The sequence below is a fragment of the Catharus ustulatus genome, chromosome 31 (assembly GCF_009819885.2).
Source record: "Catharus ustulatus isolate bCatUst1 chromosome 31, bCatUst1.pri.v2, whole genome shotgun sequence".
In the NCBI taxonomy this organism is placed as follows: Eukaryota; Metazoa; Chordata; class Aves; order Passeriformes; family Turdidae; genus Catharus; species Catharus ustulatus.
The window spans coordinates 2,372,141-2,441,187 of NC_046251.1; the positions used below are offsets into that span (position 1 = coordinate 2,372,141).

Sequence of the window (69,047 nt, forward strand, 5' to 3'; positions counted from 1 at the left end):
CCGCATCCCCCAAACCATCCCGGTGCCACCTTTGACAGCCCTCCCCGCAGTGCTTCCACCCAGACCTCGCTATTTTTGGTGATACTCCCCAAACCCCTCCAGCTCCCGGGGAAACCAAAGGGAAAAACCATCAGGGAGCAGCAATGGGAACGGGGAGCGCTGGGGTGAGTGGCACAGAGGGAATGGGGCAGCAGTGGGGGGGGCCCAGGTGGGCACAGCCATGGCACGGGGGGGGCACACACGGGGCACTTACCCGGTGCTCGAGGGTCTCACCCTGCGCTGGAGAAGCCCCCGAAGTGCGGCCGGTACCGGGGCCCCGTTGGTGGCAGAGCCCCCAGCCCTCCGTGCCGTGTCGGGGAGGGCGGCAGCGGCCCCGCTCCGGTGGCCAGAGGAGTGACAGGGCAGAGGGGGACGACAGCTGAGCGGTGGCGGGGGCTGACGCCGGGAAATTGGAGCCCCAGCGTGCGCCGGGCGGGAGCAGGCGGAGGAGCCACCGGCTATTTGCGTTGGTGGTTGCTGGGCGTGCCAGGGCCCCCCCAGCCTGGCCCGGGACAAAGAAGGAACCGGGCACAGCGAGGGCTCCAGGAATTGGGCACATTGAGGGTTCCAGGAGTTGGGCACAGCAAAAGCTCCAGGTTCAGTGTCTCCTCGTGGGTTGTGGCACAGGGGGGTCTCTCAGGGGGTGGAGTGGCTGCCTCAGACCCTTTGGCACCAAATCCAGGCTGGGCTGGGATGGCAGGAGCAGGGATGGGGACAGGGCCCTGCAGTTAATGGGCACCCAGGGGCCCTCAGGTCCCTGCCTGGCTGTGGGTGGCAGCAAGGTGAGCACAAGACTGGGGTTGGAGCCCTCCCTTCCTGGCAGCTCTTACCTGTCCAGCTGTACCTGCTCAGGAAAGGTGGGAGCATCCCACTACTGCCTCTGGCTGTGCCATCCCCAATCCTGTCCCCACCTGTACTGCCAGCTCCAGGTGCTGCTCCTGTCAGCAGGAATACAGAGAATTTCCTGGCAGGGCACACAGCTGGGGCCACTCCACACCCTCAGTCCTACCCTGGAATTGCACAGCTGGATGAAGAAGGAGGGAGTGAGGGAAGATTATGAACATCTGTCAGGGCAGCCCAGCCTCAATCCAAATGCTCTGATCCCAGCCTGGGATCTCCACTTTGGGCTTGCAGCCCTTGGACATGCCAAGTTCATGGGCAGGACTGGGCAGATCATCCCCCTGCCAGTGTCCCTCCTGCTGTCCCCTCACCCCACTGAGGCAGCACAGAGCTCCCAGCCCTGGCAGAACCAAAGTCACGTTCAAGTGATGGACAATTTTCCTTTTTTTTTTTTTTATTTAAAAACAACCCCCCAAATAAAATAAAACCAAAAAATCCCCTCCCTCCCCCAGCAAAATAATAATCCGATTAAATAAAATGTGCAGTGAACATACCAATCAACACCTGTATGTGCGGTCCAACACAGTGCTTAAACAAAACCATAGACACAGGGGAGAGGGGCGGGCACGGGTGGCACTCCAAAAATAATAATTAAAAAAAAAAAATCAACTTCTCGTCTCTTAATTATGTTCATATAAATATATCAAGGAAGGAGGGCGAGAGGAAGGGAGGGCAGGAGGAGAAGAGGCCCAGGGGAGTGCCCGGGGAGCCCTACTGGGAGCTGGCCCGCTCCAGCACCCGCAGGTCGTAGTTCTTTTTGGCCACGCGCAGTTTGAAGCGGCTGAGGGAGTTGTTGAGGCGGAGGGAGGCGTTTTGGGCAGCCAGAGGGCTGGGGAACACGGCCACGATGGTGTATAAGGCAGCGAGGTCACTGTGCCTGCCGTTCTCGGGAGTCCCGCTGTTGTCCCCGCCGCCTCCGTCCCCGCGGCGCCCCTGAGTCTCTTTGAGCCACTGGATTTTGGCACCGGCCATGGCGAGTTGGGTGAAGAGCTTGTCGGCCTCTGTCCGTGTGATGCCCTCGGGCAGGTCTGTCACCTCCAGCACCCGGCCCAGCACTGCAGGGAAGGAGTTGAGTGTCACCGGTGTCCCCAGAGCTGTCCTGGCTCCGGGCTGGAGCACTCACCTCTCCCCAGCCCAGGAATGCCAAGCTGCCCTCACAGCAGGAATCTATTCTTTCAAACCCCTCCAAAGCAGCCCTACCTGCTCCCTGGAATGCCCCATCCCAATCCTTTCCTGTGCCCATACACTCAAGAGGAGATGTGGGTATTTATTTCCCAGGGTCCCACAGCTCCAGGGACACCAAGTCCTGCTGGTGTCCTTTGCACAGCTGGGCAGTTCAGGCTTTCCCAGGAGCTCTGCTCTGTTTTCCTACCCCAAACCTCAGGTACCAGGACTGGGAGCCAATCCCACACTCCCATCCTGACCCTGGCAGGGAGAATGGCTGCACCCACGGGGGATGGTGGCACTGGGTGTGTCCTGTGTGGTGGTACCCAAACCCCTCTGCAGCTCCTGGCCCCTGCCATGGTTTCCAAATCTTTCTGCAGCTTCTGGTTCCAACCTTTGTGTCTGCCCAGAGGTCCTCAAACTCCTCTGCAGCTCCTGGCTCTGACCTCTGCCCCTGCCCTGTGGTAGCCAAACCCCTCTGCAGCTCCTGGTTCTCCCCTATTCCTGCCCCAAATGCCTCTGTAGCTCCCAGCTCCAACCTGGTGGTACCCAAAGCTCTCTGCAGTTCCTGGTTCTGACCTCTGTCCCTGTCCAGTGGTTCTCCCCCATTCCTGCCCCATGGTCCCCAAACTCCTCTGCAGCTCCTGGCTTTGATCTCTGCCCTATGGCCCTCAAATCCCTCTGCAGCTCCAGCCCTTGCCCTGTGGTCCCAAACCCCTCTGCAGCTCCTGGCTCCAACCCTGTGGTCCCAAATCCCTCCTGCAGCTCCTGGTTCTCCCCTATTCCTGCCCCATGACCCCCAAACCCCTCTGGAACTCCAGCCCCTGCCCTGTGGTCCCAAATCCCTCTGCAGCTCCTGGCTCTGATCTCTGCCCTATGGCCCCCAAACTCCTCTGCAGCTCCTGGCTCCAGCTCCGTGGTCCCAAACCCCTCTGCAGCTCCTGGCTCCAGGCCTATGGTCCCAAACCCCTCTGCAGCTCCTGGTCCCTGCCTTGTGGTTCCCAAACCCCTCTGCAGCTCCTGGCTCCTGCCCTGTGGTCCCAAACCCCTCAGCAGCTCCTGGTTCCAGTCCTGTGGTCCCAAACCCCTCTGTAGCTCCTGGCTCTGACCTTTGTCACTGTCCAGGGGTTCTCAACCCTCCTGCAGCTCTTGGTTCTCCCCTATTCCTGACCCATGGCCCCCAAACCCCTCTGCAGCTCCTGGTCCTTCCTCTGTGGTCCCAAACCCCTCTGCAGCTCCTGGTCCCTCCTCTGTGATCCCCAAACCCCTCTGCAGCTCCAGCCCCTGTCCTGTGGTCCCCAAACCCTCTGCAGCTCCTGACTCCAGCCCTGTGGTTCCAAACTCCTCTGCAGCTCCTGGCTCTGATCTCTGCCCCTGCCCTGTGGTCCCCAAACCCCTCTGCAGCTCCTTGTCCCTCCCCTGTAGTCCCAAACCCCTCTGCAGCTCCAGCCCCTGTCCTGTGGTCCCAAACACCTCTGCAGCTCCTGGCTCCAGCTCTGTGGTTCCAAACTCCTCTGCAGCTCCTGGCTCCAGCCCTGTGGTTCCCAAACCCCTCTGCAGCTCCTGGCTCTGATCTCTGCCCCTGCCCTGTGGTCCCAAACCCCTCTGCAGCTCCTGGCTCCAGCCCTGGCTCCAGGCTTAGCAGAGCTGCAGGAGGGATTCTTTGCTAATATTAACGTGGCACGTAGGGACCATGCCAGGGGCAGGAGCGGGGCAGGCAGCTCTTAAAGGGCCCCTGCAGGCAGCTGCTGGTGGTGACACTGAGGGGACAGGGGGGACAAGGCTGAGGTCTCCAGAGGTCAGTGAGGGCTGCTCCATCCAAGCTGTGTGTCTCTCCCTTGGGAAGATGGGCAGAGAGAAATGATTCACTGGAACCCTCAGCCCTCAGAGCCATCCTGGGAGAGCCCAAATCTCAAATTTGAGGCTCTGGAGCTGTGGGCACCATGGGAAAGGGAAGCACAGGTGGGAAGAGTGACTTGGGGAAACGGGGGTGGAAATGAGATCTCAGAATCTGGACACTCACATTCTGCTGATAAAGAATAAAATCCCTGTTTTGCCAGTTCCACCTGCTGAATCATTTCCACTCTCTGAGAGGCAGGAATAGCACCCAGGTGTTCTCCTCAGAGGTTTTTCTCCCTGTTCACCCCCTCCCTCAGGGCACAGGAGGCTGGGGTTGGATCTGCTGCACCCCCAGCCTGGACCCACCTGGGCTGGGGGATGTTTGTGGGTGTGGGGAGGAGGAACTGGCAGGAACCACTCTCCAAAACCAGCACAGGGTTCTGTGGGATGCTGGTGTGGGCAGGGATGTCACCTGGAGTCTCCAACATTCATATTTGGGGACATCAGAGGGCAAAAGGGGCTCGAGGGGGTCACTTGCCTACGTCACTTGTCCCCAGGTCAGTGGACGCCGACTTCAGGGCCTGTCTCTTGTTCCGGTTCCCGTGTTTCATTCCAGTCTGCCCCTTGAAGGAGAAAAACAGCACAGTGTCACCTCAGGGGATGTTGTGGCTTCACAGAGGGGCCAGGGAAGGGACACCTGGCCTGGCTGTACCTGGTGTCCTGTGTAGCTGGGCTGGTTGTGGAGCAGTGGCGGGGGACACAGGGACAGGTTGTACTGCAGAGGTTGGCCCAGCAGCGAGTACCTCCCATCACCTGCACGAGGAGAAAAGAGTTTGTGGGGATCCCAGGAGAGATCCCAGCCCTGAGCTGACCCCACAGCCCTTCCCCTTACCTTGTGCTGGGCCCATGGGCCGGGGGAACTGTGTGAGGACGGGGAGGGGGCTCAGCCCCGTGCACACACTGTTGAGGTTGGTGACGGGCGACGGCGTCGGGGACTGGGTGGGGGACGTGATGGGGCTGTTCATCTGGGTGCTGGCCTGGGGGAGGGACAGTGTCAGACACCCCCAGTGCTTGTGACCCACCCTGACCCCGTGGGGTGCCCCCTCCCAGTCCTCCCAGTACCTGAGCACTGGTGTCGGGGTTGTAGAGGTCTCCTGGCTTCTGCCCCCGCTGCTCCAGGCTGTAATACTTACAGTGGCTCCACTGCACCACGGGGGGGTTTTGGGGGGCCTGGGGGCCGTTGGGGACATTCAGCTGCATCACCACCACACCAGGGCCTGATGGGGACACCCCTGGGGACAGACACAGGCTGTGGGACACAGAGCACCTGCCTGTCCCTGCCACTGCTCACCCTTCCCCACAGCCCCACTCTGCATTCTCCTCTCAGTCACTCCTGACTTTCTCAGGCTGGAAAAACCCCACCAGGACCCTCTGAGGATTCCTCTCTGACAGCAAAGGTTACATCTGGGAGTGATGATGTTTAAATCCAGGAGAAATGGGAGCACAGGGGCCAAGCTGAGGGAGGGCAGCTCAGTGACTGCTCTGAACATCTCCACAAAACTCCAGGCAAAAGCTCCAAGCACAGATCCAGGTACAGAACTCCCCAGATCCTGCAGCTCACCAGCTCCAAACCTCCACCATCCCAGTTCAGTTCTGCACCAGCTCACTCCCAGCAGCTGTGACAGGGAGCAGGAATCCCCAGCCTCCCCATCTGCAGCTCCTCCCACTCTCACCAACCCACAGCCCACCCAGCTCCCTCCACCCCACTGCCCACCAGGGCAGGGAGATACCAGTGCCACATCCTGATCATCCCCTCATACCTGAATACTGCTGCTGCATCTGGGGGGGGCTGCAGGGTGCTGGGGACTGAGGCATCTGGTACTGCTCAGAGCCAGGAGGCTGCAGGAACCCCACGGATGGGCTGTGGAGCAGAGAGGGCTCAGGTGAGGATGGGGATGGGGAGGAAGAGCCAGGACATCTGCACAGGTTGTTCCCAGTTATTCCCTCTTTGCTGGGATGGCTGAACACACAGGAGCCTCTGGAGAGGGCTGGGAACACAGGAGCTTGGCATGTTGGTGGCCAGGAAGTCTTGACCAAGAAAGCCAGGAATGGACAAGCTCAGGGAGGAGCAGCACTTGTGGTACCCACCCACCTCCAGGCACAGGAGCAGGGTGCTCCACGCTCACAGGATCCTCATGGAACCACCATGAACCACCAAACATCATCATAGGATCCCCATGGAACCACCAAACATCATCACAGGATCCTCATGGAACCACCATAAACCATCACAGGATCCTCATGGAACCACCATGAACCACCAAACATCATCACAGGATCCCCATGGAACCACCACACATCATCACAGGATCCTCATGGAACCACCATAAACCATCACAGGATCCTCATGGAACCACCAAACATCATCACAAGATCCTCATGGAACCACCATAAACCATCACAGGATCCTCATGGAACCACCAAACATCATCACAGGATCCTCATGGAACCACCATGAACCATCACAGGATCCTCATGGAACCACCAAACAGAACCATGGAATCTCCCAAGTTGGAAGGAACCCACAAGGATCATCAAGGCTGACTCCTGGCCTTGACAGGACACCCCCAAACCCCCACTGTGGGCACAGCACCCCCTTTCTCCCCCAGGCAGGCCCCAGCTGCTGCAGCTTTACCTGGTGCCATTCTGCTGGGCAGTGGGGATGACACTGTAGTAGATGGGGACCCCTCCAGCCTGGAGCCCCCCCTGCACAGACTGGCTGGCTGGCACAAGCACTGGCTGCTGGAAGGGCTGCTGGACCACGTTCTGGGACTCGCTGGCCATGGGAACCTGGTCAGGGAGGAAAGCAGCAGGGAACAGGTAACAGCAGGGGGAACTGGCAGGGTGAAGAGATTCCAGGGATTCTTTTCTTACAGCCCAGGGCAACCTTATCCAGGCACAACCCCTCCCAGTCCTGCTCCAGATGTGTCCCACAGATCCCCACATGGATGTGCCCTCCCCAGGCATGCTCTGTGAGCAAATCCCCACCTTTCCTCAGGCACAGGAATGGGGACACATCCTGCCTGGCCTGGGTCCCCTCCAGCATCCCACCCTGGGGAGCAGCAGATTGTGCCACCTGCAAATCCCCACCTTTAGCTCCATCCCTCAGGCACAGGAATGGGGGCACACCCTGCTCAGTCTGGATCCCCTCCCAGCACCCCATCCTGTGGAGCAGCAGGTTGTGCCACCTGCAAATCCCCACCTTTAGCTCTATCCCTAGGCACAGGAATGGGGACACATCCTGCTCAGTCTGGATCTCCTCCCAGCACCCCATCCTGGAGAGCAGCAGATTGTGCCCACTTGCAAATCCCCACTTTTGGCTCCATCCCTCAGGAATGGGGACACATCCTGCCTGGCCTGGATCCCCTCCCAGCACCCCACCCTGGGGAGCAGCAGATTGTGCCACCTGTAAATCCCCACCTTTAGCTCCATCCCTCAAGCACAGGAATGGAGAGACATCCTGCCTGGTCTGGGTCCCCTCCCAGCACCCCAATCTAGCAGCAGCAGATTGTGCCACCTGCAAATCCCCACCTTTGGCTCCATCCCTCAAGCACAGGAATGGAAGGACATCCTGCTCAGTCTGGGGCCCCTCCCAGCACCCCACCCTGGCAGCAGCAGATTGTGCCCACCTGGTACGAAGGCAGTGGTGTGTACTGGACCATCAGACCTTGCATCTGGCTCCCCATCCCACTCCTCTGGTTGCTGAGGAGCCCAGGGGGCTGTGCCTGCTGCACCCCCATCACGTTCTGCATCTGGCCCCCCATGTTGTTCCTCTGGCTGTTGAGGAGCCCGGGGGGCTGTGCCTGCTGCACCCCCACCACACCTTGGTATGTTTGCTGCTGGTTGGACATCATTGGCTGTAAACCTGCCAGAAGAGGGTTTCAATGGAGCAGCTTCCCATATGGGCACAGGAAACAGCCCCAGATTTAGGATTTAGGGAATTAAATCTTGCCTCTGCCCTCCTGCTAAGGAGTGGGGAAAAGGCTTCCCTTAGAGTAGATGTAAACATACCCAAGGGAAGTTTTAAATTCCCCTGGCAGCCTCTCAGTGGGGCTTAAATCCACCTCATCCCCTCCCCCAGCAAGCTCAGAGGAAAGGGGAAAGGACACAACAGCATCTGCAGACAGAGGCCTCGCAGATTCCCAGCCAAGAGGCAGCTCCAGCATAGAGCAGCAGACTGGGAAGAGCAACCTGACCCCACACAGTGCATGGGAGAACTCTGGAGCCAACAAAAGCAGCAGGAAAGGGAAAAGCTGCCCCCTTCCCCCCTCTGCACCCCCTTACCTGGCTGCTGGGACTGCTGGGGGAGCTGCTGTGGGCGCTGGGAGCTGTAGGCCACTGGGTGACTGAGGGGTCGGTATTGCTGGCTGGAGTTCGGGTACTGCCCAGGGGGGTAGTAAGAAACCTGAATCTAGCAGAGGCAAGAAAACCCAGTGGTGAGAACACAGGAGGGAGCAGGACCAAGAAAGCTGGTCCCCCAGGACCAGTTTTCTCTCTCACCTGGCCTGGTTTCTGCTGAAGGGAACCACCCAGGGCTTTGGCTCTGGCCAGCTGATGGCTCCTCGGGGAACCCTTCCCGCGCCTCCCAGCCTCCTCCTCCAAGCCTTTCCCAGCACAGTAGTGCAAGAGCTCAGTAGGCACAACTCTCCTCCCAGCTCAGGGGACAATCCTAGAGGTCATAAAGCCCTGCAGGACCCCAAAGAGAGCTTAGAGGTGTCAGCCCTGTCCCTCCCCCAGTGCTGAGAGCCAGGAGTGGCCCAGGAAAGAGCCCTGTGGGCTCAGAGGGACACGGGATCATCCTGTGCCTAACAGGGGGGTGTGAGACCCAGAGCCTGAACTCCTGTGCATGGATCCATCACCAACTAGCAGCAGAAAAAAAAGGCACCCACTCCCCAGCAGCCCCTGGCCTGGCAGCTCTGGGGATGTCCCCTTGTGTCCTTACTTGCTGGGGAGGCTGAATGTAGCCCTGGGGCTGCAGCACCTGCTGAGTGGGGGCCGTGTGCCCCGAGGCGGAGTAGCTGGAGGTGGGAATGGGCTGCCCAGGGGTTGCCATGATGAATCCTGTCTGCTGAGGGTGCTGGGAGATGAGGGATGACTGGAACATCGCCGAGGAAGGATCTGGGGCTTCCGTCGAGCCCTGGCGGCTGAGGCTGATCTGCCCGAAGGGGCTGCTGAGCTCGTCGGCCTGGAGGGGGATGAGGGAAGGATAGATGGAGGTAGAGGGACAACAGCAGGTGGGACACAGTTCTGTTAGTAAATGCAGAGCCTTTCTCTCTGCTCTGAGAGAAGCTCCCCCAAAAAGGCCCCCACACATGAGCCACAGACCCAGAGCAGGACAGGGGCACATGCGAGCTGAGGGGACGTTGGGGACACGTGGGGTCCCAGGGGTGACTCCAGCCCAGCCACATCCCATAGGGGACACCATCCCCAAAAGATCCCCGTGGAGACAACACCACTTGGCTGAGCCCACAGGGCAGCCACAACCCCCAGCACTGAGCACAAGCATTGCTGGGGAGCTCTGGGCTTGCAATTTGTTCTTCCCAAGCTCTTTCCAAAGCCACCACTCCGCGTCCGGGACATACCTGATCAGCACAAGCTCACACAACACAAACACAGCACAGAGCACAACAGACAGTGCAGAAGAGGAACTGGGGTTTATACCAGGTTGTACTGCTGGGGTGGAGAGACTGGCAAGAGGACTTGGGGGCAGGAGCTTGGAGAGTACGGAACAGGCTGCAGCGCCGGGACCGGCTACGACCAGCAGAGAAGGGAGGGGAGAGAGATTGGGGGGAAGGGGAGGAAAAAAAGGGAGGAAAGGAGAGGGAAAAGGAGAGGGGGGGAAAGGAGAGAAAGAAGGAACAACAAGGTTAGTCAAGTGAGCCAACTGCAAACACAGAGGGGCACTGCAGGGATTGGGAAGCACAGAATCCATTCCAGGGCAGCATCCATCCCATCAGACACAGCCCAGGCAGAGGCTCTGAGGAGCTGGGCAGGAGGGACTGTCCCAAAGCAGCTCTTGCCTGGCAGGAAGAGTGACACAAGTTCACCAGGGCCAGCAGCAGCAGGAGAGCCACGTGTCCCAGCACATCCCTCGTGTCCCTCCTGTTTCCAGCATTCCCCACAGTGCTCCTTGGCCATTCCTGCACACTCACACTACTTTGTCACCTGGAGCACTTTGTGACAGCCCCTCACTAAAAGCCACACACTGTGCTTTGGACACTGACCCAGTGATGGTCAGTGCTGGATGGGGGGGTTTGATATTTTGATTGGGTGACATAGAAGGGACATGGGGACAGTGCATTTCCAGACCCTTCACCAACGGTCAAACACCTGAAATCAGTTTTTCCAGGACCTCAGCCCTTGGATGAGAGAGCAGAAGATACAAACTGAAAGTCCAGCACATCCCAGTGATCCTGCATGAGATCCCACCCAGGGACTCTGCTATCCAGCTCCAGACATCCCAGAGGGAGTTCATTCCTTGAGGCCCAGAATCCTCCACAAACAGATCCACAACATTTAAACCACTCCAAGAACTACCAGCTCCCCCCTCTCCTACAGCTGGGAACACCCAGCAAGGAGCTGCTCCTGTTACCTGCACTAATAAAAACTTTTCCAGGAGGTTCTTCCCTCCTCTCAGTCCAGTCTAGTGAAAACTGAGAATCATGGAACAGTCCAGGTTGAAAGGGACCTCAGAAGAAAATCTGGTCCAACTTTTCATGACAAAGGGAGCCTTGGGATGATTGTCCAGCAACCTCCCAGCCCTGTTGCATCTTGAATCCCTCCAGTGTAACTCTTTGCTGTAGAGTGAGCCCAAGGTGATGCCAGAGGAGCCCCTGGGCAGGCTGCGATCCAGCACCAAGGTGGGACAGGAAGGTGCCATGGATCCCCCCACACCACATGGATTTGCTCCCCAAACCCCACACTGGGATGGTTCCCACCCCATCCCCACTCCTGCAGCAGGACAGGGCTGGGCTGTGGTTGGTTCCCAGCCCCAGGAGCAGAACAAGTACCCAGGAATGTCACCCATGGGTGCTTCCTGGAGGGTTCCAGCCCTGGAAACAGCCAGCAGGCTGTGGGACATGGAAATCCCTTGGATTTAACTCAGGGAGGGGTGATCTGGAGAACACACCCAGCCTTGCTCCAGGCCTGCCTTCCCCCAGGACTTCAGAAGCTTCAGAGCTCCTGGGGAGCTCAAATCCAGCAACACCCATTCAGGATGGTCCTGAGGGGAACTGGTTCCAGTTGGACCAGGGCTCTGGACCCTTTTTCAGGGTGGGATATCCCACAGAACCACTCAGGCACAGCAAAACCAAACCTCCCCCTGCTCTGCCACAGCAGGACAGCAAATATGGGGACCCCCAAACCCAGGTGTGAGCCCAGAGCAGCACAGAATTCCTCTGGGCCTGCCTCCCCCTCACCTGTGGGACTCACCTGGGACATCATGGGGGTGCTCATGGCCGGCTGCTGCTGGGCTGGGGGGAGCCCGGGGGCCTGCGGGGGCGGCTGCGGGGCCGTGCAGGGCAGGAGGCCACGGCTGGGCTGCGAGGATGGGGACTGGCTGCAGGCCTCAGGGGCACCTAGCACCAAACCTGCAACAGAGACAGCCATGGAGGGCTGGGATCCAGGAGAAAACAGGAGGGTGTGAAGGAATTCTGTCCCCACTGAGCTTCCACGGGGACAAACAGGCAGAGTTCACAGCAAAGCAAGGTGACAACTCCAGTGGGTTGTAGCTGCCTCCTGTCCATGGCCAGGTGCACACACTGAGCCTCCAAAGCTGCTCCTGGCATCTCCTCCTCTGCCCCACATGCAGGGAAGAGGAATCTGGCTGCCAACAGCAGCATCTGCCTGCTGGAGGCTCTTCACCCAAAACCAGGGAGTACCAGGTACACCTGGGTCAGCTCAGCACCACGAGGGGCTGTGGGAAGGAGCTGCAGAGCTGTTCCCACTCCCAGCTCAGGACACCAACACTGTCATGACCTGTCCTGAGCAGAGGGGAGTGGGGGATCCCATTCCACAGCCTCACAGATCCCTTTTCTCCCAGGAAAAGGCTGGGAAGGAGCACAATCCACACTGCTGGCACCCAGCTGGGAAGTGTCTCCTCAGTATTCTGGCCTCACTATCAGAAATAAAAGGGTTTTGCAACTATTGCTCAATGCCCAGTAGCTGCTGTTTAACCAATTCTGCCTCTGATCTCCCACATTTCCACAGCTGTTCTCCAGGGATTCTGCTGAGGAGCTCTGTCAGCAGCCACATGCTGCCAAGGAGGGAATATTCCACTGCCAGCTGCTCAGGAACTGGATGGGAAAGGAGCCCCTGAGTCCCAAGCACTTCCACCCCCATGGAATAAACATGAGGATACAGAAGAAGGTGGGTTTGGTGTTTTTTTCCTCCCCTCAAGTCACAATTCCTTTGCAGTTTTTCTTCCCTTTCTCCCAAGATGTTTTTAATCACTTGCCATTATATAAAACCTGTTCTGATCCCAGGGGGGACCTGGAGGCAAAATTACAGGAAGAGCCAAAAGGCAGCTTCTCTCTCACTCTGCCTCAGCACATGCTGGGACAGATCTTCAAGTGCTCCCAACACTCCATGAATCAGTCCTGGAGGTGGCTGCAACTCCCAGAGTGAGCACAGGGCTGGGGATGGGAACAGGATCCCAGGAGGCACCGTGGGCACCTCAGAACTGGGAGATGAAGGTGTGGTTTCAAAGCCAGGCTGGGTGCTGGGATCCAGCCCTGAAAGGATTCTTTTAATTGCCTACAAGCACCAATCTGCCTCTCCTGCCCACAAAAATGGTGCTTCCCAAAGGTTTGGGAACAGAGAACAGTGGGGTAACACCAGGTTCTGCTCATGAAACCACACAGCCACCACGGCTCCTCAGCTGGGATTAAATGGGACCAAAACCTGGGCTGCCTCCTCCACAAACACCTTTTCAACTGGTTGAAAAATCAAGGATCCTGCTCCTCCCTGGCTGAGGGGAGGTGTCCTGGATGTGCCCACCCAGCACACACATCCCTTGGGAAGCTGCTGCCAGGGCAGGTCACCTGTGACACCCCAGGGGAACGTCCCCAGTGCTCTGTGGGACCTGGATGGACAGGGAAGGACTGAGCTGAAGCAGCAAACACACTTGGGTTCCTAATTCCCTTTGGCTTCAGCCAAATTCCTCTTGGCTCCCAGCAGCTCTGGAGCTCAAGGCTGCTGTTTATCCCAGGAGTTCAGTGAATCACTGAGAGAACATCGTGGGCAGATCCCAATTACAGAGTCCTTGACAAGGTAACTGCGTGTCTGATGACACTGATGGGTGACATTTTTCCTGGCCCTCCTCTTTGGAAAGCAAGACACAGAGCCAGGAGGTTCATCCTGAGGGATCCTCAGGGTTGGGAGAGATTTTGGGAGCAGAAGGGAATGGCAGCACAACTTGGGGCACAGCAGAGGAGAGAAAACAACACAAACTGGGAATGTGAGCTGCAGGGGCTGGGAGCAAACTCTGCCCTTCGCCCCAGATAACCCTGCTGAAGGGATGGGAGAGGTGATGGTGAGTTCTGAAGAAGTGGGTGATGAACCCAGATGTCACAACCAGGTGGCACATCCACAGCAGGGTACTGAGATCCTGGTGCCACCCATGCCCTGTTTTAACCAGAGCATCACAAGCCCCCATTCCCCAACCCAAAACCTGTCAGGTGTCCTCTGGCAGGGAATGAGCTCCAGTTCCTCAGCCCAAACCCTGTCAGGTGTCCTTTACCTCCAGTTCCTGACCCCAAAACCTGCCAGGTGTCCTTTAGCTCCAGTCCCTCACCCCAAACCCTCCCAGATATCTTTGAGCTCCAGTCCCTCACCCCCAAACCCTTCCAGGGGTCCCTTAGCTCCAGTTCCCCAACCCAAACCTTCCCAGTAGTCCTTTGGCAGGGAATGAGCTCCAGTTCCTCACCCCAAACCCTCCCAGGTGCCCTTTATCTCCACTCCCTCACCCCAAACCCTCCCAGATATTTTTGAGCTCCAGCCCTTCACCCCAAACCCTCCCAGATGTCTTTGAGCTCCAGTTCCTCAGCCCAAACCCTGTCAGGTGTCCTTTGGCTCCAGTTCTTGAGCCCAAAACCTTTCAGGTGCCCTTTAGCCCCAGTTCCTCACCCTAAACCCTCCCAGGTGTCCTTTGGCAGGGAATGAGCCCCAGTTCCTCACCCCAAACCCTCCTAGCTGTCCTTTGGCTCCAGTTCCTCAACCCAAACCCTCCCAGCTGTCCTTGAGCTCCAGCCCCTCACCCCAAACCCCCCCAGCTGTCCTTTGGTTCCAGTTCCTCACCCCAAACCCTCCCAGCTGTCCTTCAGCCCCAGTCCCTCACCCCAAACCCCCCTCTGCCCCCTGCCCGGCCGCAGCCCCGCACCTGCCCGTGAGGTCCTGCTGGCAGTGCTGCCCTTGCTGCTCCCGATGCTGTCCCCCCTGGTGAGGATGGAGATGCCACTGAAGCTGCTGGCTTTGGTGACAGGAGGCCTGAGGCTGCGCACGGAGCCGTCCGAGTCCGTGCTGCTCCAGGGCCGCGGCTCCAAGGATTTGATGTCGCTCTCGGTGCTGCTCTGGCGGCTGCCAGAGGCTCTGCTCAGCCCCTCCCTGGTGCCCCTGCAGAGACCACAGGAGTCAAGCTGGCTTCAAACAGGGCTAGTGAAACACTCATCTTAAAGAAATTCGGATATTAGTTTGAAGTTAGAAGAAATTTGGGTTTGAGGTAGTTAGCTGGAACTTCAATAATTGATTGCCTGTTAATTTATGTTTGCTTAGCTGTGCTTGCAATGGGAAAGGATGAAACTAGGAGGTAGGTCCAAAGAACATAAACAATTACAACCAGAAACTTTCTTTGCAAAACTGGAGTTGCCCCAAAAGCCATTTGTATTGTCATTAATAGAAAATGTTGAGAGTTCAGGGTGAGGAAGACTCCCTTACTTCCTCCTTCTAAGACCCCTCCCCACAAAAAATAACCCCAGACTTAATTCAAGAAGCCAACCACGCTGCTTAATAGCCATTCCAGCTAATTTCCATAGGAAGTGGGGATGGGAGGGGCTGGTATTATGAACATTTATTTATTTGAACCTTTTGTCAATAAATAGACTCTGTAACCACCTGTAATTTTGCAGTGTTATTACCCCATGCTGCTGCCCAGTGCTGAATAAACACATACTTCTATATTTAAATTGTTAGAGGTCTTTTGTCTGTCACAGCTGAGTATCACTATTAGATCAATACTCATATTTTGGTAAATCAGTAGAGCTGCTGGTGCTGCACCAGTACACCCAGTGCAGGCTGGTGGGGAGAGGTTGAAAGGATGGTACAGAAATCTCTCCTGATGTGTGAAAAATCCTTAAAATCAGAGGGTTTTGGGAAAGCTGCAAAAATCAGGCCTCAGAAAAAGCAAAATTGCAATTAAAACTAAGCAGTAGGCATCAGATTTGTCAGCAGAAAAGTTATATGAGATGTAAAAAGCAAGGACAAATAGAACAATGGTCTGTGTATTAAAGCTTGGCTGGAATAACCCCCTAAGCTGCAGAAAAGTTTATCTAGCAAGATATTAAAAAAGTTCTAAACTTAATAATGAAACTCTGTGCATTGTATTGTAAGGCTTACAAGCAGGTATTGTATTCAAAATAAGCAAGCATTGTTTTAACCAAAGGTACATGGACTTAGAGTGGTTGGATAAAACTGTTAGTATGCTTTTGCTTTTTTTTTTGAGTGGTCAAAAAAATTTCAAACTGAGTTGTAACATCACCTTCTGCAGCTGCTAGTGAGGATGTTACCTGCTGCCATTTTCCTGTTGTCCCAACCATATAAATGAAACTAATACTTAAAAAATAAAGCAGCTCAAAGTGTGTTCCTGTTCATAATTCTGTATGAAACCCAGAGCCAGCATTAAAGATGAATTACTGAGGAGTAGAAACATTTGTGCCTGCCCAATCAATTTGGGTGTTATAAAAGAATGGGGTAGCTGACCACTAGAATTTGCTGCAGTTTGGGATGGAGTGTGCTGTGAGGAGGTGAGGACAGACAGACAGAGTAAGGTGGCCAGGAAAGGGAGAGCTTGGGGTTAGCCAGTCATACAGGGTGGAGAGGAGTCAGAGCTGTGTGGAATTGACTGTAGAAAAACGAGTCAGAGCTGTGTGGAGCTGCCTGGGAGGGAAGGAGTCAGAGTTGTTGTAAAGGCATGAAAAGTTTCATAGTAAAGGACTGGTGGAGATGTCAGTCCAGTCCATCTTGACATAATAATTGCAACAGGGGACAGTCAGCAGCTGGGTTTGGGATCATTTTAGGGGGTATGGGGGAAGTCTGACAGCAAAAACCTCCCCAAGGCACAGGTTTTGTGCAGGCCCAGGTTTTTGTGCTGGCCCTGTGGTGACAGCCAGCTCCTGGCCCCTTTCTCAGGCTGGAACAGAGCCCAGCAGGGGCAGAAAAAGATCCTGTGCTGAACATCCCCATCTCAGAACAGAGAGCTTTTAAAGGTTGGAGATGAGGGTGATGGAGATCCTGGAGACCAATTCCCACTCCAGGCCTGCTGAGGATTTCTGTCTTTGGGCCTGTTTGCCCAAAATTGCAGCTGCCCCATCCCTGGAGGTGTCTAAGGCCAGGTTAGACAGGGCTTGGAGCAAACTGGGGGAGTGGAAAGTGTCTCTGTCCAAGACAGGGAGGTGGAAAGGGATGAGTTTTAAACTCAAACCATTCCAGGATTCTGGACAATCACCACCCCCAGAGCTGTGCCCTCACTGTCCCCCCTGCCTCAGCCCAGGCCAGCTCTGGACACAGCAGGATTTTATGGGATATGCAGGGAGCCTGGGCCCTCAGCCCAGCTGGGAATGGGCTTTCCCTGGGGAGGGATGGAGAAAAAAAGAGGAAGGAACTGCTGAGATGATATCCTGGCAGCATGTGAGAGCCAGAAATGCATCTCTTGGAAAAGCAGCACAGTGGTCATGTCCCTAGAGAGCTCAAATGAGATCTCTCATCCAGGGAAAGCCCAAAGCAGATGGACTGAGCTCCTCAGGGCCTGGGCACCACAGGCAGGGAAGCTCTTGGGGTTTTTGCTCCATTCTGGGGGAGTTTTACCCCAGCCTCATGGATCTGAGAAGTGTCCTTGCTGTCCCTGAAGCAGGGACACAGCCCCTGTGACTGTGCTGAGGACACTCCACTTTCCAGGACAAAGCTGCTCCTGCCTGGCTCAGCTGCTCCTGCCCTGTCCCACCCAGAGCTGCCCCATCTCCAGCTTTGGCAGGGAGGGCAGAGCACAGCAGGGATGAGGTTCTGTCCCTTTTCATCCTGTTCTTTGTCCCCACACCTCAGCAGCCAGGGCTGTGCAGGGTGACTCATCAACCTTTTCATCCATGGGAAATCTGCTTAACAAGAAAATGCTCCTCAAACATGTTCCCAGTGCCCTCAGCAGCTCCTGTGGCTGAAATGGAGCCTGAGACACTTCACTGTCACCATTAAATCATCCAGCCTTGATAATCAGGGATAATCAGGATCCTAATGCTATCCTGGCACTGTAGGGGCAGGGATTTCCAATCCTTGTGGGGAACAAGAGGTGGAATGGTTTGAAAACTGCTGGAATTCCTCCCTGCCATTCCCACCCTCCTTTTTAATTAATTAATCAGTAAAAAAAACGACTTGAAATTGATGTTGCAAAGAAAACACCTCCAGTAACTCCATGGTGGGATTGAGCAGGACATGGCACAAAATAAATCACACAGAGATCCCTACAAATCTGCCTGTGTCTGTGGAGAGTCTGGTGAGGGAAAAGCACCATTTTAGAATCATGCAGAGCTTTGGGGACACCCCAGGGGCTGCAGCACTCACCTGCTGTCTGTGAGGTATCCATTCTGGCCAGACTGGGAGCAGGAACAGAGATGGGGAGGAAAGAAAAGAGATTTAGTAACTCAGAACAAAGCCAGGTGATTTCAAAGATTGGGGCTGGGACACAGGGTGTGTTGAGGTGTGCTGTTGAGCCTCCTGCACACCAGATCCCTGTGGATCTCCATCCAAGCCCTTTCCTGATCCCTGTGACCTCTCAAATCTGAGTCCTCAGCTCCCTCCTCCTTTGAGGCAGCTCTGGTGGAGCCTCTGTCCATGTGACAATCAAAGCACACAAAGGGGTTTTATGTCCTAAATGCAGCATCTGGAGCTGACTCCAGCTGGGAGAGCCCCAGAGCCAGATGTGAGCATGGGACACTGCTCCAAGCACAGAGCAGGGACTTCAGGAAGCAATAACCAAGCTGGGCACTGCATGAGACACACAAAAAACATCCTGCCCAACTCCTGGGAATGCCCAAATTCCTCCTGGGATTGTCTAAATCCCTCCTGGGAATGCCCAAATTCATTCTGGGATTGTCTAAATCCCTCCTGGAAAGGCCCAAATTCCTCCTAGGAAGGCTCAAATTCATCCTGGGATTGCCTAAATCCCTCCTGGGAATGCCCAAATTCCTCCTGGGAAGGCCCAAATTTCCTCCTGAGAATGCCCAACTCCTCCAGGGAATGCCTAAATCCCTCCTGGGAACGCCCAAATCCCTCCTAGTAAGCCCCAAATTCCTTCTGAGAATGCCCAAATTCCTCCTGGGAAGGCCCAAATTCTTCCTGGGATTGCCTAAATCCCTCCTGGGATTTCCTAAATCCCTCCTAGGAAGGCCCAAATTTCTCCTAGGATTGCCTAAATTCATCCTGGGAAGGCCCAAATTACTCCTGAGAATGCCCAAATCCCTCCTGGGATTGCCTAAATCCCTCCTGAGAAGCCCCAAATCCCTCCTAGGAAGGCCAAATCCCTTATCATCTTTTGGACAGCAAGGAACAGCACTGCATCCACTCCTCCCTGAAATTTTAGGGAAGGAGCAGATTGGAGGTGCAGGTGTGGTTCCTCCACCCCAAAATCTCAAACATCTTTGTTGGGAGCTGGAATTCACTGGCACATCCCTAAAATTCTGAGAAATTGGTAAAAAGGCAATGATAAGGTCTGACCTCTTGGCATATTCAAGGCACTCAAAGCTGCAGGAGGATCCTGGCAGGTGAGGGATCCAAACTTACCTCTCGTGCAAATATCCGCTCCCTGACCCGCTGATATTCCTCCTCTCGCTCTTCTATGGATTTGCTCCTTCTCCCATCCTGCAAGGGGAGTCTGATCTGAAGGGACAAACACAGCTCAGGGGTCAGCAGTTGCCAGCAGGAGCAGTCAGCTGCTGGGAATTTTGGGGAGGATGTGGATGATGTGTTTGGATCCAGCTCTGCCTTTGGGACCTACCTTTGCCTGGCTCCAGGGATGGAGCTCCCAGAGGTGCCAGGATTTGAATTTCATTTCATTCCTGGGCATTGCCAAGCAAAACCACCCTGCCTGAGCTCTGCCTGAGGTCAGGAAAATCACCAACAAAAAAGGGGGAAAAGCTAAAGGTCACTTTTTGGAGCTCCTGCTCCCTTGTGCATCCTCTGTGCAGCCACAGGGAAACCAAAAACTGGGATTGGCTGCAAGGATCAGCTTCTCATCCTGACTGGAATTCAGGAACAGTCCCACAGACAGGACAGCTCTGGGTTTGGATAGGAAAAAAAATCCTCCCTGTGAAGGTGAGGCCCATCCCTGGCCTGTGCTTTGATGTGCTGAAAGCCTCAACCAGGAGCTGCTCATCAAATTAAGTGGTAATTCCAAACTGATCATTTGGAAATAAAACATCAGCCCTGGCCCTACAGGACAGGACACAGGGAATGGCTGCCCAGTGCCACAGGCCAGGGATATTGGGAAGGAATTCCTCCCTGGGAGGGTGATGAGGACCTGGAATGGATTTTCCAGAGAAGCTGGGACTGCCCCTGGACCCCTGGAAGTGTCCAAGGCCAGGCTGGACAGGGCTTGGAGCAAACTGGGATAGTGGGAGGTGCCTCTGCCATGGATGAGCTTTAAGGTCTTTTCCAACCCAAAGCATTCCAGGATTTTATGAAGATGGGAGCTACAAAGCCCTAAGATCCCTGGGGAAGGAAACAACACTAAGCTGAGGGGTGTTCCCAAAAAAAAAAAAAGGAAAAGGCTTCACCTTAAAACCTGGCCTAGCCCCAGCTGATTTTAGGGGATGGAGAAATACACCCAGAGCAATTCTTCATCCATTTCCATAGGATTTGGAAAAGTTTTTAATGAAATTCAGATGCTGCTGCTTGGGTGAGCTATTAAATGTTACTTCAGGAGAATTTTGGAGCTGTTTTTGTCTCGTGAGCAGGTGCCCCCTGCCACCCCTCACCTGGTTATCATCCCGATCCATGCTGGTGTCATCTCGTTTCAGGATAAACCTCTGGGGAAATTCAGAGTTCTTCTCATCCTTGATGTGCTCAGAGAATCTCTGCTCAGGGCTGCAAGAAAACCAGCCCTGGTTAGGAGGGAAAAAAACAGGTCCAGAACATGGCAAGATGTTTGTTGTGTGAAATTTCAGCAATAAGAGTTCCTGTCCTTTCTCCAGGAGCTGTGGAGAGGCAGGGAGGGCTGGAAGGAAAAGATTCTTCCTTATTCCTTCATTCCATGATTCTGATTCTTCTAGAGAAGGATCTCTGGGAGATTTTTTTGTTGTGAGGCAAAAAAAAAATAAAAATGTGGTGTGGTGTGGGACCCATCCTGCTACAGAGCAATTGTGGGTTGTGGGGAAGGGGAAAAGGGAAGGGAAGAAAAAGGGAGGAAAAAGGGAAGAAAAGGGGGAAGAAAAGGGGGAAGAAAAGGGGGAAGAAAAGGGGGAAGAAAAGGGGAAGAAAAGGGGAAGAAAAGGGGAAGAAAAGGGGAAGAAAAGGGGAAGAAAAGGGGAAGAAAAGGGGAAGAAAAGGGGAAGAAAAGGGGAAGAAAAGGGGAAGAAAAGGGGAAGAAAAGGGGAAGAAAAGGGGAAGAAAAGGGGAAGAAAAGGGGAAGAAAAGGGGAAGAAAAGGGGAGAAGGGGAGAAAAAAAAAGGTGGGGGGAAGGAATGGGGGGAAAAAGAGGAGGAAAAAAGGAGGGGGAAGGGGGGGAAAGGAAAAAGGAGGGGAAAAGAGGGGAGAAAAAAAAGGGGGAGAAAAAAAAGGGGGAGGAAAAAAAAGGGGGAGGAAAAAAAGGGGGAGGAAAAAAAGGGGGAGGAAAAAAAGGGGGAGGAAAAAAAGGGGGGAGAAAAGGAAAAAATGGGAAAAAAATGGAAAAAAAATGGAAAAAAAATGGAAAAAAAATGGAAAAAAAATGGAAAAAAAATGGAAAAAAAATGGAAAAAAAATGGAAAAAAAATGGAAAAAAAGGGGGAAAAAAGGGGGAAAAAAAGGGGGAAAAAAAGGGGGAAAAAAAGGGGGAAAAAAGGGGGAAAGGAAAAGAAAGGAGCCTCACATCCGTGTGTTACTGGTCTTGTTGATGATCACAGCCTTCCCAGTCTGATCCACGTTGTGATCCATCCCAAAATAAGCAGCGACGCGGTGCAGCAGCATCCGGTGGTACGAGGTCATCTGGGGGAACTTCTTGAACTGATTGCTGGGGAGAGGGGACAGGGCTGGAGCTCCAAGCACTCACACAGCTCAGGGTGTACAAAAAACAACCCTCACCATCTCCCTTCCCCCCTGGGAGCCCAAATTCCTGAATTCTCCATGATAAATTTCTTCTGCTCCACAGAAATTTGATGATCACTTACTTGTTATCACTAATGAACTCCAGAATCTCCTGTTCCAACTTGAGCAGCATCATTCTATCCCTGTAAGAAAAACAGAAATTTAAAAAGGTTTTAGGGATGAACAGCTTTCCCTGCAGCAGAAAAAGTCTCAGGTAATTTCACATTTTAACAGAATGGGCTAAAAAAACCTCCCTGCTTTTCAATTGAACAGCAGATTTTTTTTTTTTCCTGTTTAAGGTTGTTTTGCTAACAGTGCTTGGCTTTGGAGAGCCTGAATCCCTTCTCTGCTGGAAGCTCCAACTTTGTTATTTCCCTGCCAGCCTTTCCCTCAATCCCACTGATTATTCCTGCAGCAGCTCCTTTACAGGCTGACACTTGACAACCATTTATAGAAAAAAGGTTTCAAGCAATCAAATTTATTTCTTTGCATTCAAACAAATTATTTGTCCTTCTCTCTTTGCATCACACACAATTCCATGTTTGGAATTTAATAGGATATAAAATTACAGTTCTGCTTTTTTTTTTTTTTTTTTCAAACAGCTCTGGTAACTCTTGGAATTCCAGAGAGGAAAATAAAAAATGTTTTCAGGTATTGGAGGTGCTGAAATCCACCCCCAGACCCCTCAGGGAGTTGTTTTACTGACCAGGACCTACCTTGGGTTTTTTTTCAGTGTATTTACTAAAAATTCATGCAAATCTATTCCAGTGGAGTCTGTATATTCCTGGCTGGAATCTGAAAAAAAAAAAAAAATTACAAAAAAAGCAATGGCAGCAGAACAAATTAACAAAGCACTGAAACAGCACAGAGGGAAGGGAAGGGAAAGAGGGAAAAAAAAGGGGGAAAAAAGGCGAAAAAAGGGGAAAAAATGGGGAAAAAAGGAAAAAAAAGGAAAAAAAGGGGAAAAAAAGGGGAAAAAAAAGGGGAAAAAAAAGGGGAAAAAAAGGGGAAAAAAAAGGGGAAAAAAAGGGGAAAAAAAGGGGAAAAAAAGGGGAAAAAAAGGGGAAAAAAAAGGGGAAAAAAAAGGGGAAAAAAAACGGGCAAAAAATGGGGAAAAAAAGGGGAAAAAAGGGGAAAAAAAGGGGAAAAAAAGGGGGAAATGGGAAAAAAATGGGAAAAAAAAGGGAAAAAATGGGAAAAAATGGGAAAAAATGGGGGAAAAATGGGGGAAAAATGGGAAAAAATGGGAAAAAAATGGGAAAAAAATGGGAAAAAAATGGGAAAAAAATGGGAAAAAAATGGGAAAAAAATGGGAAAAAAATGGGAAAAAAATGGGAAAAAAAATGGGAAAAAAATGGGAAAAAAATGGGAAAAAATGGGAAAAAAAATGGGAAAAAAATGGGAAAAAAAATGGGAAAAAAATGGGGAAAAAATGGGGAAAAAATGGGAAAAAAATGGGAAAAAAATGGGAAAAAAATGGGAAAAAAATGGGAAAAAAATGGGAAAAAAATGGGAAAAAAATGGGAAAAAAATGGGAAAAAAATGGGAAAAAAATGGGAAAAGGTCTCTGTGTGCATGAGTATGATGTTCCCACATTTCCCAGTCTAACCCAGGATTAAAACCCCCTTGTCCCAGGACAGCAGGACCAGCACACCCAGCACCAGGCACTCCAAGGCCCTGGAGGAGGATGACAGGGAGCTGGGATGGGTCCCAAGACCACCCCTGAACCACACTCTGGACTCTCCCTGCTGGTCCTTGCAGGTGTTTATCCCATACTTTGGTCCAAGCCTCACAATCCTTAAATCCTGCAGGCTCTGGGAATCCCTGCTGGCCTTTGCTTCCCCTCTTCCCACACCCATTTTAATTTTAAAAATAATTGCAGAATAAATCAATGAAACCAAATCAGCACTGGTGCAGAGCTGCCCTGCAGGGAAATTTGGGTGGAATTTGTTCCCCAGATCCAGTGTGTCTCCTTTAGCCATTTCTCTGCCCCAGGAACCTGTCAGTCTGTTGGGAATGTGTGAGCCTGGAGAATCCCTCCCTTTCTCCATGCTCTGCTCTGGAAGGAAGTGAAGGAAGCACCCCTGGAAGTGTCCAAGGCCAGGCTGGATGGGGCTTGGAGCAAACTGGGATGTCCCTGAGGTGTCCCTGCCATGGCAGGGGTGGGATGGCAGCAGGGAGGAGAAGAGAGGAGAAGAGAGGAGAAGAGAGGAGAAGAGAAGGAGAAGAGAAGGAGAAGAGAAGGAGAAGAGAAGGAGAAGAGAAGGAGAAGAGAAGGAGAAGAGAAGGAGAAGAGAAGGAGAAGAGAAGGAGAAGAGAAGGAGAAGAGAGGAGAAGAACCCAGGGAGACCCTGGAGCCTCTTCCAGTGCCTAAAGGGGCTCCAGGAGAGCTGGAGAGGGACTGAGGACAAGGGATGGAGGGACAGGACACAGGGAATGGCTTCACAGTGCCACAGGGCAGGGATGGATGGGATATTGGGAAGGAATTCCTGGCTGGGAGGGTGTGAATGGATTCCCAGAGCAGCTGTGGCTGCCCCTGGACCCCTGGAAGTGTCCAAGGCCAGGCTGGATGGGGCTTGGAGCAAACTGGGACAGTGGGAGCTGTCCCTGCCCATGGCAGGGGTGGCACTGGATGAGCTTTAAGCTCATTTCCCACTCAAACCATTCCAGGATTCCCTGATGTTATCAACCCCACAGTCCTGCACAGCAGCAGCAGAGCCAAGCAAGCACCTGTGCAGCACCTGTGCAGCACCTGTGCAACACCTGCCCCAAATCCAGAGGATTCCCAGAGCAGGGGAGCAGCACCTGCCCTGTTCAAACCAGCACCTGACCTCGAGAGAGCATCTTCCTTGGTGTTTTTTCTTTATGCTTCTCTTTTTCTTCTTTCTCCACCCCATCTTTTGTGGATTTCTCCTCTTCCTTGTCAGAGGGGCAGCTCACATGCAGCTGGATGATGTCCTGGGGTGAAATAAAGGTTGGAGTCCCTCAGACATTCCCTCCAAGGCTGGAGGTGTCAGTGGTTGAGAAAAGCACCACAGGAAGGTCTCAACCAGCTCTTGTGGGAATTTTTTTGTTTTCCCAAGGCACAACAGAGCTAGACATAGATGATTTCTAGCAAATAAAGGATTTCCTGGGATTCCACACTCAAATTTATCTCATTCTGGGCTCACCTGAGACTCCAGCAGCCCATCCACGAAGGGGCCCGAGGATTCCTCACACACAGCCAAACTCCTGACCAGTTTAAGCTTTGAGTTAGACTGAAAAAAGTAAAAAAAAAAAGAAGGTAATGGTTACAACACCTCAGCCAAAACTCACACCTGAATTCTTGCAGCTGCATTCCCAAGGCACTTGAGCAGCCATTCCCAATTAAACTGCACAATAAGAGGGATATTCCCCTGAATATACAGAGATATAAAATGACTTGCAATCCCTGAACAATGAATTATTTTATTCCTTCAGCTTTTAAACCAAATTTGAGGTGGGAAATTCCTTGCCTTAATTCCTGCCCTCCCTGACTTACAGATAGAACAATTTCAGTTTTAATCCTGTGAGAAAGGAGTATGTGGAAATCCCTGTCCTGAACCATCACGTGGCTCCCAGAGGCAGGAAAGGCTCAGGAGCAGCATCAGGATTGATCAGGATTGATCAGGATTGATCAGGATTGGCTCTGGGCTCAGCTCAGAACAGCCCAAAGGAATCTGGGCTGGCAGCAGAGCTCCTACCTTGGCTCTTTTCCTGGCGTGTCCATGACTCGATGTTCGCTTCTGTGGAGAGAGAAAAGGGAAGGCAAGAAGCTTAACCTGCAATTCCTGGGACACAAAATGGGATCAGAAATGCTGCTGCTCTGTCTGGAGAGCCACCAAACCCAGAAATCTTCCCTACTAAATTCCAAAGAGCCTGGTGAGGCTATCCCTGCACAGCTGTGGGTCTGGCTGTGCAGCTGTGAGCACATCTGGCAGCTGTGCCAGCCCACAGCTGGAATAACAGCAGGCAGCTGAGGGTGGGAACTGCTTCAAGCTCCAGCAGGAGCCACAAGCACAGGTGGTAGGAGAGCAGAGCAGCAGGAATGAGTCCCAAATGATGCTTGCACAGAGTTTTTCTTCATTTCTCCAAATGAAATCCCAAAACATTCCCGGTTATTTTTAACGGAAGCGCAGCAATAGTCAAGCAGCACTCCTGAAACTCCAGATTCACTCCTGAAACCAAGCTCTCCCTGCATGCTCCACTTGACATGAAGTCATTAGCTCATCCTCAGATCAAAGAAAGGAGTGAGAGGGAAGTGACAGCCCTGGCACCAGAAGCAGGGGACAGAGCACGAGTGTCCCCCTGGGAATTTTTCAGTTATTCCACTCCCAGGCTCAGGGAATGTTTCAATCACTCTGACCAGGACAGATTCAGCTGAAGAGGAAGGGAGGAGCCTGAAGAGAGGGTGGAAAAATGGGCACAGGCTCTGTATCCTTTGGGAAGGGATGGGAAGCAGCTGGTGAGTGCCCAGCTCTCCCTGAAATCCCAGAAATTCCCAGAAATTTGGGATTTTTTGAGCTTTTTGTGCTTTCTGGCACTGATCCCCTGAAGAAATCTGGACCTGAAGCCTTGGAGAAGATTTCCAAATTTAAGTGATGGAGTTAAAATCACATAGATAAATACAAATGTGTGATTTCACATGGTGAAGGGTTTTAAATTTGAGGTTTTTATAATATATAATAGGAATGGGACAAAATGGAAGATTTGGGGTGTTGTTTTTTCCATCTTCTTCATGGTTTCAGGTTGTTTCTGTTTGGACAGTTAGTGCTGCTCTGAGGGTCACAGCAGTTTGGTTATTGGGTCAAAAGTGTAAATAATATAGGTTTTAATATATAAAATATATATACTTATATATAATATAGGTAATTATATATAAATAATACATACTTATATGTAACTATATATTACATTATATTATTACTTTATAATACATTACATTATATTACATTATATTTACAAATTTAATATAAATTCTATATTATATTATACAAATTCTACAATATTATAATTATATTATTATAAATAATACACTTTTAAATAAAGTACTATATCATTTTATAAAATATTAAAAATAAATTGGACTGTTTAGCTTCAGCCAGCTAAATTCACCTCCATTTTCTCACTTTAGCTGGTAGCTAGGACTGTTGCAGAACCCTCTATAATTTAGATAAAATTTAATAAATGACCAAGCCTGAACATGAGAAAATTCATCTCTTTTGTGGTTTAAATCCTGGCTCTGAGTGAAGAAATGTCAGGAGCCACAGCTGGAATTTGTAACACCCACCTGAGATTCCTGGCGCACGCTGACCTCCTCCCCCCCATCCTTCTCCACCTCCTCCTTGCTTGGTGACCTGGAGACATATTTGGTTTTGTTCACAGATTCCTCCACCACTTTTTTTTCTGATTCCTTCATAATTTCCAGGGACTCCTGTGCTGTGTTGCTGTTGGACATCTTCAGAGCCCTCCGACGCAGCGAGGGGCACCTGTGGGACAGGGGACAGCTCAGGGGTGCACACAAATGAACAAATTATCAAATTATCAAATTACAGTAATTTCATGATTATAAGCTGCACTTCCAGGTGCCAGCAACTTTTCATGCTTTGTCCATACATAAGCTGCACCTGATTATAAGCTGCACATTACAATACAGGATGTGATCAAAGGTGTCTGTTCTATCACCATTTGTTGAGGGTGGGGCAGTGATCCTGATCTCTGTGGGAGATATTCTGTTAATGGGCATCCATTGAAACCAGGCAGGGCATTGTTCTTTATCTCCATGGGATATCTCCTGTTAATGGCCATGTTTTATAAACCAGGCAGGGCATTGTTCTTTATCCCCATGGGATACCTCCTGTTAATGACCATGTTTTATAAACCAGCTGGGGCAGTGTTCTTTATCTTTTCACAACCCATCCTTCCTCCAGCCAGTCATTTTCTGCTCATGGCCATTGAGTTCCACTGATAAAATTACTGCATCCCATTGGGAGTTGCTCCAGCCAGGGGGAAGAGCCCAACATTTCTTACCAAGATAAAAACAGAGGTTTTGGGACACTAAGGGAGCCCTTTCTCCACTGGACTCCAGAGGAAAACCGGATTTCTCCACATCACCACTGGACCCTGCGAGGGAAACTGCACCTTGTACAGGAGCACTGCTCCAACTGAGCCACATCTGTCACTGCAGGAGGATGCAGCCACCATGGGATGGGACTGCTGCCAACACCCTGCCTGACGGGTGTCAGGTTGTACTCTGACTGTGTCAGGGTTTGGGGTTTGTTCTTTGTAGTGCTGTATTTCTATTTTAATTTCCTTAGTAAAGAACTGTTATTCCTAATTCCCATATCTTTGCCTGAGAGCCCCTTGATTTCAAAATTATAATAATTTGGAGGGAGGGGGTTTACATTCTCCATTTCAAAGAGAAGCTCCTGCCTTTCTCAGCAGACACCTGTCCTCCAAACTAAAACAGCAACTTTTTGTTTGTCCATATATAAGCCACACCTGATTATAAGCTGCACTTCCAGGTTCAGACCAAAATTTTAGTCAAAATGGTGCGGCTTATAATTGTGAAATTACTGTAACAAATTAACAAAGGTGTTCTTGGACACAAACCCTTGCAGGTTGGAACCCACCTGGTGCACAGATCCCAAACCAAGCCCACCCACTCAACCCCTGGGTGCAGGAACTCCATGGCTCTCAGCAGGATTTTGGAGCCACCAGGGCTGGACAAAATCCCTGAGGAAGAACAGAGATCCTGAGGCAGGTGAGTGATGGAGAGAGACAGACTGAGGGCAGCTCTAAACCATGAAACATCAGCCAGGCGAAAGAAATTCCAGCAGCCAGAGCTGGACAAACCACCACCAAAAAGTCTGCATTTCCCCAAATCCCAGACTAGTTCATTTTCTAATCAGTCAAATCTTCAGTGAGAAAACAGCCTTGTACTCCAAACATGCTCTGTGAGATAAGGCAAACCTGATACCTCCTTCTGGTCAGATATTTCAGGACAAGTGGGACTCAAATTACACATTAAGACAAGAACTCCTGATAAAGTTGTGTTTAATTGCTTCCCTTTGATTTGCAAGAAGCAGACAGCCCATGGAGGGCCTGGAAGCACCTCTGGATTAGAGTGGAGCCTGGACAGGGCAGTGCCTGTGCCTTGGTGTGCTGAGAGCCTCAACCAGGAGCTGCTCATCAAATTAAGTGTTAATTCCAAATTGATCATCTGGAAATAAAACATCAGCCCTGGCCCTACAGGACACAGGGAATGGCTGCCCAGTGCCACAGGGTTGGGATATTGGGAAGGAATTCCTCCCTGGGAGGGTGATGAGGACCTGGAATGGATTTTCCAGAGAAGCTGGGACTGCCCCTGGATCCCTGGAAGTGTCCAAGGCCAGGCTGGACAAGGCTTGGAGCAAACTGGGATAGTGGGAGGTGTCCCTGCCATGGCAGGGGTGGCACTGGATGAGCTTTAAGGTCTTTTCCCAACCCAAACCATTCCAGGATTTTATGATTCCAGTAGCTCAGAGCAGGTCTCAGAGTCTGAGCAAGGACTAAACCAGCTCCACATGGCTGTGCAAGGATGTGGCACCAGGAAACACCTTTGTGGAGACAAATTTCCAAAAAGAAAAGGGGAGCCTAAATCAGAGTGAGGCTCAAACAAAACCCCTCATAGCAGAACACATCTGTTTAACAACTCCTTTTCAATTCCTTTGGCAGAATGTGGCTGAAACAGAGGCAGAACTCAGAGATTTATCAGCTCCTGACCCTGCACAGGAAGAGCTGATATTCCTGCACTGTTCCCCTTTAATTTGTGGAGCTGCTGAACACAGAATCTGTATTTGACATTTATGCAGTTACTGGAATTGGTTCCAGACACAGAAAGCAGGAGAATGCAGTGAGCTGCCTCCATTCCACGGATTCTTATGGGGGTTTTTAACAAATTTGTGAAGACATGGAGGGCAGGAGCCTGGAAAACATCAAATCCAGTGGGACATTGGGACAGGACTGACACAGGGAGGCCACCTCAGCTTCTTGTATTCCATCACCACCTGCTCAAGGCTGGCCATGAGTGAGGCCAGTCCAGAGCCACAAGACAGGAAAAGGAAAAGTTACTGAACTCAGTGTTTAAGTGAGTGGGAAATAGCCCCAAAAATTCCTGGGGAAAAGGTGCAGGGAAAGCATCCATCCTGCAGCTGCAGGCTGAGATCCAGCACAGGCTGAGGAGCCCCACACGAGGGAATCCCAACAGGAATTAGGTCAGGAAGGGAAAAGGGAACACTGTGCCTGTACCTCATTGGTGGGAGGATTGTGCAGGGGGTGAAGGTGGTAAACTCTGCCTCCCCTCACCCCAAAACACTCCACACTGTAGGAAACTGCTCCAGGCTCGTGGCCAGAACATTCCAAGAGGATCTGGAGCAGATTTGGGGAAAGAGGGAGGAGGCAGCACCGGAACTGCACACACAACACTCAAATACAGGAGCAGGTTTTGTACAGCTCATTCCCTTTGCACCACCCACCCTCTAACAAGCTTTTCCCCCCCAAGTCAAACACCTCAGCCAAATTTAAGAAGGATAACAGGATCTTTTCCCATCGTGCTGCAACGTAACTCCAGCATCACACAGGGAATATGATCTGATTTCCCAGAAAAGACAACTCAGAGCCACAGAACTGACATTTATCAGCTGCCCCCTCCTGTTTCAGCTTCCATCCCCACCAGGCAGCCTCCAGGACATTTCCCTGCATGCAGAATTGGGGGGAAGATCCGGGCACTGCTGCTTTTCAGAGGATTCCTTGCGGGATGAATGAATCAGCCCCGCAGCCTCGGGCAGCCGTGGGAGCAGAGAGGGGGTGGCAGACGCCAGTGCCGGTGACAGACGGGGCTTGGGGAAGTTCAGAGCACTCAGGGGAGTGGGTGGGACTGAGCTGGGCCTTGGGAGAGAGGGGGGAAAAAAAAAAAATGACACGGATGCAACAGAAAATGTGTGTCAGGAAAGAAGATGGAGCAAAGGTGGGAGGAGGTGGAAGGGAGGAGGTGGTGTTGCTGGTTTGGGAATGGGGATTGGCAAACTGGGCCACTGACAGCAGGGACTGGGCATACTGGGAATGCTGGCCAAGGGCCAGGGAGTCGGGACACACTGAAATCCTCCTCCTCACTCCAGAAAGGAACATGGAATTCCACCTCTGCTGCCTTCTTGCCACCTGCAGTTTGCAGCTGCCGAGCCCCGGGAATGCAGCAGCAGCTCCTGCTTGGGCAGGGAATAAAAGCAAGAAAGTTCTGCATTTCCAGTTCCCATGGATCAGATCTGGAAAAGGCAGGAAGCTCCTGCTAAATAAACTCTCTTCCTGGCCTTGTTTCTCAGGGAACAGACCTGCTCCTGAGCTAAATGAGGGTGCAAAGGAGACATATGGCTGCTGGGTGCAGCTGCCCACACACAGCTCCGGTGCTGCAGAGGGATGGAGGGGCTGAGGTGGGGATGGAGGGGTTTGAGGTGGGATGGAGGGGGTCTGAGGTGGGATGGAGGGGTCTGAGAGGGGATGGAAAGGTCTGAGAGGGGATGGAGGAGTCTGAGAGGGGATGGAGGGGGATGGAGGGGGCTGAGAGGGGTCTGACAGGGGTGGAGGGGGTTGACAGGGGATGGAAGGGGTTTGAGGTGGGATGGAGGGGGTTTGAGGTGGGATGGAGGGGTCTTAGAGGGGATGGAGGGGGATGGAAGGGGCTGAGGTGGGATGGGAAGGGGCTGAGAGGGAATGGAGCGGGCTGAGATGGGATGGAGGGGGCTGAGATGGGATGGAGGGGATGGAAGGGTCTGAGGTGGGATGGAGGGGGCTAAGAGGGGGATGGAGGGGGCTAAGAGGGGGATGGAGGGGGTTGAGGGGGGGGATGGAGGGGGCTGAGAGGGGCATGGAGGAGTTTGAGGGGGGGATGGAGGAGTTTGAAGTACCTCAGCCTTTCCCTCTCAGGTTTCAGGGCTAAGCAAACAGGCACTGAAGGAGTGGATTGTTCTGCTCTGGGACAGCCTCACCTCCAGTCCTGTGGAGCACTTTTGGGTGCCAAAGTAGAAGAGGATCTAAAGCTATTGGAGAGCATCCAAAAGAAGGACACAGAGATAGAGAAGGGTCTGGAAGGAGCAGCTGAGGGTGCTTGGCTTGTTCATCCCAATCTGCAGCTTCCTCATGGGCACCAATCTCTGCTCTCTGGTGACCCAGGACCCCCAGGAATGGGCACGGCCCCAAGGCTGCCAGAGCTCCAGGAGTGTTTGAACCACACTCTCAGGAACAGAGTGGGATTGTTGGGGTGTCCTGTGCAAGGCTGGCAGTTGGACTCAGTGATCCTTGGGGTCCCTTGCAAATCAGGATATTCCAGGCGGGCTTCACCTTCCCAGCACCTGCCCAAGCCATGACCAGAGAAACCAGTGCCAGTGCTGCAGCCTTCCCAAAACTGGCTTCCAAAATAATAATCCTGCCTCCCGTCCCTCCATTTCCCTGGGATCACAACCAGCTGTGGTTTGGCTTTCCCAGACTCCTCAGGAAACTCAGCAGGGACACTCAGCAGGGCAATGTCCCTGCCAGGGGTCCTTCCCAGCACCTGCCCAAGCCATGACCAGAGAAACCAGTGCCAGTGCTGCAGCATTCCCAAAACTGGCTTCCAAAACAAGAATCCTGCCTCCCTTCCCTCCATTTCCCTGTGGTTTGGTTTTCCCAGACTCCTCAGGACACTCAGCAGGGCCATGTCCCTGCCAGGGGTCCTTCCCAGCACCTGCCCAAGCCATGGTCAGAGGAACCAGTGCCAGTACTTCCAAAACAAGCTCCTGCCTCCTGTCCCTCCATTTCCCTGGGTTCACAACCAGTTGTGGTTTGGCTTTCCCAGACTCACTCCTTGGGATACTCCTCAGGACTCTCAGCAGGGCCATGTCCCTGTCAGGGGTCCTTCCCAGCCATGACCAAAGGAACCACTGCCAGTGCTGCAGCATTCCCAAAACAAGAATCCTGCCTCCCTTCCCTCCATTTCCCTGGGTTCACAACCAGCTGTGGTTTGGCTTTCCCAGACTCACTCCTTGGGACACTCCTCAGGACACTCAGCAGGGCCATGTCCCTGCCAGGGGTCCTTCCCAGCCATGACCAGAGGAAGCAGTGCCAGTACTGCAGCATTCCCAAAACAAGAATCCTGCCTCCCTTCCCTCCATTTCCCTGTGGTTTGGCTTTCCCAGACTCACTCCTCAGGACACTCCTCAGGGCCATGTCCCTGCACTCCCTGCCCCCTCCCAGCCCGAATCACCCCACGATTTCCCCAGCACCCAGCATCCCCCCGTGCCCACTTTGGGGGGCAGCAGCACCCACCACCCACCAGCGCCCTCCCGCTGGGTACCAGGGATGCTCTTGGCGTTCAATTCGCTGATTGGCTGCCCGGCAGCCAATGGGAAGCCGAGCTCCATGGCAACGGGGCTTTGTTGCCAGGAGCAACAGGGCGGGGGTGACTCAGGTCCCCCCTCCCCAGCTCCAGGCTGCGGAAAAGGCTCAGCACAGGGAACAGGGGGGTGGGGAGGGGGCTGCCAGCCCAGCCATGAAGCCCCCTCAGGTTCTCTCCACACCCAGGGATTGTCCCAGTGGCTCCTCCTGGTTCAACAAGAGGTTGGGATGGGTTTGTTGATGTGTTAAAAGTTCCTGAAATAGCTCCAATCCTGGGGTTTGTTCAGGTAAAACATCACTGCTACTGCCTGGGGCTGCTCCAGCTGTGGGTTCAGCTGGAATTCCAACAGATAAAGAGATTTTGGAGTGAGTTAATTCCCCTCCTGCTCTCACTGGTTCAGTGAGAAACCCCAAAATCAGCAACACTCAAGCTCCAAAGCCACCTCTCTGGATTCTCTCCTTATTCCCAATTATCAGTTGGAGAGGGGTTGAGTTCCTCCCTCCCTTCCAGCTCCACAAAAACTCAGCAAGATTCCCCCCAGGAGGTCAGACAGTTCTGCCTGCACAGTCCCTGTGCTTAGTCATTGCTTTAAATCCTAATCTCCACCCCCACATGACATCAAATTCTGAAATTATGATGCAGAGGGAAGGCTTTGACTCCAGGTGAAAAGAGGGGAAATAACCTTATATGAACAAGGAGACAGGAAATGCAGGAGAGTCAAAGTGAATTGTGGAGAATCAGGAGGTTTCCTTGTGAGAAAAAAAAAACCTCAAAGCACAACATCATTTCAGGAGAATAAAATATTCTGAGATTTTGTTACCTCCCTCCACCAAGGCAAGGACTAAACTCAGGAGAGTCAACTTGTGTCACAAGCTGTCAACTTGTTCTCACTCTATTCCAGGAGTGTGACCAGAACTGCCAAAATAATTTCCATGTGATACCCAGGAATCACATAAATGTGGGGAAAAGTTTTATAAACATCAATATTTCTTCTTTTAGAAAGAATTTTTTTTTTCCTGTGAGGGTGGGGAGGCCCTGGCACAGGTGAGGATCCCTGGAAGTGCCCAAGGCCAGGTTGGAACAACCTGGTTTAGTGAAAGGTGTCCCTCAAGGGCAAGAGGGTGAAACAAGATGAGCTTTAAGGTCCTTTCCCACCCAAACCATTCCATAATTCCATTTTCAGATCTTTTCTTTCATTTTCCTCCCCTTTCAAGGCCTCTCATGTCCCACCTGGGCACACCTGAGCCACAGCCCCAACTGTTCTCTGCTGCTCTCCAGCACTTCTGGGTACAAAAATCTCTTAAATATTCTGACCTGGATGAGAAAACTTTGCTTAAATCTATTTCCATGTGTGGAAAAGGAAACACAGAGAATTCCTGTTATAATTATCCTGTCCCACATCTCCCAGACACTGACAGGTTAACACTGGGAGAAAGGAACTAACTGAACAACACCCCAAGAGTTCAGTGGTCCTAAGGAACATTTCAATAAGGAAAGTGGAATTAAATTTTAATTCCAAGTTTTAATTCCAAGCCTGGAGCTCCCAGCACCAAGGGCCCAGCTCTTCCCTCAGGTAGGAAAAGGGACAGCTCTGGTTTGATGTCAGAAAGAAAGGAACCAGTGATCCTGCTGCTCTCTTTTCCTTTGATTTCTGGGAGCTGCTTTAGGATGAGCAATAACCTTCTCACCCCCTCCTTTCCAAAATCTGGGGGAGGAAAGAACCCAGAAAAACCCCAATCCCAAAGCAGCCCAAAAGTGAAGGACCATCAGTGGCACAGCCCTGGAGAACCAAAAGGGTTTCCTGGAGAAGGAAGAGCTGCTCCCAATGCACACTCAAGGCTTGTGGACAGTTCCTGAGGGTTCCTGGGCAGAATTATGGCACAGAGGAAAGAAATGCAGGCTGAGAATCCCCTGTCAGAGCTCCCTGCTCCATTTCACACCACTTCCCACTTGCTCATCACGAGCTATTCCTGTATCCATCCCAAGAGCAGGGAACTGCTCCGGTGACGTCAAAGCAGTTTCCCAGCAACAATTAATGAGGGCTGTCCACCACAGGGGTTTCCTGAAAAGCAAGGAATTATCCACCTACTTCCCACAGTGTCAGGATGCAATAGGACAGCACTGAGCTGGGATTTCTGTTAACCCTTCCATGGTTCAGCAAAAATCTTTCTTTCTTTTTTATTTTTTTTTCAGAGAATTCCTTTCACCCATCCATGCTTGGAGGTACCAAGCATGAAAATATGGAAAACTCCTCTCTGCTGGCACCTGCTCCTGTGCTGAGCCTGTGCCAGGCAGCAGTGATGCAGGAGCATTAAAAATCCAGATGAGGGAACAAGGAATTCCCTCACCTTCCCCAGCTGAGCTGCTTGGCAAAGCACATCCCCAAACTTTGTTTAAGCATCCCAGCTCCCAGAAAACTGCCATGGGAGAAAGGCAAAAGGCAGGAATGTCATCTGGATCCCTCCTCCTGCTTTTCCCTATGCTGGCAGAGGACACAGAGCCATTCATCACATGGCAGACACTGGGTGTTCTCCAGGTAGGACCCAGAAATGGATTTGAACATAGAAAAAAAATGGGGAAATAATGATTAAAAAAACCCCTCAACTTTATTTGTTGCCTGGCAGCAGAAGTTGGGATTGAGTGTGAAGTCTGAGGAGCAGGTAGAGAGATCCTGAGATCTCAAAGTACAATAAACACATCTCAAAAAAAAAAAAAAGCTATCAGCACTAAATCTGGAAGGAAGAGCGCAGAATTTTTAAGTGTTAGACAAAACCGGACCATGGATATGTGTGAGGAGGGGGAAAAGTCAATCCAACCTCCTGATTCCACTAAACCCAACTCACTGAGGGTTTAAATTAATTTTTAAATGGGGTTAATGTCTCAGAGAACACAAGCACCATCCTACAGAACACCAAACTGCATAAGCCACCCCCAAAACGTCACATGGCACCAAGCCAACCGAGCAGCCAACATTCCCCATCAACTAGCCAGCTCCAAACAAATAAATCCATGAAAAAAATAACCCAGCTAAAGAGTTGGGAAGGTTGGAAAAGAGCAGGAAGTAGCCAGGAGGAAGCTGCAGAGCACAAGGAGATTCCATGATGCTGTCAGGGGAACTCCTTAATGACATGGCAGAGCTCAGGATGCCGGCCGGGGATTCCCTCTCTCCGTAGGCAGCACAAAAGGAGGGAGAGGAGAGCTCAGCTCGCACTCCCAAGTCCTGACTGGGATCCCACAGCCTAAATATTCATTCAAATTAGCAGAAATCCTGGCATTTACCAACAGGAGAGGGACACTGCCAGGTCCCCATCCCTGAAATATTCGCCCACATTTACGCTGCATTTTGCTTCAAGGAGGGGAAATAAAAAGTCTTGATCAATCTTTCTTTTCTCAAACCCCAAATAATTAAAACCTCATTCTAAAAAGAAATCAACTCACCGTGGTGGTTGTGCACTCTGAGCACGTCAGCTGTTTCCTGATTTCAAGGGAGACTCCATGGCCACGAGCAGCTCAGGAGGAATTGTGCCAGGATAATCTCGCTCCCGGGAAGCCCCCGCCAGCTCTCCCCAATCAAAAAAAAAAAAAAATCAAAAAAATCAAAAAACCTCGCGATCCTTGCGGCTGCTCCGGCGAGCTCGGGGCTCTGACAAGCAGCAGAGCAGATCCCAGCTGTTCCCAGGGATGTCAGCACAGCTCTGCCAATAACCACATCCACACCCCCCTCCTGCTCTCTCCTGCAAATCTTCAATGGAGCTGCCTCCGCGCCGTTAAAGACGCAGCATCCGTCCCCTGCCAGCCCTGCAGCCGCACAGAAAGGACCTGGGGGTGCTGCTGGAGATGAGCCTGAGCGTGTCCTGCCAGCCAGGAGGGTCACCAGGTGCTGGGGACATCAGGTGCAGCATCACTGGACAGTGAGGGAGGGGATTGTCCCTCCAGCCCTGTGAGCAGCTTGGGTACCACAATGTGAAAAAGGTTAAAAGAGCTTTCAAAGGAGGGACAGGAATGGGGGAAGGTCTGGAGGAGCTGCACAAGGAGCAGCTGAGGGCACTGGAGGAGACTGAGGGGAGATTCCTCAGGGACTGCAGCTTTAATCTCTGCTCTCTCTGACCAGGGTCAGGAGCACATCCACATCCCATGGATGGAAAATGGGAGAGAAATAAATTAAGAGGGATAGGAAGACAACATTTCACTTGTTTAAATTTGCCCCAGGAAGGATTTTTCCACCCTGGACTGGCAATTCTGCAGGCACAGAGGTCACAATGAAGTCTCCTCTCCACGTCCCATGATGGAAAACAGGAGAGAAAGGAATTAAAAGGGACAAGAAGACAACATTTCACTTGTTTAAGTTTGCCCCAGGAAGGGTTTTTCCACCCTAGACCTGGTGATTCTGCAGGCACAGAGGTCACAATGAAGTCTCCTCTCCACATGCCACGGATGGAAAATGAGAGAAAGGAATTATGAGGGCAGTGCTATTGCAGTGCTGTCAAAGGTTTTGATCAATCCACACCTTGGAATGTAAAGGCTCCAAGATTTTCTCATTCCAGGGAATGGTTGGAGCTGTGTCAGGTTGGAGATCAGTGAGAAGTTCTCCTCCCAGAGGGTGCTGGGCACTGCCCAGGCTCCCCAGGGAATGGGGACAGCCCCAAGAGCTCCAGGAGCCTTTGGACACTGCTCCAGGGATGCCCAGGGTGAGATTTTGGGGTGTCTGTGCAGAACCAGAAGTTGGCAACAATGATCCTTCAGGATTCCTTCCAACTCAGAATATTCCATGATTCCATAAAAAAAGGGACAGCAGATACTGCCCAAGTCACCAGCAGCCTCCAGAAGGATTCACATGCATGGAAAACACCCAGCAAAACCCCTCCCACCTGCCCAGGTAGGGCACAGCCAGCCTTGCTCCACTCCTGCATAACTTTTCTGAGGGGTTGCTTTGTTAATGGTTTCATTTCCATTCAGTTATTTATTTTTCTTGCTCCTTTATTGGTGATTAAACATGGAGAGACAGAAAACAAGAAATGCAAACGGCCCCAGAGAAGTTTGAAACCTTTCACTTGTTTAAATTTGCCACAGAGAGGGTTTTTCCACCCCAGAACTGGCAATTCTGCAGGCACAGAGGTCACATCCTCTCCACATCCCATGGATGGAAAATGGGAGAGAAAGGAATTGTGAGAGATAAGAGACAAAAGTCACCTGCAATGCTGTTGCAATGCTGTCAAAGGTTTTGATCAATCCACACCTTGGGGTGCAAAGGCTCCAAGGGTGTGGTTCAAGGTTTTTCCATCAAAAGGTGCAAGGGAGACAGATCCAAAGGATCCAAGTTCCTCCCATGTGGGCCACTTCAAGTTTGTATCCTCTCAGTTCTGCAGAGAACTTGGACAATGCAGGTACCTGGACAAGAAACCAAACTGTGACCTCACAGGCCCTGAGAGAAATGGGCACCACTGGCTGAGCAGGGGGAGGATGAGGGGCTCAGCTGAGCTCAGCCTAAGGAGCATGAGGGGCTCAGCTGAGCTCAGCCTAAGGTCAATGAGGGACTTCAGCTGAGCCCCTCATGTTCCTTAGGCTGGGCTCAGCTGAGTTCAGACTAAGAAGGACGAGGGGCCCAGCTGAGCTCAGGGTGAAGAGGATGAGGGGCCTCAGCTGAGCTCAGCCTAAGGAGGATGAGGGGCTCAGCTGAGCTCAGTCTGAGGAGGATGAGGGGCTCAGCTGAGCTCAGTCTGAGGAGGATGAGGGGCTCAGATGAGCTCAGCCTAAGGAGGATGAAGGGGTTCAGCTGAGCTCAGACTAAGGAGGATGAAGGGGCTCAGATGAGTTCAGCCTAAGGAGGATGAAGGGGCTCAGATGAGTTCAGACTAAGGAGGATGAGGGGCCTAGCTGAGCTCAGACTGAGGAAGATGAGGGGCTCAGCTGAGCTCAGCCTAAGGAGGATGAAGGGGCTCAGCTGAGCTCAGCCTAAGGAGGATGAGGGGCCTCAGATGAGTTCAGACTAAGGAGGATGAGGGGCTCAGCTAAGCAGAATCTGAGGAGGACCCAGGGCCCATCTGAGCTCAGACTAAGAAGGACAAGGGGCTCAGCTGAGCTCAGACTAAGGAGGATGAGGGGGTCAGCTGAGCTCAGACTAAGGAGGATGAGGGGCTCAGCTGAGCTCAGACTAAGGAGGATGAGGGGCTCAGCTGAGCTCAGGTTCTGCTGCTGCACTGGAGCTCCAGAGGCAGCGCCTGCAGCTGCAGCAGCCCCGGGGTTGCTCAGCAGGAGCTGGGCTGGAGCTGTGCTCAGAGTGACTCCCTGTGGCAGCAGGATCCAACAGCTCAGGCCCAGCTTTTACCCCTTGTTAATCCACCTCTTTGGGGGCTGGTTATTCCTGGCCCCCAGGAATAGACCCCTGCAGTGTGAAACCTGGAGTTCTGAGCTCTGAAGCAGCTCCAGGAGATATTTTCCAAGTGAAGAAGTGAAAGAAAGAAGCAGAGGAAGCATTCCCAGGGCAAGGATCACTGCTCCACACAGAGCCTTCAAATTCCCCCAAAGCCACAGGTTTATTTTGCTAAGGAGCATCAGAGGCAGCCTCAGCATCTTGAGGGATGGGTGCTGGAGCCCTGCAGTGGCTGTGCAAGGAGAAAACTCTGAATGCTGCTCTCCTCCCTGTTTTCAAGGAACATCCCATCAGCTGCACACCCTCTGTCTGCAGCTAAAGCAGGAAGAAAAGCAGCTCTGTGCCTGCAGACCTGACCTCTGGCATTTGGGCAGGTGAATCAGCAGATTTGGGAAAGGGAGAACCTCCAGCCCCAGGACATGAGCACCTGCCCCAGACAGCACAGGTGCAGCCTCCTGCAGGCTCATCCAGCTCTTCCTGTCCATCACTGCCAGCAGCTTCATCCTCATGGAGCACACTGAGAGAGGATTTCCTGAGCTGCATCCCTCTCCTACATGAGAGACAGCAAATCCTGGCTGAAAGGATGAGGAGGAAGAGGATGAAGAATGACTCAGCCCCAGCAGCCTGGACAAAGCCCCATGGAGCAGCTCCTGCCTCTCAAACTGAGAGCCCTCAGCTCTGGAATCGCAGCCACTCGGTGAAACTGGGTCAGGGAAAGCGAGGACGATGCAGCAGTTCCAGGTATTGCCAGTGCTCCTGGCTGGCAGGGAAGCTGCCAGTGCCCTACACTCACAGGAAACAAAGGGAAAAGCAAGGAGACATTCCCTCCTTCCCTGGCAGACAGGCAGGGATGAGCCCAGGCTCTGTCTGCCAGCCCAGCTCCCATGGAGAGCAGAAATGGCAATTAGGAAATGGTTAATTCCACTGGAAGAGGGAAAAGTCGGGATTTGTGACATTAAACCAGGCCCCACCAGCAGCCAGGATTGGGATCTCCCAGAGGCAGAGAGTGGCTGGAAAGGGAGAAGAGCTTTGCATCCCAGAGCAGAGAAAAAGGGGGAGAAGGAGACACAAAAGGGGAAAGCCCCAAATCTGGCACAGCCTCAGCCCCCACAGCAGCATGGGAACAAGGGAGAGGAAAATCCTCAAGGAGCTGGATCTGATATCCTTAGGGATGGAGCTGCCCTTGCTCAGGATCCAATTAATGACTGGGATGCACAGGTAGAACCAAGCTCCAGACAGCAGCTGCTTCCAAGGACACGAGGAGCACACAGACTGCAGGGAGGAGCTGGAGATGGAGAGGCTGCCTGCTGTGACTCAGTGTCAGGTGCTGCCAGGTACCTGCCAGCCTCTGAGCACAGGGATCAGCCAGGACACACAACACTCAGACAGACCCCACAGAGCCACACAGACCTTCAAGGACCTTCCCATGCCCACACTCTGATTGTGTTTTCCTCAGCACGTGCACTGAGGTGACGGTTCCAGGGCTGGGAGCATTCTCCAGGCAGCACAAAGAATTTTAATTCCACTTTTTATTTTAAAAAGGGCCTTTCCATTCAAGCCTGCCTCAGCTGTGGATTCATTAGCACAGCAACCACTGCCTGGCTGTCTGTCCTAGCATCAAACACCTGCAGATGTGACCCCTGGACACCTCCAGCCCCTCTCCAAGCCAGACCCAGCATGGTTTGACATGAACCAAATCTGTCAATGGCTCAAGACAGACACGTGGGCAGCAGCGAGCAGGGAAAACGTAGCACGCTCCATTCAGCTCCAATCCCTGATAAATAATTCAGGAAGAGAAATGCCGCAATACAGAGCCCAGCAAGATTTAAAAATAGACCATGCACAGCTCCAGAGGAATGGAGGGAAGCAGAGGGGTGGCAGGAATGGGAGCACCAGGGGTGCCAGCAGCCTGGGATTGTTCCACACCCCCACTCCAGCACAGGTTCCCTTTTAACTGGGAATTTAACCCAATTATTGTTAAAACAGCAGCAGCATTCCAGGCTGGATCCTGTCCTGGATCAGAGCCTGGAAAGGAGGCAAAATCCCAAAAATCAAGCCCCAGCAGGAAGGATAAAGGTGGGTACTACCCCAAATCCAGCTTCCAGCAACCCAGGCACTTCCATTCATCACCCAGAACATCACAACTACCCCAAATTATATCTAAATATAGATAATATACAAAAACATATAAATACACATACAGCTATCAAAACCATTCAAATATCATCACACAAACACCACTCCCAGTCAGGCAACAAGCAGAAAATTGTTGTCTCAGGATTCCATCACCATTCCTAAAAAAACCCCAAACCAACCCAACTTTGTGCTACCCTAAAATATCCAACTCTCTGAACAGTGTAGGTGTCACCTGTATTTTTGTGGTGGGAATTAAAACACAGAAAGGATGTGGGAAGATCATTACCAGCTCCTTCCACCTGTACCAAACCCTTCTCATTCCCTATTAATTATTAATTAGCTTCAGTCAAAGGTACAGCCCCTTTATCCCAGTTTGCCACTGGGATGCTCTAAAGGAAAAAATGGGCTTTCCAGGTTTTGCAGGAATACTTTGCCAGATGGCTGCGTTCTCCCCTCCTCTCTCAGCTTCAAAAATAGCTCCAGAAAGACACAGATTTTTTCCCTGCTTCCTCGTGAGCAATGATCCCAGCTTCCCAAGGACTTGTGAGATGGGAAACTGCCATTAAGAAGAAAATACAGAGTGAGCTTTTATAAGGAAAAATAAAATTTTATCATGTGCAGGTAATTAAAAACCGGATAACTCTGGACTTAGAGGCTGTCCAGAAATATTTTGGAGTTTTCCCAACAAACATGAAAATAAGTACAGGGTAGACATGGCAGCAATTACTGTGAGGAGATTCTGACAGGACACCAAAACTCCCAAAAAAGCTGCTGGTCAGTGAGGAGATGGAGGAGAAGCTCCCAACGCTCCCACTAGTGGCAAGACAAGACTCCTGCAATCCAGAATCCAAATAAAATCCATCCCCAGACTGCTCAGAACCTGAGAATACCCAAAAGGATGACAGGGAGCTGCAATGAGATGAGCATTAAGGTCCCTCCCAAACCAAAAAATCCTGGGATTCCAAAATTCCCTGGTAAAAGGGAGTTGCTCTCACCAGCCCTGCAATTCTGCTGCTGAATTCCCAGTCACATCCCAGAGGGAATTTAGGATTTTTCCTTGTTCTGGGAAGCTCTGTGCTCTCAGGATCATGCCTTGAACACCCTCAGTGTGAGGGGTTCATGTCCATCCAGGCAGTGCCAAGGAAAACAACTCCCATAAATTCCATGTTCCTGTCTGAAACCAAGCTGGGGGAGAGCTGGGAAAAAAAAAAAACACCAAAATTTTGGGATAGAGATATATTTAAATGGAGAGCAGGCTGAGGCTGGAGAAGCCAAGCCAGTCACAAACACCTCAGCATTCCCCACATTCAGGATCTTCTTTTCTCCTTGCTCCTCATCCATCCAGGGTCAAATCCCAACAGGATTGGGCTCAAAGCTCCTGGTCCTTTGAACACAGGGAAGCAAGCAGCACAAAATCCCATTTTTTCATGGAATTTCCTGCCTGAAGCCTCCCCAAGAGAGGTCAGCTTCCAGGATAACACCTTCCCAAACAAAGTGGATTTTGTGTCTAAACTCAGCTCAGGAGAAATGAATTCCTCAAAGAAAAAAATATGTCAAAGCAAGAGGAAAAATTTAAAAACTTCATTAAAAAAACCTTAATGGAGCTGCTGTGATGAGTGGGCTGGGCCTGCCCACACTCAATCATCCCCGAAATTCTCCGGGAAGCAGCGGTGACTCAGCCTGCGGCACACAGACAGCTCGTGCTCCTGGATGCCAATGGAGGAATTCCTGACCAGGAACCCCTGGAGCCACAGCCCCAAAAAATCCTGGAGCTGATGGGCACGAGGGAGACCCCAAGCTGTGCCCACACCCCTCACCTGCACTGCTGGGATGGCTCCCAGCTCAGGGCGTTCAAGGGAAGGTGCATGGAAAGATGGAGGAGGGGAGGAAAACTCAGCCAGGTCCTTGAATTCAACAAGTGTTGGGTCCTGTATTTGGGTCACAACAACCCCTTGGAATGCTCCAGGCTGGGGGAAGAGAGGTGGCAAAGCTGGGAAAGGCCCTGGGGGTGCTGGTGCCAGTGGCTGCAGCAAGCCCAGGTGGTACCTGGGCTGTCCCTGGGGCAGGGATTGTCCCTCAAGGCTGGGATTGTCCCCCAGGGCAGGGACTGTCCCCCAAGGATGGGATTGTCCCTCGAGGCTGGAATTGTCTCTCAAGGCTGGAATTGTCTCTCAAGGCTGGAATTGTCCCCCAAGGCTGGGGTTGTCCCCAGGGCAGGGACTGTCCCCCAAGGATGGGATTGTCCCTCGAGGCTGGAATTGTCTCTCAAGGCTGGAATTGTCCCCCAAGGCTGGGGCTGTCCCCAGGGCAGGGACTGTCCCCCAAGGATGGGATTGTCCCTCGAGGCTGGAATTGTCCCCCAGGGCAGGGATTGTCCCCCAGGGCAGGGACTGTCCCTCAAGGATGGGATTGTCCCCCTGTCCTGGCACTACTGAGGCCCCTCCAGTGCTGGGTCCAGTTCTGGGCCCTCAGAGCTACAGAGACACTGAGGGGCTGGGGAAAGGCTGGAGCAGCAGCAGAAGGGTCTGGAGAAGCCCTGAGGGAGCTGGAAAGGGGCTCAGCCTGGAGAAAAGGAGGCTCAGAGGGACCTTTTCACCCCACAACTCCCTGATGGGAGAGCAGGGCTGGGTGGGGTCGGGCTCTGCTCCCAGGGACAGCAGGATGAGAGAAACGGCCCCAAATTCCACCAGGAGAGGCTCAGGATGGACATCAGGAGGGATTTGTTCATAGAAAGGGTGGTCAAGCACTGTCAGGTTGTCAAGCACCATCAGGTCTGCCACTTGTTCCACAGAACTGTGGAATCACTGATGTTGGAAAAGCCCTGCAGGACCAAAAGTCCAAGCTGTGACTGATCCCAACCAGAGCCATGAGCACCACGTTCAGCCCTTCCTTGGCCACCTCCAGGGATGGGCACTCCAACCTCTCTGGGCAACCCCTGCCAATCCCTGACCACCCTTTCCATGGAAAAATTCCTCCTGATGTCCAGCACAAACCTCCCCAGGTGCAACTTGAGGTTGTTTCCCCTTGTCCTGTCCCTGTTCCTTGGGAGCAGAGCCAGCCCCCACCTGCTGCACTCTCCTGTCAGGGAGTTGTGGAGAGGCAGAAGGTCCCTCCTGAACCTCCTTTTCTCCAGGCTGAGCCCCTACAGCTCCCTCAGAAGTTTTCCAGACCCTCCTCCTGCTGCTCCAGTCCTTCCCAGGCTCTTTTGTCCCTCTCCAGGCACCTGGAGGTCTCTGACCTCTCCAAGTCTTTACCAAACACCAACAGGCACTTCCAAAATCTATCTTTAAAAACAAGATTCAGACCAAGGCAGGAGTTGAATCCACCTGTCCCACACATTTGTTTCCTGCCAACATCCCCCTCCCTGCCAGGGCTGTCACAAACACAGAGACACCAACACCTCCTGCTGTTTATTCCCTTGGGCAATGAAACCACTGTGAGTTCTGCCCCTGCAGCTATGGTGAGAGGCTCAGCATCATCTCAGTAGGCATTAAAGCATTTTAATGTGGATTTCAACCTCTGCTGGAGCCTTTGGATCCAGCCACAAATGGATATTTGGGAAGAATTTAAGGCAAGAAAAGCACCTTGGCACAGGAATGCAGGGGAAGCACCAGCAGCCCTGAATTTTGGCAAGATCAATTTAAGTTTCTCTTTAGCCAAAAAACAGCCCTCTGAGAAGTCTTCAAGATGCCAAGCTGTGCTACCTGCCTCTGGCTGCACCTCCTGCTCCAAATTACTTGGGCATAACTCCCTGAGTGACCCAAACCAGCTGCACTGGAGAGACTGAGGTGGGAGAAGAGCTCCCAAAACTGCTCTGAAAGTTTGGACCCAGACTCCTCTGTGGTGCCCCTGGGGCAGCCACCTCCTCCTTGAAAACAATTAAAAACCAATCAATTTATTCAAATGAGCGCTGATCTGGCTCTAATTTAATATTAAACAAGATAACAAGGTGAAGTGAATGAGGTGCAGATAGAGCAGGGCTGGGAGCAGTGATTTAGGCACCTTAAAGGGGTGATTTGGGCACCTTCCCCCCTCCAAAACCAGGGGTTTGGAATAGCAGCACTGCCACGACCTTAAATTTAGCAACACAAATGGCAGCACTGCTAAAAGGGGAACTCAATTCCAACGGGGGATCCGGTGTCACAGGCAGCACCAGGGAACAGCTGGAAGGAGGGACTGGCCCTGGATATTCTCCACTGCTCCCAGGCAGCACTGAGCCCCAGGGGCTGCTTCTCCCTTGGGAATTCATCCATCAGCACAGCAGCTTCCTTCCCATTCAGGTCAGATCAGCAGGCTCCTCTAATCAGGGAATCCTGCAATGGTTTGGGTTGGAAGAGATTTTAAAGCAAGTCCAGTTCCACCCCACCTTCCACCATCCCAGCTTCAACCAGGACTTGGACACGTCCAGGGATGTGGAATTCCTTCCAACCCCTCTTCCAGCCAGGGCAGACAACCAGGAACAAACAATTCCTGTGAGACTGAGCACTCCCCACTCCAGGAATCAGCAGAATCCCAAATCCTTAGTCCACAGTTTCCCAGGGATTACAGCTGTGTGGAATTCCCACTCTGGACCTGTTTTGCTGCACATTGGCCAAAAATCCACTTTGTTCTGCCCAAGACCTTTTTGTCAATACTGCAGAATGAGGAAAGTATTCCAGGAACAGAGCTCATGGAAAAGCTCGTGTGTCCCTGAGTTGAGTCACACCAGCATTAAGAGGATCCCTGCAGCAACAGGTCAGTGGGATTAGGCAGAGGTAAATCAGCTCCCAGGATTAGGAACCACCACAGGGAGATCTTGGATGAGGGGAGGGAGGTGGAGCCCACGCCAGGTTTGAGCCAGGACACCAAAGAGGAAGCCAGGAATTTTAAATTTCCCTAGAGCCAAACTGTTCAGGAATGAATAATGAGGATTCTGGTGATGCTCGTTCCCTCAACTCAGTAGCTCCATTAGAAGCTCAGAAGCAGAAACTTCTACCAGCACATTTCAAACAGACCTGAGGATGCTTTAATTAACACTTTAATTAACATTAACTCACCTATGACAACTCCTGCCAGCGGACAGAAGCAATTCTGACACTCAGCCCGAATTCCTACAGGTACCAAAAATAAAATCCCTGGGAAGATTTAAAGTTCCAGGGCTGGAAAGACCAAAAAAAAAACCTACCAAAATCACCTTTCCAAGTATCCCACCAGCACAGACCCTTCCAAACCAGCACCTTCCCACTTGTTGGGAGATCCCAGGACCGGGAATCACTTCCAGGAAAAGCATTTCAAAGCAAAGACAACGTCCATGAGGACACCAGAACACCGCAGGGCGCTTCCCAGCCCCGGGAAGGCCCCGGGCTCCTCTCCCACCTGTGGCTCTCGGTCTCCTCAGCTCCCTGCGAGCCGTGCCCGGGCTCTCAGCGGGATCAACCGAGTCCCCGGTGCCGGCAGCTCCAGCTGCACGTGCTCCGCCAACGTGCCCGGGAAAGCGGCTCCACGAGACCCGGGGCCTCGCCGGGAGCCGCACCGAGAGACCCCCGAGAGTGGAGGGGCAGGAGCAGGACCCCGGGAGGGGCAGGAGCCCGACCCCGGGAGGGGCAGGGCAGGAGCCCGACCCCGGGAGGGGCAGGGCTGGAGCCCGCACCGAGCGCTCCTCGAGAGGGGAGATCAGGAACCGACCCCCGAGAGGGGCAGCCCCGGGTTGGAGCTCGCACCGAGCGACCCCCGAGAGGGGAGATCAGGAACCGACCCTCGAGAGAAGCAGCCCCGAGCCAGGAGCCACCTCCGGGAGCGCCCCCGCGGGAGCAGCCCCGGGCCGCGCCACCCCCGCGGGGGAAGAACCGGGGACACCGCGGGAGGGTCTCCGCAGTGGCCGCCGTGCCCGGTGGATCGCGATCGCCCCGTGGCTCCCAGCCCTGCTCCCCGCCCCCGCCGCACTTACCGGGCCGCGCCGGGCCGGGCCCTGCGCCGCGGGGCCGCCGCCGCCACCCCGGGCCGGGCCGGGCCTGGGCCAGCGCAGGCCGCCCGGGCGGGGCGGCGGGGGGGGGCAGGACGGGGGAGGGGAGGGGAGGGTGGCCGGAACGGGGAAAAACGGGGAAAGAAACGGGGAAAAAAAAAAAGGGAAAGAGGAGGCGGCCCCTCCCCCGCGGCGTGCGCGCTGCGTCAACGCGCCGTGCGCGTTGCGTCATCATCCTGCGCCCGCGCGCCCCGTTGCTGCGGCAACCGGAGGGACGCCACGCGCCTGGGAAGGCGGGAGAGGCGTCGGGCGCCCCCTGGCGGAGCGGCGGGGGCGCCACAGCGCGCGGCAGCGACTTGTGGGGAAAGGGGCGGGGTTATGGCCAGGCCACGCCCATCTGTCGTGACCCCGCCCCCCGCGCGCGGGGTCTGGTTCGGTCCTTTCGGGGATCCCGCATCCCCCGGGATCCTCCATCCCCGAGGGTCTCAGATTCCCCAGAGGTCCTGCTTCCCCCGGGATCCTCCATCCCCGAGGGTCTCAGATTCCCCAGAGGTCCCACAGCCCCCAGGATCCTCCATCCCCGGGGGTCTCAAATTCCCCAGGGGTCCCACAGCCCCCAGGATCCTCCGTCCCCGGCGATCCCAAATTCCCCAGGGGTCCCACATCTCCCCAGGGTCCCTAATTCTCCAGAGGTCCCACATCTCCCACATAACAAGGATCCCACAGCCTCCAGGATCCTCCGTCCTCGGCAATCACAAATTCCCCAGGGATTCTCCACCCCCGGGAATCCCGCATCTCTAGAGATCCCTCATTCCCAGAGATGTCTCATCCCCCATGGATCCCCCATCCTCAAGGTTCCCTCATCCCTCCGGGAATCCCCATCCACCTGGGATTCCCTTCGAGTATCCCCCATTCCCCGGGATGTCTCATCCCCCGGAGATCCCTCATCGGTCGGGATCTCCTATCTCCAGGTATCGCCCTTCTCCAATGTCCCTTCGACCCCCCAGAATCCCACTTCTCTGAGGATGCCCGACCTCCAGAGATCCCCCCACCTTCGGGGATCCCACATCCCTCGGGGATCCCCCACCTCCGTGGTCCCAATACGCCCCGGGAGCCCCCACCACGTCTCTGCCCGTGCACGGCCGGGGTGGCACCGAGGTGGCACCGGGGTGGCCTCGATGTCCCCGCTCTGCGCCCCCCGAACTCCATCGGTCCCGGCTCCACCTTAACCGGAGCGGCCGCGCCGCGCTGCCCGCGCCCGGGCGGCTCCGCGGGGCGTTTATCTCTCCCGGGATCAGCCAATATTTGTGGCCACGTCAGGAGAACGAGCCCATCCTCGCCCCGTGCTCCCGCTCAGTCCAGTTCTGCCACCCTGCTCCGCTCCCTGCCTCATCGCATTCGGCTTCTCGGACGCTGCTGGGACTCCCACGCCACGGGAGATGATGGTCACCGTGGCTCTCCTCCTCCTGAGCCTCCTACGGATGGTGGCAGCCAAGGGTGGGTGGTGTCCGGCCTGCGGAGTGGCAGCGCTGGCCCCCGGAACGCAGCGGGACGCGCTCCTGGCTCTGGCCAAGCAGAGCATCCTGGCCAAGCTCCGCTTGCCAGCCAGGCCCAGCGTCCCCCAGCCCCCGTCCCGGGGGGCTCTGCTGACCGCGCTCCGCAGGATGCGAGCGCAGCGCTCGGACACGGCCGCCGCCACCCCGGGGATGCTCCGGGACAGCCCAGCCCGGCCTGGGATGGGGCTGCAGCAATACGAGATCCTGAGCTTTGCTGAGTCGGGTGCGTACGGATCCCATCCTGAGGCTGGGAAGGGAGGGAAGGGAGGTGGGAGGTGCGCGGCAGTGCCGGGATGGAGGGAACGCTGCTGCTGGAAGGCGTGAGAAGCTCCCGAACCTCCCAAGTGTATCCCAAGAGATGGGACGTGCTGGGGTGGGAGGGTGGCACAGAGTGCAGGTGTGCTGCTCTATCTTGTCACCTGTTGCCCACTTCTGCTGAACCCTCCCCCTTGTGCTGGAGGCTAAGGGTCAGGTGGCCACGTTTTCCCAAATTGGATTTTTAGCCTCGATTTCCTGTCAGCCCATAGCGTGTGGATGGAGCTCCACAGCCCACCGTGCCTCCAAAGCAGTGGGTGCCTCATTTCTCTCCAGAATCTGCTGCCTCTGAGAGGAGAGAACTTCCCAAAACACACTGAGGGCTCCTGAAAAACACCACTGGAGAAAGAGTTTCCCACTTGTCACAGACAACTTTCCTTTCCAGACTCACCACCCCATCCCACAGAGCATCCTGCACCCTCACTTTCCCAGACCAAATTCCTCGTGGTGAGGTGGGGAGGGGGAGTGGGTCTGCTCCCCTCGCTGGCCCCGTGTCCTCAAAGCCCTCTGGGAACAATGCTGCTCCGTGGCACATTGTGTTCCCACACTCCAGGACAATGGGGAGTTGTCTCCTGGCTTGGTGGAGCGTCGGCTGGAATCGAGCCAGGGGGTGAACCCAGGCTTGGAGCACGGGGAGGGGGTTGTGTCCTCACGGGCAGAGCTGTGCCAGGAGCCCTGAGTGCTCTCATGGCCCCATCAGACCTTTCCTGGCCAGGAGGAGCAGCAGTTCTGCAGCCAGGGAAGGAAGGAAGGCTCCAGGGAGACCTCAGAGCCCCTTCCAGTACCTACCTGGGCACCAAGAGAGCTGGAGAGGGACTTTGGACCAGGGCCTGGAGTGCCAGGACAAAGGGGAATGGCTTCACATTGGGAAAGAGGAGATTTAGATGAGATTTTGGGAACAAATTCCTCCCTGTAAGGGTGGACAGAGGTTGCCCAGAGAAGTTGCCCCATCCCTGGCAGTGTCCAAGGCCAGGCTGGACGAGGCTTGGAGTAACCTGGGATAGTGGAAGGTGTCCCTGCTCATGGCAAGGACAAGTTCACCCTTGCTTCACTCCTGACTCTGCTCTTGATTCTGTGCACAGGATCCTCCACTTCCCACAGCGTCCGCCTGCATTTCCGCTTCTCCCAGGAGGTGGCTGGGAGCACTGAGATCCTGCAGGCCACCCTCTACCTGTTCTGGGCAGCCCCTGGGCCTGGGGCACAACCTGTCACCGTCAGGCTCCTGCAGCCAGACCCAGCAGGGCCAAACATGACGGTGGCCAGCGAGACACGGCTGGAGGCGCAGAAATCCGGCTGGACCACGCTGGACATCGGAGCCGCCGTCCGGAGCCTCTTCAGACAAGAGACCCCACGGCTCACGGTGGAACTGGAGGTTCCAGAGGACTTGGGGTCCCCTCTCCCCTCTGACCAGGGTGATTCCCACTGGCCATTTGTGGTGGCCCAAGCCCAGGCCAGGACACCGCACCGCGTCCATCGGCGCGGCGTCGATTGCGGCGCGGACTCGCGGATGTGCTGCCGCCAGGAATTCTTTGTGGATTTCAAGGAGATCGGCTGGGAGGACTGGATCATCCAGCCGGAGGGCTACCACATGAATTACTGCTCGGGGTTGTGCCCAATGCACATGGCCGGCGTTCCCGGTCTGGCCGCCTCCTTCCACACCGCCGTCCTCAACCGCATCAAAGCTGCGAGCGCGGCGGCGTCCGTGGATTCCTGCTGCGTTCCCACCCAGCGCCGCCCCCTCTCACTGCTCTACTACGACCGGGACAGCAACATCGTCAAGACAGACATTCCTGATATGATTGTGGACTCCTGCGGCTGCACCTGAGCGGTGCTGGAGCGGGTGGGAGGGCAGGACACGGCGGGACAGAGCTGCCTGGCTCCTGGCTGGGAGGGGCTCTGCCGAGGGGGTTTCTCCTCCTGTGGGTGAAGCATCAAGGGTGATGCTGAATGTGCAAGTGCCCTCCTCTCTCACCTCCCAAAGGCTTTCCCCCTTTGGATCTGCCCATGGATTCCTCTCACAGCCCCTCAGTCTGCTCCTGATGGACTCCAGAGCCTTCTCCTGCTGGATGCTGCAGAGCTGGGATCAGGACAGTCCCGCTGTCATCCCAGCCCAAGGTCCTGGTGTGCCCTGGGTGCAGCTACATCATCACAGAACCCACCAGCGACCACCCTGGGCTGCTGGAGCTGCATGGGGTCACCCCTGTGGTCCCACTCAGCTGAGCAGAGAGAGGAAAGGGAAATCCATCCCAGTGGGAGGAATGTGTCTCCCTCTCCAAGCATCCCAGCTAGCTGGTGTTCAATAAAGACTCCCAGCCGTGCTGTGTGCACGTGTGTCCCCTGTCATTCACCAGCACATCCTCCAATGCTCCTGGGATGGCACGGGACGGACCCACTGAAAGCCCAGGGAGTGGGACTGGGCATCTCCACACTGCTCCCAAAAATCTCCCATGCTCTCTACCCCTCAGCTGCCTTTCCTCAGGGATGCAGAACGCCTAATTCATCCCAGGGCATAGCATGGGAACCCCTTGGACAGAAGTGATTTGCAATTCCCACCAGGAAAGGCACCATTCCTTGCTTGGGCCAAATTCCCCATTCCACCAAAACCACCTGAATTTGGCCATCCCTGTCCCAAACCAGGACAGAACTGAGAAACTCTTCTGCCTCTTGAAGTGGACGAACTTTGGGGCAGCCTCAGCACCCAACCCCCCTCACCCCCAGTTCCTCACTGCAGAGCATCCCCTCAGCTCAGCCCTGGCCCGCTGCCCCTCGCCAGCCTGGTGACACCGAAGGGACATGTCAGGGCCGTGAGAGCGGGGGGCAAAGGGCGGCTCCGACACATCTGCCCCGTTACGTAACACAGGGTTCCGGTTTCTCCACCCTCCCCACGTGTCCCCCATGTGCGAGGACTGGAAAAGAGGGGAGAAGGTGCTGGGATGGGATATTTGGGAGGGGGATCCTGGGGTGATCCCTGAGGGGTGATTGCAGCTTTAGGGTCCACCCTGCAAGTGCTGACCACCAAGCAGAGGCCAGGACAGAGCTGATCCAGGTGGGGAGAGGATCGGCACGGGGAGGACATGGTGTCAGACCCTCTCCCCACCCAGCTTTGCATCCACTCGAGGATGATGAACCATGAGCACCTCTGGCTGGATGCACTTTGTCCCATGTGGAGAATGAAGAAGAGAAGAGGCAGGAGCAGGGGACAGTGCTTGGCCACATGCACACACCCTGCAGCAGGTGCTCCCATGAAACCCCAACAGAATGGGGACCCTCATGTCCCCAGCAGGGCGACCTCAGTCCTGGGGTCCATCTGAAAGGGCTGACAACAAACCCCAGAGGCTGGGACAGAACTGATCCAGGTGGGGAAAGGATCAGAAGTGTGAGAAGCTGCTCTCAGACCCTCTCCCCACCCAGCTTCACATCCTCTGCCTGCTCCAGGATGAGCGAGCCGCAAGCCACGAGCAGCTGTGGCTGGAGCAGGGATTGTTGTCCTGGAGGAGCTGTGACACCTGGAGAAGGGATGGAAGCACCATGAGCATGTGACAACCCCCACACTGCACACCCTGCTGGAGCAGGGACCCCCATCTCCCCAAATCCAGGTGTCCAAAGCGCTCCTGCCACATGGGAAGGGAGGAAGGCTCGGGGATCGATCCTGTCTGGGATCCAAGGCCACTTGCGCAAACCCAAAGAGGGTTTGGTGTTTGTTTTTTCCCTTCTTTTTCCAACGCCTCATTTCACTGTCTATATTTATTGAACAAACAGCTTCCCTGGAGCCAGTGCCAAGCTTCCTGGGGTGCAGCAGCTGTGGGCACACAGGGACCAGGGAAGGTGCAGGAGAGCTGTTGGTTGGTCCTGTGGGCCCACAGACCCCTCAGCTCAAGCAGCACAGCCCTGAGACACTGAGCTGAGACTTGTCCCACTCCTAAGGGAAAGAGGGACCTGGATGCAGCCAACAGCCCCCTCCTCACAGCAAGGGTGGGCAAGGCTCAGGAATTCCAAAATGAGGCTTCCCATGCAGGGTGAGGAAGGTGCAGGTGGGGAAAAGTGACTGCCTGGAGTCAGGGATCTTCCTCCCTGCCATGACACCGTGCTCTGCTGGTGTCCCCTGATCTCTCAGGGGGCTTTGGAAGGGGTGGCTCAGGCCCAGTGCTGGGAGATTGTCCTGTTGGAACCAGTAAGGCACTGGGGAGCCCACCCTGCAGCCCCCAGCACTGGGGAGATTGTCCTGTTGGGACCAGTAAGGCACTGGGGAGCCCACCCTGCAGTTCTCAGCACTGGGATATTGTCCTGTTGGGACCAGTAAGGTACTGGGGAGCCCACCCTGCAGCCCCCAGCACTGGGAGATTGTCCTGTTGGGACCAGTAAGGCACTGGGAGCCCATCCTGCACCCCCAGCACTGAGAGATTGTCCTGTTGGGACCAGTAAGGCACTGGGAGATTGTCCTGTTGGGACCAGTAAGGCACTGGGAGATTGTCCTGTTGGGACCAGTAAGGTACTGGAAGCCCATCCTGCACCCCCAGCACTGGGAGATTGTCCTGTTGGGACCAGTAAGGTACTGGGGAGCCCACCCTGCAGCCTCCAGCACTGGGATATTGTCTTGTTGGGACCAGTAAGGCACTGGGAGATTGTCCTGTTGGGACCAATAAGGCACTGGGAGATTGTCCTGTTGGGACCAGTAAGGTACTGGGGAGCCCTCCCTGCAGCCCCCAGCACTGGGGAGATTGTCCTGTTGGGACCAGTAAGGCACTGGAGAGCCCACCCTGCAGCTCTCAGCACTGGGATATTGTCCTGTTGGGACCAGTAAGGCACTGGGAGCCCATCCTGCAGCTCTCAGCACTGGGAGATTGTCCTGTTGGGACCAGTAAGGCACTGGGAGCCCATCCTGCAGCTCTCAGCACTGGGAGATTGTCCTGTTGGGACCAGTAAGGCACTGGGAGATCGTCCTGTTGGGACCAGTAAGGTACTGGGGAGCCCACCCTGCAGCCCCCAGCACTGGGAGATCGTCCTGTTGGGACGAGTAAGGCACTGGGAGATTGGTCTGTTGGGACCAGTAAGGCACTGGGAGATTGGTCTGTTGGGACCAGTAAGGCACTGGGAAATTGTCCTGTTGGGACCAGTAAGGCACTGGGGAGCCCACCCTGCAGCCCCCAGTACAGCAATGCCATGGGGACATGGCATCCATGGAATTAATCCAGATGCAGATGTGACACAGACAGGGACAGACATAATGTCCCCTTGGTCTTGTCCAGGAGGGGACAGATGTGCTGGAAGGATCCTTTGCCAGAATCAACAGCCCCTGAAGCAAAGGTTCAAGCACACTGTGCCAAGTGCCCCCTGGGCAGGTCCAGCTCGAGGGGTGGGAAATTCTGACAGTCCCTTCCCTTGCCTTGAGAAGAGTTAATGTTTAATTCCCAGTCTCATGGCCCATTCCCAGCCAGGGCCACCACTGGTGCTTTTCTCCCAGGAACGAACAACAGGGCAAGAGGAAACGGCCTCAAGTTGTATCAGGAGATGTTTAGATCGGAGAGGAAGGAAAATTTCGTCATGGAAAGGGTGGCCAAGCCCTGGAACAGGTTGCCCAGGGCAGTGGTGGAGTCACCATCCCTTGAAGTGTTCAAAAACATGTGGACGTGGCAGCTGGGGACATGGTTTAGTGGTGGCCTTGGCTGTGCTGGGTTAATGGTTGGGCTTAATGATCCAGGCTTTTCCAACTTGAATTATTCCATGATTCCATGATTCTGTGATTCCATGTTTCTATGGTTCCATGATTCTGTGATTCCATTATTCCATGATTCTGCAATTCCATTATTCCATGATTCTGTGATTACATGATTCTGTGATTCCATGAATCTATGGTTCCACGATTCCACGATTCTGTGAGTCCATGATTCCATGATTCCGTGATTCTGTGATTCCATGGCACCATGACTATGTGATTCCATGATTTCATGATACCATGATTCTGTGATTCTGTGATTACATGATTCCATTATTACATGATTCCGTGATTCCATTATTACATGATTCCGTGATTCCATTATTACATGATTCCGTGATTCCACGATTCTGTGATTCCATGGTTCTGTGATTCATGATTCCATGATTGCATGATTGTATGATTCTGTTATTCATGATTCTGTGATTCCATGATTCCATGATTCCATGATTCCATGATTCCGTGATTCCATTATTCTGTGATTTCATGATTCTCTGATCCATGATTCCATGATTCTGTGATTCCGTGATTCCATTATTCCATTATTCCATTATTCTGTGATTTCATGATTCTCTGATCCATGATTCCATGATTCTGTGATTCCATGATTCCATGATTCTGTGATTCCGTGATTCCGTGATTCCGTGATTCCGTGATTCCGTGATTCTGTGATTCTGTGATTCCATTATTCCATGATTCTGTGATTCCATGATTCTGTGATTCCATGATTCCATGATTCTGTGATTCCATGATTCCATGATCCATGATTCCATGATTCCATGATTCTATTATTCCATGATTCCATGATTCTGTGATTCCGTGATTCCATGGTTCCATGATTCGGTGATTCTGCGATTCCATGATTTCATTATTTCATTATTCCATGATTCCATGATTCTGTGATTCCATGATTCCATGATTCCCTGATTCCATGATTCCATGATTCCATGATTCTATTATTTCATTATTCCATGATCCTGTGATCCCATGAGCCACACTCAGGTGCTGCTGCAGGAGCTCTTGGGGGGTCCTGCCTTAGCCCAGCCAGCTGTCACCTCCAGGTCAGGTCACCGGGTGCCACGTTCGCCCCAACGGCCACGGGGTCAGAGGCCCTGGAGCCATGTGTGCAGCAGGTGCTGGGCCCAGGGGGACCTTGGGGGGTATTTTGGTCAGGTCAGTCCCCGGGCTTTGCTTTCTGGGAACCGCTTAATGAACAACACAATTATGCAATGGGTGCAAGAGCTCTGCGCTGACCCCTGCCCCAGATCCAGGGGCTGGAGCGTGCTGGGGTGCACAGGGTGTGAGGAGCTGGGGATCAGATCAGCTCTTGCTAAGCTGGAGGTGGAATTGGGGTTCATGGGGTGCTGCCCCTTTGGGGACACCCTGCTCCCAGCCTGGAATGGAGGGTGGGTGTTTTGGAGAGCGTCTCATCCATTTTCCCACACTTTGTCTCCTGTTTCCTGCTGTGCCACAGCCCTAGCCCTGGCTCTGGGATCTGGCAGGGATTGGGGAACACAGGACAGCAGGGCAATGGGAGTGGGGCACAAGGAGCATGTCCAAATTGGAGCAGGTACCCAGGTATTTGGGAGGGGACCTGAACATGTGTAAGTGGATAGATCATGGAATCTGGGATGGTTTGGGTTAGAGGGACTGTAAGCTCATCCAGTTCCACCCCTTGCCATGGGCAGGGACACCTTCCACAATCCCAGGTTGCTCCAAGTCCTGTCCAATGTGGCCTTGGACACTTCAGGGATGGAACTTCTCTGAGCAACGAGTGCCAACCTGACAGTGAGGAATTGCTTCCCCATATCCCATCTAACTCTGTCCTCTGCCAGTGGGAAGACATCACCCCTGGTCCTGCCACTCCAGGTGCTTTAAGAAGTTGCTCCCCATGTGGGAGCATCTTTGCCTGTGAGCACGTGTGCCCTGTGCCTGGCTGGAAGTGCCACCTGCTCCATCCTGCTCCTGCCTGCAGGACCCTGTGGGATCCATGCTCCCAGGCCAGCCTGTGCCCACTCTTTCCTCTCTGTTGACATTCCTGGGCTATTCTGGGAGCTGCCAGCAGGCCCAGCCAGCTGAGCCCTTTGCCCCTTGCTCTGTGGTTGCATCACCTCCGGTGGGTGCTTTTTCCCAGACTCTGTTTACATGGCACCTCTGGCTTGGCCAGGGCCAGGGGCTCCATGTGGTCAAGACCTTGGAGTCGGTGCACGGCGCGGTGGGCACAGGACATGCCGGAGCACTGGCCTGGCAGGGCTTCAAGTTCTCTGGCTTCCCTGCTCCAGCTGGGCTCTGCCAATCCCCCAACACCGTGGCATCTTGCATCACATTTTTTTTTGAAGTTTCCGCCAGCCCCTGCCCTTCCTCATCCTGCACATCCCACTCTGAAGAGTCCAAGAAACATCTTCAGGTTGATGTGACACTGGCTGTCACCTCCTGAGTCCTCAGGACACATAAATCCCCTTTTTACTGTATCAGAGGAGGGTACAGAGTGCACGCATTCACTGGCCCTTCCCAGCTCTGCCCTGGGCTGAGGATGGATCAGGGGTGGGCTCAGACCTCCAAACTGAGAGTGACAAAAGCCCAGAGATGTGACAGTCACCAGGAGCTTCAGGGACATCCCAGGAGCCCTTGATCCTTTCTGGATCCTCTGTCAGCACCCAACAGGACTGTGACTGCCAGGACAGCTCAAGGGTGCCCAGGCTGGGGACAGGTCTGTGGGATCCATGGATGGGCAGCTTGGCTGCTCTGGTGCTGGGGCTCCTCCAGCAGCCAGGATTTGCCTGATCCCTCACTCCCTGAAGGTTTTGGAGGATCCTGCTGCCTGTACTGAGGGGCTGGCTGGGATTTCTCTCCCCCATGGCAGAGCCCAGCGCACACAGAGCCCCTTCCCCACGCAGCTCTGCACATTGCTCTGTTTGCACACACCCTGTGAACCTCCCCTTACCCCTCACTCGTGTCCAACCCACGCGGGCACGGCGGGGACCGGTGCTCGGCCCCCCGTGCGACTTCTCCCGCAGCGACCCCACGGTTGGCGAGGACCGGGAACGGGGGAGGATGGGGGGCTGCTCACCGACCCCCCCGCGGGGAGGCGGGGGTGGGGTGCTAATCCCGGTAATCCCCGACGGGACGGGACAGGCAGGTGCGGCGGCCAATAGCGGGGGGCGGGGGGGCGGCGGGACCGCCCCCGGCCGCAGGTGCCCAAAGCGGGCCCCGCCGCACCGCTCCCGGTGCCGCTCCCGTCCCGTCGGCGCCGCTCCCGGTGCCGCTCCCGTCCCATCGACGCGCTCCCGTCACGCCGCTCCCGTCCGCTCCGTGCCGGTCCGTCGGTGCCGGTGGCGGTCCCGCCCCATCAGTGCCGCTCCCGGTGCTCATCCCGTCCCGTCCGGTGGGCGCGGATGGCGGTGCGCGGCTCGGGCCCGTGGCTGCTGCTGATCGTGGTTCTGTGCGCGGCGGCCGAGCCGCGCTGCCCGTCGTGCCCGGCGGCCGTGGAGCGGCGGCTGCTGGAGGAGGTGGCCAAGAAGCAGCTGCTGGAAAAGCTACGGCTCCGCGATCGCCCGCGGCTCGCCCACTCTGTGCCCCGCGCCGCCGTGACCCGCGCCCTGCGGCGGCTGCAGGCGGGAGGCGCCCGCCGGAGCCCCGATGTTACCGGCGAGGAGGAGGAGGAGCAGGGATACGAGATCATCAGTTTCGCCGAGACAGGTGGGTGCGCGACCCCCGTGAGTGCCCACGAGGTCCCCGACGGGGAGCGGGAGAGCCCGGTGAGCCCCGGGGTGAGGGGTCCGTGTCCTGCGCCCTGGGACCCCGAGGGACGCGCAGCCCCGCTGGGTGCGGGCTGCGCGTAACTCGGGAGTCACCGCATCTGTCGCGCATCAGTGACATCCCGGGGCCGGGATGGAGACGTGGTGCCTCTCCTGCTCCTGCCTGTGGACCCTGCACCCGAGGGGCTGCAATGCCGGTCCCCTGTACCCAAAAACATGAGGGTCCCCAGGGTACCTGCGAGTCCTGAGTAGTTTGAGTTGGGAGCTGCAGAATTAACTTGGGGGGCTGGAAATACTTTCCAGTCTCACCCTCAAAAGCCCCGTGATGAAGGGGCAGGTGAGAACTGTCCCACTTCTGCCAGGCAGCCTGGGACAGCTCCTCCATTCTGGAGGCTGCATTTCCAGGGCGAAACTGGAAGTCTTGGCTCGCTGCACGCCCGGGGAGCATCCCCCAGCGCTCACCTCCTCATCCCTTTCTCCCCTCAGATCTCACATCTCCCTCCAGTTTGGGGCTGCAATTCCAGTTCAGCCAAGCACAGGACCAGGACATTCGCATCCTGCAGGCTCAGCTCTGGCTCTACCTGCGAGTGCCCCGGGCCAGCCTCACCCTGAGGATCTTCCTGGCCGGTGAAGCCGGGGCCGTGGCGGGGGGCAACCGCACTCTGCTGGGGGAGAGGCGACTGAGCACGGCGGGCAGCGGCTGGCGCTCCTTCCCCCTCCTGCCCGCCCTGCAGAGCTTCTTTGAGGGGCAGAGCCGGACCCTGAGGCTGGAACTGGAGAGCCACGGGGATGGGAGCGATGTCATGGCACAGGTCAACGCCAGCTGGTCCCACCAGCCCTTCCTGGTGGCCAAGGTGAAGGTGAGGGAGCCCGAACACCACGTGGCCAAGCGCAGCCTCCGCTGCAGCCAGAACTCCAACCTGTGCTGCCGCAAGGATTACTACGTGGACTTCCGTGACATTGGTTGGAACGACTGGATCATCAAGCCCGAGGGCTACCAGATAAACTACTGCGTGGGCCAGTGCCCTCTGCACGTGGCAGGCAGCCCTGGCATGGCCTCTTCCTTCCACACAGCCGTCTTCAACCTCGTCAAAGCCAACAACGTCCAGGCATCGGGGAATTCCTGCTGCGTGCCCACGCGGCGCCGCCCGCTCTCCGTCCTCTACTTCGATCGCAACAGCAATATTGTCAAGACTGACATTCCCGACATGATTGTTGATGCTTGTGGCTGTAGTTAGGGCTGGGGGAGCTGTGCTGGGAGCCCCCTTCTCCAGGAGTGTCCCTCTGGTGGAGGGGGAGGGAGCTGGAGAGCTCCATGAGCTGGAGTCAGCCCTCGGTGCAATGGACCCCTTTGGAAAGGCTGGGGGGGAGAGGGGCTCGTCAGGGGGAGCAGGGGGCTCTGGGGACACATGGGACAGAGCCAAGGACACGTTGGACTGCCCAAGTCTGGGCTGTGGATGTTGATGACTGTTCCCAAGCTGATCCCACATTTCCTGGTTGGTTCCAGGTGGTTCCTGATTCCCATATTCTCCTCGGTGTGGGGGTCCCCTCTTGGTTCACATTCAGTGTCCGATGAGGGGTTGGGATGTGGCTTCCTTGGGGGCAGAGGGAGATGCACAAACAGAGCTGCTTCCTTCATGTGGAAATGTGGACAAGGCAGTCCCACTTGTTTCCCTTCTGGAATAAACCTTCCTGCATCCATTTCAGGCCTGGTTTTGGGGACAGATAGAATGGGACACAAATAACAGGCCTGGGAAAGGAGGATGAAGGGTACAACTTCATCAAGAACCCCAAAACTGCAGTGACAGGATAAAGTTCTCTGGAGGGTGTGGAGCTTCCAGGACCAAGCTTCCAGGTCCTGTGTGCTTCCCCTTTCCCTGGGTTTGTGTTTTCCTCCCCTTCTCCCACCAGCCAGGTCTCCTCCAGCCTGGTGCCTCTTGTTCAAACTTTGCCTTCAAGACTGCACTCAAGGCACAGATTTGGTTTGTGCCACTGTTTTTGCAGCTATTCCTTTCTCAGTTCCTGCAGCCACTGGGACTCCCTGGTGCTCCATTCTCTCTACCAAAGGTCCCACTCTGCCTTCCCCTTCCTCATGCACCCACATGGCCTCTGCTTTAATTTATTACACAACATTTTGGTGCAGCTTCCCAAATAAATGGGTAGAAATGCAAAATCCAGGCTCTGGCTGCTTTTTCCTGGGACCACCTGCATGGATGGGGGTGAGGGAGGGGGGTCCTGCTTGGCCAGAGGGGCCCAGATCCCTCAGGCACTGGAGCTGGAATAGCACAGGAGCTGCACAGCACTCCCGTACTGGGAGATGTGGGGAGCTGTGGGGTTTGGGGGGCTCCTGGCATGCTCACAAGGCCTCTCTGCAAGTGGGGTCCCCAGGAATCAAGCAGGGGCTGGGAACCAGGCATTGCCTCCCTGGGGACTGGAGAGGGGTGGTGTGCAGGGGGAACATCAAAGGGCAGGTACTGGGAGGCATCACCCAACTGGAAAATGCTGTTCCCCACCTGGAACAATCCCAAATGGAGCTCTGGTCACTCTGTCTCCAGGGGGGTGATTTCAAACGCTGAGCTACAGCCAACCCCCAAATCCTGGCCCCCAGTGCAAAGCCCCTGACACTGTCCACCCCCCAGTCCCCCTCGTGTGCTCCCCTAAACACCACCCAGTGACCCCAGTCTCCGTCCCATCACAGACAGAGGGTCTGGGGTTGGTTTCCTGCGGGATTTGGGGTGGGATGCTCCTGGAGAGGGCGGCAATGCCCCCTCTCATCCCGCCGCGATCCCACACGCTGGCCTGGGTCCCCGTTGCGCAAGCGCCCGCTCAAAGCTCAGTTTGGGGCTGTTTTATCTGGGGACAAACCTCCTTGATTTCCCAGCTTGGCCCTGCCAGTGACCAAAGGGCAGCTTTCATCAGCCAGGGCAGCGGGCAACCCCCGGGGCACTGCGGCCGTTACTGAGCTCCCAAAATATCCCCGCTGTGGGCAAAAGCCAACGGTGCCTTCAGGATGCCTCAACCTCCCGGGCACTGCCACAGCCCCGGGCCGTGTCCTGGGGGCACGTGCTGCCCTGCACACGCTGGGAGCTGGATCTGCAGGGACTGTGTGTGGTGTCTGCAGGGACATCCTGCTCCCCTCCACATCAGCATTCCCACACCGAATGCATCCAGCCGCGTGGATCCCACCGAGACGGCAGAAATGTGATTTGTGTTGTCACCACGGGAAGTTTTCCCGTTTTCCCCCGTGGCAGTGAGCGTGTTCCCGTGTGGAGGGGGTGTCCACGTGCGTGTGTGCGATGTGCTGACTCACTGACACACTGACACACTGCCCCCACAGCGACGTGCTGAGCTGGCCATGATGGCACCGCTAAATCCCTAATCTGGGGGATCATCTAATCCTGCTCTGAGCTGCTTTGACTTTCCCAAACAGGAGACCGGGATTATTCCTGAGGTGGGGGGATGCGGCAGGGCCGGGGTGTGATGGTTGAGAGCTGCTCCGAGGGGATGCCCAGGTGTTGGTTACACCCAGGGGCTGGGAGCTGCTGGCAGAAGGGATCTGGGACAGTCTTGCCATGCAGATGATTCCGTGAGGAGAGGGAGAGTGGGCTCGGGGCAAGTCCCCGGACCCCAAGCAGCTTATCCAGAGTGACACTCATCCCAGGGGTAAAGCTGCTGAGCCGCTTATGGCCGTTACAAAACGGGGATGGAGGCAGTTCCTCACCTGCACCACCCCCTCACCTGTACCACCCCCCTCACCCCTGCCCACCCTTCGGGGCTGCTGCGGTGGGACTCGAGCCATGGCAGAGTCTGGGGGTACCTCAGGACCCCGCTGGCTGCTTCCCCCTCCTGCCACAGGATGGAGTTGACCCTGCAGGCGTTGTCACCTCCCCCGTGCGCTGGGGGCTCCCCGGGGAGCAGAGACCCCTCCCTCATTCCCTCTCTGGTGAGGGGGCAGCAGGGAAGGAGCTGATCTCGGATGATGACAGTGGGGAGGGAAACTGAGGCAGGGAATGGGTTCAGCTGGGAGATGAGGGGTACCCAAATGAGGGGTACTGAAATCCTGTCCTTGCAGTCCCCGCGCTGCCCCTCTGCCCTGGGGGTCCCGGAATCCGCCCCCGGTGCACGATGACACCGGGAAACAGGGGACAGGATGATGCCGGGCACACGAGAGATCCTGGCGGGGTAATCCCGGTAAGCGGCTCCGGGGTCAGCGGGTGCGCGGCACAGCCCCGGTGCGACACGGGCGCGACACGGGTGCGACACGGGCGCGACACCGGCACGGGGAGAGCAACGGGAGCCACCGGCCGCCACCAGGGGGCGCTGCCCCCCGTGCGCTCCCCGGTCCAGCCCCGACCCCCGCCCGGGACCGGCCGGGACCCCCGGAGTGTGGGGGATGTGTCCCACGAGCGTGCGTGGGCTGCAGGGCCTGACCCCAGGGTACGACCCCGCGGGTGCGTGGGCTGGAGCGTGTGACCCCTGTGCCCCCCGAGAGGGTGCGCTGCGCTCCCCGCGTGTGCGTGTGCAGAGCAAAACGGGCGGTATTTATTTCAAATAAATATTCGTAATTTTGGGGTCAGGGTTAGGGTTAGGGCTGGAAGTGTGACCCCGCGTGTGCGTGGGTTGTGTCCCTCCACGTGGGTGTGGGATGTGCCACGGTGGGTGCGTGGTCCTCGTCCCTTGAGTGTGTGCGGGCTCGTTGCGTGTCCCCGGGCTGTGCCTCCTGCGTGTGCGTGTCGGGGGCTGCGGGGTGTTCTCCACACGTGTTCGTGGGGCTCTGCGCCCCGCGTGTGTTTGTGTGCGGGCTGTGCCCCCTGCTGTATAACCCGGCTGTGGCACCCGCGTGTGCGTGGGCTGGAGGCTGCGATCCCGCTTGTGGGTGGGCTGTGCTCCCGTGTGCGTGTCCCCGGGCTGTGACCCCGCCGTGTGTGACCCCAGCTCGGGTATGGGCTGGTGGCCGTGCCCCCCTGCCTGTCCGTGGGCTGTGCCCTCTGTGGGCTGGGGAATGTCACCCCCACCTGCGCGTGGGCTGTGTCCCCCGCGTGTCCGTGTGCGAGGGCCGTGCCCACGCTCGCACACACGTGTGCACCGTGTGCGCGCTTCCACGTGCACGCGCGATCCCTCACACGGGTGGACACCCCTGAGCGAGCACTGGGGTCCCCCACACACGCTCCCCGTGTCCGCCACGCGTGTCCCCACCTCTGTGCGTGTGCTCTGCCGTGTGTGCGGGACCCGCCGGACACCCCGCGGACACGCGTGGGGTTCTGCCGGCCGCGAGCGAGCGGGACCGGTGCGCGCGTGGGGGGGGTGCGCGCGGGCGCGGGGCCGTGCGTGTCCCGGATCCATCCCGGGTTTTCGGGGCCGCCGCTCCCGGCCGGGGTCTCCGTCCCGAGCGCGATCGGCGCCGCCGCCGCCGCAGTTGGCGGAGCGGGACCCGCCGGGATCCGCCGCCCCCGCGGGGCTCCGGTAACTTACTCCGGGCGCCCGGGGCGGGCCGGGGGAGTGCGGGGGGCGCCGTCCCGTCCCGTCCCGTCCCGCCCCATCCCGGCCGCCGCCGTCCCCCCTGGATGTGCCGCTTCTCTCCCAGACCGAACCGCCGCCGCCGCCACCGGGGGAACGGGGGACACGGAGCCGCCGCCCCGCCCGGGGCCGCTCGGAGCCCCCCCGGAGGTAGGAGCCGTCGGGCGGGTCCGGGCCGCGGGATCCTCGCTCTCGGGATGGCGCCGATCCCTCTGCGGGCCGTCCCGTGGGCTCCGCGGGGGGACCGGGACTTTCACCGGGGCTCCCGGCGTGGGGGGACCGGCCACGCGGGGCGGGCAGAGGGGATCGGCCCCACGCGTGCCCCGTCACGTCCCCTCGTGCTCCCGCCCACGTCCGCACGCTCCCGCCGCGCTTTGAGCGCCCGGTGGGTGGGAGATTGGGTCGCTGTGTGGGTGGGCTGGGACGGCCGCACCGGGCCGGGGGAGCCGCTCGCTGCCCGCGGAAGGGAGGCTGGTTCGGGGCTGGGGGCTACTGAGGACTGCCGAGTGCTACTGGGTGATACTGGGTGATACTGGGTGGTACTGGGTGCTGCTGGGTGCTGCGGGCTCTGCCTGCATTGGGGATGTTGGAGTAGGAGCAGCAACCGAGCGAAAGTTGCTGTCTCGGCCGCGGTGACGCAGCAGCCGCAGGACTGTCCCGGGGGGCTGTGCCAGCTGTGCCACCCACCCTGCCAGCCCCTGGCCACCCTGAGCCTCGTATCCCACCGGCCACAATGCTCCAGCACCCGCCTCGTGGGCCTCCGCACCCAGGAGCTTTGGCCGGGCACGGGGGTGGCCCCAGGGCCGGAGCGGCCGGATGGACCCCACGGGCAGCACCCGCTGTTCCCGGGGCCCTGGCACGGCTCCGAGGGGTTGGCACGGGGATAATGGGTGCTCCCAGCCCCCTGATGTGCTGCCAGGCCGTGTGATGGCACTCGGCGCTGCGGGAACGGCGTGGGGGCTGCGCCTCTCCCGAGAGGATGAGGATGGAGAGCATGGAGAGGACGGAGCTGAGCGACGGCTGCGGAATTTGGGGGACTCCCAGCGCTGTGCTGGCAGTCTGAGGGCTGCAGCCTCTCCTGGGAGGATGGTGAGGACAGAGAGAAGGCGGCTGAGGAATGGCTGTGGCATTCCAATGCTCTGTTTGGGGACTGGGAAACTACTGGATACTCCATCCACAGCTGGGGTCCTGCTCCCAGCTCTGGAAGCGATTTGGGGACCTGGCAGATGCTGTTGAACACCCTGATTCCATGAGGTTCCTCCTGCTCCTCTGCGTGTGCCAAACCTGAGCTGAGGATGCGGGTAGGCACTGGGTTTTGGGGGAAGGGAGGAGGAAGCAGCTGGATGAAGTTTCTTCTTCAGAAATTCAAACCTAGGAAAGCTTTCCAGTTTTCCTGCTGCGTCCAGCTGAGGCAGAGGCTGTCTCTGCGCGGGACAGGGTATGATTTGCTTGGGGGGATCCTCATCTCCCGCATACTCCAGGGTCTTTTCCATCACAAAACCAAGGGCACGTTGGGAGCTGAGCGTCTCCGGGCCCCCAGGGCCGGTCTGGTGGGAGGTGGTGGAATAAACTCCGTGCTGGAGCGGGCTGAGCTGCGAGGATCTCCCTGGAGCAGGGAAGTTTCCATCCCGGAGTGAGTCAGCACGGACACCTTGTGACGCGCCGTCCGGGCGGGACAGCCTGCGGAGAGGCGGGCGTGGAGCTCAGGCTCCGGGTGGGACCCGTGCCTCACTGTCCCGAAGCTGGGAAGTTGCACCACGATTGGATATTAGGGAAAATTCCTCCGCTGAAGGGTGATCAGGCACCGGCACAAGGCAGTGGTGGAGTGACCGTCACTGAAATTGTTCAAAATTCCTGTGGATGTGGCACTTGGGGACGTGGGTTAGTGGTTGCTGTGTCAGTGCTGGGTCAATGATTGGATTTGACGATCTTGGAGGGCTTTTCCAACCTTAATGATTCCATAATTCCAAGCGTGGGTGGGCTGGAAGACATGAGGGGCCTTCACCCAGTGCACCTGGGATGTTCTTGGGGACATCCTGCCCTTCACCCAGTGCACCTGGGATGCTCTGGGGACATCCCACAGCTCCAGCCATGGTGCCAGCCCATTATCCTGGGGCAGCAGTGACCTTCCCATTCTTCCAACCTGCTGCACATGTGTCCTCTCACCTGCACACACTGTGCTCATGTTCATGTGTGCACACTTCAAGAAGTGTTTGGATGCCACTCCCAGGCAGGATTTTTGTTGGGTGGGATCCCAGCAAAATCCAGGTGGGATTTTTGTTGGGTGGGATCCCAACAAAATCCAGGTGGGATTTTTGTTGTCCCCTGTTCAGGGCCAGAAGTTGGATGGCCTGATCCATCATGAGACTGAGGGTTCCCACAGGAAAACAGTTCACCCCAATTCTTTGGAATTCCCAATTCCAGAGTCTTGGGAAGCTGCAGGACAGCAAGGTGAACAGCTGATAAAATAAAAAGCAAGAGCTGCCTCAGAGTGGGAACAAGTGGCAAAACAGAGTCGGGTTTCAGCTCACCGGAGTGAGGTTGGGGGGATGATTCCAGGTGTTAGAACCCCACTGTCCTGTCCTGGCCAGGATTTAGGGGAGCAGAATTCTGGCTGGTGGCCCTGGGATGGCAGAGGACATCCTAGAGGGGATGGAGTTGCTGTGTGGGGACAGAGCAAGCCTCCAGCCAAGGAACAAGCAAATGTATCCCAGCAGGCCAACACAGCTGGGGATTTTGGGAACAGCCTGAGGACACTCACACCTCCACCTCTCAGCACACAGAGGGGTCTCCTGCCCCAAGAAGCTCCCTAAATCCCCAAGGGTGCTCCATGCTCAGCATGTCAAGCTGGCAATTGCACAGATTAACAAGATTCCTGTTGTTTATCCCATCCTCTAGTGAGTGCCAGGGTCCCCCCTGTTCCCATCCTCGGAGGAATCCTGCAGGATGGAGTTGTTGGGGTAGGAACAGGCTCAGTGTCAGTCCCCTGGCTGCAGTGGGAGGATGGATTTTGCCACTTGCCATGTCTGACCGTGGGTCCCTGGGGATGGCACGATGTCCAGGATGTCCCCAGCCCGCCCAGGCTGGGATGGGACGATCCTCGATGCCATGGGAGGGAGTGGTGCCTGCCAGGGGCTCCCACAGCCGTGACTCAGAGCTGGGCTTTTATGGGTCCCACATGTTCCCTGTTGTTGCTTCCCTCCAGCGCCGGGGAGGAAGAGGGAAGCATAAAAATTCCTTACAGCAGCTGCTGCCATGTGCGTGCCCCCCTCACCTCCACCCCAAAACCTTGTCCCCACCCAGCCTGCAGCCTGGTGAAGGTGCAGGCAGGGGAAGTGGCTTTGGGGGAGTGATTTGGGGGTTAGCATGTGTGGGGGCCAAAGAAAACAACGTGCAGCGAGGGTCGCCCGCCTGCCTGGGGACCACCTATGGAGCCCCCCCCACCCCTGCCTGGCCTGCCACGGCTTCCTGAGCAGCTCCACTGGGCTGGAGGGCTGGGATCCCTTCTTTCCAGAGGGTCTGCAGCCCCCTCTGTGGGTTATCCCTGCCCTGGATATGCAGGACCCGGCTGCCTGCCTTTCCCTCCCCAGAGCACACGTGTGTCAGCACATGTGTTAACATGTCCAGAGACGTGTCAGTGCACGGCCCTGGGTGGGTGTGGATGCACGTGGGAGAGAGGGGTAGATGGTTTTGCCCCCTGAGATGTGGCACTGGGGTGCTGAGGGACACCTGGAGGAGTGGGTGGGCTAGGGAGGGAATTCTGATCCTCCCTGGGAGTGGTGCAAATGGCAGAGAAGAATTTTGGGATTGGGTGGGGAATGAGGATGTGTGACAGGGCTGGGAGAGGGAGGATGGAGTTTGGGATGTCCCCAGTCTGTCCTGGCAGTGACGTGTCCGTGCCTTTCCCTCCACACCAGCATAAACCTCCCCTGTCCCCAGTGTTAAACTGGTTCTTCCTTGCCTCAGCTTTTCCAGGCCAGGGACCACCTTGGAACGAGCTTGGCAGCCCCCACCAGCACGGGATCATGACCCTGAGTCGTCCCCTTTCAGACCCCCTGAACCTGAAGCGATGCGCTTTGTGGAGCCGCGGTCCTGGGCAGATTAAGCTGCCCCATGCGGAGGGGCTGGGGCTGGCCCTAAAGCCCGGCCTAACGGGGGGGTCGGGGGAGGCAGCCGGGGGTTCCACACATCTCTTCTGCTCTGCAGGCAGCGTCCAGAAAGATGTGGGGTCAGGGGAAGCAATTCCCAGCTCGGGCTGAGCTCGTAGGGCAGAGTGAAGGTGTTTGTTCCGTGGGGAATCTCCAGGTCTTTGCTGCGGCTGTGCAGGGAGGGAGGATCGGAGTGACCCTGCCAGAGCCTGCCCTGGCCGGCAGCTGGGATGTGTCCCCACGGTCCCGCACTGCTGCTGGCACCAGGGAGCTCTGGCTGCTGGCAGACCCCTGGTTTGGGTTTGCAGCCCAGGTTTAGGGTTGGGTGGGTTTTGGGGTGCCTGTGGGGAGCTCGGGGGTTTGCCCATCCCAGAGCAGACCTGGCTGTCCTGATAAAAGGGAGCACAGGGGTCTTTTAGGGTGTGTTCCCCCACCACCGCACCCATCCCTCTGTCTGCCAGCTCTTTCTGCTCTGGCTCTCCCTCGCTCGTCTCTGAGTGAGGATTTGGGGTGACCGGACCCCCATCAGGTGTTGTAGCTCCCCACATCGCTCACATCCCACACGGACACGAGCACATGGACACACATCCTGTGTCCCTACATTCCCAAGGGCTCCCTCCCTCCT

The 69,047-nt window shown here is 55.2% G+C and overlaps 3 protein-coding genes across 6 annotated transcripts; 2 read left to right on the forward strand and 1 right to left on the reverse strand.

Moving 5' to 3' along the window:
* Positions 1-1,380: 1,380 nt before the first annotated feature.
* On the reverse strand, positions 1,381-47,421 carry R3HDM2 (R3H domain containing 2). 4 transcript variants are annotated; one of them, XM_033083167.1, is made up of 24 exons: positions 47,401-47,421; positions 26,852-27,050; positions 25,266-25,307; positions 24,714-24,800; positions 24,375-24,501; positions 22,260-22,338; positions 21,627-21,686; positions 21,329-21,469; positions 20,238-20,346; positions 19,045-19,140; positions 17,827-17,858; positions 14,381-14,613; positions 11,434-11,591; positions 9,664-9,753; positions 8,945-9,187; positions 8,287-8,413; positions 7,632-7,867; positions 6,638-6,792; positions 5,763-5,863; positions 5,065-5,234; positions 4,835-4,979; positions 4,655-4,755; positions 4,481-4,565; positions 1,381-1,994 (listed from the first exon to the last, which is right to left on the reverse strand). In XM_033083167.1, exons 2-24 carry the CDS (start codon positions 27,017-27,019, stop codon positions 1,651-1,653), a joined length of 3,129 nt encoding a protein of 1,042 aa, XP_032939058.1. In that variant the 5' UTR covers positions 27,020-27,050; positions 47,401-47,421; the 3' UTR covers positions 1,381-1,650. The 4 variants fall into 4 exon arrangements, with proteins under 4 accessions (XP_032939058.1, XP_032939059.1, XP_032939057.1 ...); XM_033083168.2 differs by lacking the exon at positions 47,401-47,421 and adding an exon at positions 36,407-36,719 and having other exon boundaries at positions 19,045-19,122; XM_033083166.2 differs by lacking the exon at positions 47,401-47,421 and adding an exon at positions 36,407-36,717.
* A 1,172-nt stretch (positions 47,422-48,593) lies between these two features.
* Positions 48,594-51,111, forward strand: LOC117009042 (inhibin beta C chain-like). The gene is given in 4 exon segments (XM_033083223.1): positions 48,594-48,626; positions 48,628-48,796; positions 48,799-49,194; positions 50,369-51,111. Coding segments are annotated over 4 exon segments (1,341 nt in total).
* Positions 51,112-58,394: 7,283 nt separating this feature from the next.
* Positions 58,395-59,995, forward strand: LOC117009058 (inhibin beta C chain-like). The gene is made up of 2 exons (XM_033083239.1): positions 58,395-58,698; positions 59,244-59,995. Exons 1-2 carry the CDS (start codon positions 58,395-58,397, stop codon positions 59,993-59,995), a joined length of 1,056 nt encoding a protein of 351 aa, XP_032939130.1.
* The last annotated feature ends 9,052 nt before the right edge of the window (positions 59,996-69,047 follow it).

Bases quoted from the DNA above. Each gene is read 5' to 3' on its own strand.
- LOC117009058 (XM_033083239.1), top strand. From the start codon at position 58,395: ATGGCGGTGCGCGGCTCGGGCCCGTGGCTGCTGCTGATCGTGGTTCTG. The intron at 58,699-59,243 runs GTGGGTGCGCGA...TTCTCCCCTCAG, and splicing joins CATCAGTTTCGCCGAGACAG to ATCTCACATCTCCCTCCAGT.
- R3HDM2 (XM_033083167.1), bottom strand. From the start codon at position 27,019: ATGTCCAACAGCAACACAGCACAGGAGTCCCTGGAAATTATGAAGGAA. The intron at 6,793-7,631 runs GTGGGCACAATC...CTCCCTGACCAG, and splicing joins CACCACTGCCTTCGTACCAG to GTTCCCATGGCCAGCGAGTC. The intron at 1,995-4,480 runs GCAAGTGACCCC...CCTTCCCTGCAG, and splicing joins CCTGGGGACAAGTGACGTAG to TGCTGGGCCGGGTGCTGGAG.